This window comes from Gossypium arboreum, chromosome 2, assembly GCF_025698485.1.
Source record: "Gossypium arboreum isolate Shixiya-1 chromosome 2, ASM2569848v2, whole genome shotgun sequence".
In the NCBI taxonomy this organism is placed as follows: Eukaryota; Viridiplantae; Streptophyta; class Magnoliopsida; order Malvales; family Malvaceae; genus Gossypium; species Gossypium arboreum.
This window is the reverse complement of record NC_069071.1, coordinates 105418381-105490469: the sequence shown is the minus strand read 5'-3', so window position 1 is coordinate 105490469 and position 72089 is coordinate 105418381. Positions and strand designations below refer to the sequence as shown.

Sequence of the window (72089 nt, the reverse complement as noted above, 5' to 3'; positions counted from 1 at the left end):
TGCCTTCTACTCTGCGTCTCCCTTTAATCCTCTTCTATGGTCTTTAAATACACTTAGGAATGCCCAAAATAGCCTTTTCGAGTAGAATTAGACTTAGGCTCGACAAGGACAAGGCCGTGTGCCACGCTCGTGGGAAAATGCTCAGGCCGTGTGCAATTCTGACTTGGTTTCGTGTCGACACGGCCATGACACACGGGCGTGTGGATCACTCGTGTGAAAGTGCCTAGGCAGTGTGAAACACTGAATTAGGCCCAATTTGTTCGTTTTTGGCTCATTTCTCGCACTTTTTGCTATCCTAAGCTCTCCTCAGTAAAAAACATGAAATTAAAGGATTAGGAGCATCAAATTCACTAAAACCAAGGAAAATCATTCATAAATATGCCAAGCATGGGGTAAAAATATGTATATATTATGGTTTATCAACATGGGGCAAACTTGCAGGAAATAAATTCCTACAAAAGTTTTTTTCCATAAGCAAAACGATTCAGTTAAGAAGGAAAATTTTGATTTTTAAACAGTTAGAAGGAGAAAGCCTTCACAAAGCATGGGAGCGTTTCAAAACATTGATTTAGAAGTGCCTACATACTGGTTGCCTGAGTGGTTACGACTGTAAACTTTTTACAACGGGTTGGATGTACATTCGAGGTTAGGATTAGATTGAGCAAAAGGAGTAGCTTTGATAAACAGAACATACGAGGATACGTACGACTTAATAGAAAATATGGCAATGAATTTCTGCCAATGGCCAATTGAACGTTATACATATTGCCAAAGATCATCTACGGTGAAGGCTGTCTAGGAAGATGACAAATACCAACAATTACTGGACAGAATCAATCAAATAGAGGTTGAAAAGGGTACATCGAATATCTATGGATGAGACAAACCGCTTTTCCACTATATTAATAATCTTACTAAGAATGTGAACTACATTAAAAATAGGGGTGGAAATCCCTATTGAAATACATACAATCCTAGATGGAGAGATCACTCGAACTTGAGATAGGAAGGAAACCAAAGAGGAGGTAATAACTTGAATCAAGTTAAAAACATTAATTATCAACCTCTTTATTTATAGAAACCTCAGGACAAGGTCAACCCGTATGACCATATTGTATGTGGCCAACGTCTGGATAAAATAGAGAGGGAAATGCAGTCAATGAGAACGGATGTGAAACAAGTGCAGTCTAAATGCACCAACTTAAAAAGAACATTGACTAAACTTGAAGATCAAATGAGCCAATTGATGAGTATGATGGGTGACATCATGTTAAACATGTATTAAAATCAAAATCGAGTCTCAAACTAACTTACAAAAGCCCTTAAACAAGTTTGGAAGTAAATTAAAGCCAATCTGAAACATTTATAAATATTAGATAAAAAGTTAAAATATGGGTCACATAATCATATGGCCAGGCCATGTGAGAAGGTTGAGGTCATCACATGATCGTGTCTACAAACGGTATAACAAATAGTGGCCATGTAAATTGTCCTACACCAAAATTAAACAGACAACACGATTGTGCCCTACACCTGTGTATGACACGTAGCGGTGTGGCAGACCGTGTCACAGATCGTGTGTACCTAAAAATGCCTTCCATAATAAGCAAAAATGACCTAAACTCTCTTAAGCCTCAAGTTACTGCTATGGGCTCTTAACAACCTATTACAGTACACCAAAATACACCAAAACTCAACATAATTCATTCAACCTAAGTGCCTAACCAATATGTCACATTGACACCACAATTAAATCATGAAACAACAACCATTCATCACCATTCCTACCAAACTATCCATACCTAAACATTGATATGCAACTAATATTCTTATATCTAAAATACCTATATATAAATTCGCCAAATAGCTTAAAGCACATGCACAAATTTCTTCAAACAAAATATACCATATATTGTAAATGTCTTAAATCATCTCAAAGTCCAACTTAATCACACTAGATATAAATATTTGCCTAATACAATTAAAAATCCATAACCATTTCATGCCATTGCCTAAGAATAAACAAAATGCCACTCAAAACTTTACCCATATCATCAACCTATTAAGTATCGAATTGGTATCAACCACATAACACAACAAGATTACGTATATAAGCTTATACACAACCAAAGTACCAAAACATGTTCATTAGTTTGCAAAGTAAACATTCTATATGCATGCTTCAAGTAACCAATTTCAAAATATTCAAAAATCTACTGAATCGAGATACGGTACTGTGAGCTTCCCACTGATCTGATCGACACGTTCCAAGCATCCAAAAATCTATAAAAATCAATTTATGATAAGTCATTTTCTTATAATTTTCATAGATTTGTGATAATGGGAGCTTGATTTAACTAGTCACGTATCAATTTGTTAAAATTTTAGCAAGTTCCCATTATTGAGAAATTGATGAATTAGGCTTGAAATTGATAGAAAATTAGCTTAGATTATAATAAGGACTAAATTATAAAGCTTAATAAGCTTGATAGTTAACTTTGTAACATTAGGGACCAAATTGAATAAATTGAAAACCTATTATGAAATTATGCTAGAAATAGAAAGTATAGGGTCTTTAACGAATGAATGTGAAATTGGATTTTGATGCGATGCTAAATATTGAAAGATAAGCATATTTCGAGTATAGGAACTAAATTGAATAAAATAAAAAACATGTTTGGCTTTGTATTTGGATGTGAATTGGATAAAATTTGATAATATTTATCTATTGTATTCGGGCCGTCGAGAAGGAAAGAAAAGGCGAAAGTTGCTAACAAGTAATCACAATTTCGGTTTATACTTTTTATAATTCGAGATCTATCTTTTTATTTACATATTCATATTAAATTGCACTTTGTGTGCTATAGGATTAGACTATGTACGGATTTATGCACTTTGTGTGCCAGAATGTGCTTTATGCGTCAAGATGCACTTCGTGTGCCAAGATGCACTTTGTGCGCCAATATGTACTATGTGTGCAAGTTTCCCTTACTTCAGTTTATCTGATGATGCACTTTGGTGCTAGATTTGTGTGTTGGTTGGACGATCCATGTATTCGTCTAAGTCTGAGTTAGGTTAATAGGGGTTATAAAATGTAAGCTTAATAAATGATATTGAATTAATATGATATGATGATTTGGAACTATTGATATAGGTAGCGGATTAGGATCGAAAAGCTTTCAAGTTGCAGATTTGACTTAAGGTGCTAGACCAACTTGAATGGAAAATTGTAGCCTTAATACCAAATGTATTTTTGGATTCTTGAACCTAAAAAAAAAATAAGAACTTGAAGTGATTAGATTCATGAAAACAGATAAATAAAATAAACAAGAAGTAAAATTAAAGAAGAGATGAAAAAGATGATGGGTGAATGAAATTGAATATTGAAGATGGAGTATGGATGATTGAATAGATGCCCTAAGAAGCCTTTGGAATAAGAGATCCAACAATTCCCTTCAATTGGTTCTAATCTCCCCTCCAAGAAAAAACTCTTGGTAAGTCGGAGCTTGAAGACGATCCCCAACAATCTAAGAAGAATGTGTTGAACAACGTCTAAAATAGACAAGAAACAAATCTTACAAAAAGAAACTCAAAAAGGTTTTTTTTTATTAATTAGAAACTCACAATGTGTCCTAAAGATGGTAGATAACACTCATTTTTATACTACAAGGAGGTTGGATAAAAGAGAAACAAATCCCTAAAATTGTAGAAGACAATTGCCTACAATTTAGCCAACAAATCCCTAAAAATTGTGAAAGACAACTTGACTTGACTAAGCTTATTAATTGGGTCATTAACAGATTGGGCCAAACTAAAACTGAAAAATAAACTAAGTCCTAAAGTGATCCAAATAAACTCTAGTTGAAATTTCAAGATGAGTTTATGGACGTCCCCATGGATTAATTTTGCATCCTAGATCCGTTCATTGCAAGATTGGGCTCGTATAAACTTGTCAATGTGATCCATTTTGTTCCAACTCTAAAGGTGGTTTCTTGGACCAAGATTATGATAGAATTAGGCCAAGAAAATGAATCTTGATCTTATTGTTCCTTTGAACAAGCTTGTAGGGTCTTTGTCACAAACTCTTAGACTACTACATTCAATCTAGACTTGATTTGCTTAGCTTTCGATCTTGTAATAGGGTATTGAGGTAGAGTTAGTAGATCATGTCCATGCTCCCTTGATTGGGCCTTGATGCTCGCATCAACTATATATGTTTATATGCAATTTATGATAGAGAAAGCATATAATAGATTATGCAAATCACATTGAAATGAGCCTTGGCGGCCGAATCAAATATGAATGAGTTAATAGACTCCAAAAAAGAGTCGAATCGTAAGTTTAACGGTTAAACAACATTGATTGAACATGAAAATTGGATGACTTATTGTTAAAAGCATATATGTTTGAAACTTAAATGGTATTGAAGGTTTCGAATGGTTTATCGATTAAGATTTGATGAATGGTATGATATGGTGGATTCTATTGTAAATGTTAAATAAATTTATCTATATGTATATGCATATATATAATAATGGAAATTCTTGGCATGATAGAATGTGAATTGGTTAGACATTTAGTTTGAATTCATTATGTTCATTTGCTAATGCTAATGTCGCATAAACTTGAATCATGAAAGTACCATTGAGCTTTATCTCTCAACGTATGATTTGTTTAATCTATACGCAGGTTTAGGTGGATCTCGAAGTTCTAATAATTGATTCAACATCCAATTAGTAGTCCTTGACTCAGAAATGTTTGTATAGTCTCTTTCATTTTGATATATGGCATGTACTTAGGTTTGAGTCGATTTTGCATAATATGAGATTTTGTTGATATGTAAAGCTAGAAATGGTAAATTTGATGTTGCCAAATGGTATATAACTATGAATTGAATGAATGGAGATAACAATTGCGGCATGTATGTGAATTGTTAGCAAGTGACGAAATAGTTAATATCATAAAATTAGACTGATGTGTTTGAATTGAAATGATGGAATTGATGCAACTTATATGTACATAAAGTGCTAATGTTTAGAAGTAAACCTATTTGAGATGCATCTTTGGCTAGAAAAGTGAATGAAAATGTTGTATTGGTTTGTTTAGGTATTACAACTAGTATCTTTTGCACTATTTGGAAACAGGCGATCAAGTCATGATGTCGGGCCCTTAGTGTTGCGACATGATCAAGTCAGTGAGTTGCATTGCGACGAAGAACTCCTAAAGTCGCAACGAGGAACTCCTGAAGTCGCGACGATGTCAACTCAATATTTTACAACCTTTACAATTTGGTCTGAATTCAACCTTAGGTTAGCAAAAGAGCTTTCATAAGCTTGTATAAGACTTGGAAATGATTATGTAATATATTATGAATGTATAGTATGTAACACCCCTTACCCGTATTCGACGCCGGAACAAGGCTCGAGGCATTACTGGACTTATACCACATTCATTCATACAAACCGGGCTGTAAATTTTTGTCCAAATTAAAACCATTTAAAAATACTCATAAAGTCCCTAATACGGGTCTATGAAGCCCAAAACATGCAATTGAAGTGGTTCGGGGCTAAACCGGGAACTTAGGAAAGTTTTACAAAACTTAGAAAATTTTTCATGTTACAAGGTCACACGCCTGTGTGGATCAGGGGACACGCCCGTGTGACGTATCGCACGTCCATGCTTTAGGCCGTGCCCTAAACTAGGGTGCTTACTGACTTGTGCACACGGCCATGCCACACGCCCGTGTGCTATGTCGTGTGTTCGATTTAATATTCATAATTTTTCATAAACTAGGTCCAGACTTCACACGGCCAAGGCACACGTGTCCAAGGCCGTGTCCTTCACACTACTGAGACACACGCCCGTGTCTCTGCCTATGTGTTGGATACTAGACATTCAGTTTTCCAAATATTAAGGTGCAAGGGTGTAACACTCCTAACCCGTATTCGTCGCCGGACTAGGGTTAAAAGGCATTACTGGACATATCAGAACAATTCGCATTCATCTCATAATCAACATAGCATCAAAGTCAAACATCATTATAGAGTCCCTTATGTAGGTCAACGAGACCTTAAACATGCTTTAGAAAGAAGTCCAGACTAAACTGAGCTCATACAAAATTTTTGAAACCTAAACATTTTTCAAAGTTGTAAAGGTCACAAGCCCGTAGGAGCAGGCCACATGCCTCACACGACATTAGACAAGCTCGTGTGTTTAAGCTATGGCAAAACAGGGAATACATACTGACTTGTCCACACGGCCACAAGACACGCCCGTGTGCCAGGCCATGTGAAAATTAGGGAGGCTACCGACTTGGTCACACAGTTAGTCACACGCCCGTGTGTCTAGCCCGTGTTCGAAACTGACTTGGTCATATAGCCTAACACACGCCCATGTGTTCGACCGTGTGGTCTGCCCAGGCTCATTTCGAAATGGCCCTCGAGCAACACAGCTGTAACACACGCTCGTGTCTCTACCCATGTGGGCAAAAATAGGCCATTTACAAGGCCAAAATGCCACCCTTTAGGGGTCCTCCCTACCAATATCAAAACCAATTCATTTCATACCAAATTTTCAACCAATTCATAACCAAAACATACATCATTCATGACATATCATTATCAACAAGTTTCATGCGTGTAATCCATACCAAATCATGCCAAATCCTAAGCCAAAAATCATACCAAAATATATGATTCATAATCTCAATTTACTTCATTCATTCTCATGCTAAAATATTACCAAATTCCAAAATAGGCACATACCAAAACTTACCAAATTGACCAATTCACTTGGTCATTCAAAAGTGCATCAAAACATACTATTTTTAACACAAAACATATACCAAAATTCATTCATAATCACATCCATAACCAAGCCATATCACATGGCTAGATATACACATTACAAAACATATTCAAATACTTCTAGCCTATACATGGCATACTTTAATATTCACATTATCAAAAGGTACCAAAATATAGTTCGATAGTGTGGTAATGATCCTTGACAATCCCCTTCCGGTAGCTTCAATATCTACAAAACAGTGCAAGCACACACACAAAGTAAGCTTTCAAAAGCTTAGTAAGCCATATACAAATAAACTCATCACATAACACATTTCTAAACCACTTCATTCATGTAGTTCATGGCAAAACATAACCACGTATCCATAATTCTCATATAACTCAATTGTTCATAAGTCACTTACACATAACACATTTCATACTCATATAATTCATACATATTTCATATGTCCACATATAAACATATACTTACCTTTCATTCTTAATCACAATGTACATTTCAAATGTACCTGAATTTGGATACACATTCTCATATTCATTCATTTCTCGGAATGCTCGTTGAACCATTCGGAATTAATAAGGATACTCGAATAACTCGAAAAGCTAGTATAATGCCAACGTCCCAGACATGGTCTTACATGTAATCAAATATCGATGCCACTGTCCCAAACAGGGTCTTACACAAAATCAAATACGATGCCGATGTCCCAGACATAGTCTTACACGTAAATCATAAGTCGATGGCAACGTCCCAGATGTGGTCTTAAACGAAAACACATATCGGATCCTATGTCATGACATATGTATCCTAACTATTCCTATGGTTCGTACGGGGCTTTTCGGACGTTGTTACATTATCAAAACTTTCTCAGACATCACATATTGAGCTCTCATATAGCCATTCATCACAATTCAATGCATATAAACATAAATAAATCAACTCAAACACGTTTATTTGTATATTGACTTACCTCGTACGAATTCGAACGAACAAAGTCGACCACTCGATGACTTTCGACTTCCCCCGATCTAATTCCGTTTTCTTTTGTTCTTGATCTAAATAAATTAAAATTTAAATCTTTTATTCAAAAAATCATTCAAATCAATCCATAAACACACATTTAGGAAATTTTACAAATTAGCCCTCACATTTTCACATTTTAACACTTTAGTCCCTAATCACAAAAATCACAAAATATACAAAATTTCCATATACCCATGCTTAGCTGAATTTTCATAGTGTTCATATAAGCTCATATATTTCATTTATTTCACATTTTAGTCTCTCAATTTCTCATTTTCACAATTTAGCCTAAATTACTCAAATTCATCAAAAATTCCAAAATAAAACATGTTAACCCAACATCAAGCTTCCAAATACTATCATCAAAATTCATAAAACTCATAGTTTCATCAATGGCTCAATTCAAAATCATCAACAATTTCAAAAATTGAGACATGGGCTTGATAGATTACTAAGTAACGATCACAAAAATGTAGAAATTATAAAAAAAAACGAATCAAAACCATACCTTAATCAAACTTGAAAGTAGCCGAATATCAAAACACAAGAACCTTAGCTTTTCTTTCTTCAATTTCGGCTAAAATGATGAATATAATGACTAATTTGATGTTATGTTTTAATTATATTAACACAATATTCTAATTACTAATTTAACCTTGGTTAAAACATTATAAAATCACATATATTAAGGCTATTAATGTCCAATTATCATGTAAATGGCATATTAACAACATAAGGACTTTTCGTGTAAAAAGACATAGAAAATACGCACTTTTAATATATGGAACCTCACTTTTACTTTTTTTGCGATTAAGTCATTTTTATCAAATCGGCACACAAACAATAAAATTTTCACACGAAACTTTCACAGATATTAATTCACATATTTTAAGCACGAAAAATAATATTAAAATATTTTTCAGACTTGAATTTATGGTCCCGAAACCACTATTCCGGCTAGGGTCTAAATCGGGCTGTTACAAAGGGATACACGACCAGTTCACACGCCCATGAGGCTAATTGTGTGCCATACACGGCTTAGACACACGCCCATGTGTCTACCCGTGTAGACGGAAACAAGGCTATTTACTAAGCCATTTTGCCACCCTTACTTGCACACATCTACACAACATCACATGGCACAAGTCCTAGCATGTAAATGCAACCAAATAATCACAACCAAAATAATGACATGTCATTCTTATACCATCATTTATCATACTTAAAACATCATACTTAGCCCATTAAAAACAAGCTAATTTCACTTTCATAAGAGGGCATTAACATATGAATAAACTTACAATCAGCATAAGCCATCATTCATGGCTATATATATAAGTTGAAGCATTAAAATTTACAAGCCAACACATATGGCCAAATTAATAATGATACATATGAAAAATTGACCTAGTCCCTGTGCATGCCATAAACTCAAAATGCTTTAGTTCATTTATACCCAAAATGATAGCTTGATAGTGTGATAGGATCTTCAGCGATCACCAACCTAAGCTAGTTTAATAACCCTATAAGATATGAGAAAATAAGGGGGTAAACTATATAGCTTAGTAAGTTCGTATGAAAATAATAAGCAACTCTTACCAATCTTTTATCAAGTCCAACAACTTAAACGCAAGATAATACAAATTGCTATGAATCTCACAGTTATAATTTTATTCAGTCACAATGTTTACTCTATCAGCTTATAAGCATAATTTAACATATCTTGGCATTAGCCTAACAACCGGAATCTATCCTTTGTAACATATTACAACAATTAACAAATCATTTCAAACCTCATAGTAAACATGCACATTAATTATGTGTATTCATATTTCTAAGCACATATCTTAATATCTTTCAATTGCCTAAACTTTTATCTTCCCGTGCTTTCATAACCATTTTTAATAGGCAATTATGTCTTTTTCTCATATCTGATAAATTGCAATTTAAGTGAATAAAACATGCTATATCATAACTCAATTCGGCTCGAAAGCCAATCACATGATCTTCAACCGAATTTACCATGAATTTCATACATCACAAGTATAGACCAATAGTCACAAGGTTTTCACAAAATCCTTCTCGTGGAAATCATGAACTCACAATTTCATGAAGTCAATGTTTATAAACTTTATGTACTTACTTGTATCAATTCGTAATACTTACATACTATTTCTCTTCTTTGACATACTCGTTGAACACTTGGAATACTAATCAGATACACAGAAAGTCTTGCACATAAGTGCCACATACGTAGCCAATGCTACCTCATATCTCATAACACATATATGCTCACTCTCGTGCCAATCATGGGCTTGCTCATACAAGCTGCCAGTCAAGACGTAGCTACTCGGTGCTGCTCACACAAGCTGTCAGGTGTCCGTAACATATGCCGGAGTACCCAGCCACCGATAAGACGTACGAGACTAGAACTCGGATCACATAATCACATATATCACATAGGTTCTTAGTGACATGTCACTCGTATCCTAATCTATAGCAAAGGTTCAATCGGGATTTTATCGCTTGTCGAAACTTTGTCGAATACGTCCAAAGAGGCAATCACACAACTCATGCAATATCAAAGCATATAAAAATATAATTATAACATTGCATTATTTACATACGAACTTACCTCGGCATAAAAATGGCGAAAATGGCCTAACTGTCAAATACTTGTTTTTTCCCTGTTCCAATTCTGAACCTCGTTTTTCTTTATCTATAATATCACATTTAACTTATTTAATCTTTATACTATTCAAAAGCCCAAAATCATGTTATGACAAAATTTATATTTTTGCCCCTAAAGTTTGACGTTTTTACATTTTAGTCCCTAGGCTCGTAAAATGAAATGTACTCAATTTCTTCAATACCCATGCCTAGTCGCACCTTATACATCCTTATAGCAGCTCATATTTTTCTTTTATTTGCATTTTAACACCCATTTTACAACTTTTTACAAATAGATCATTTTTTACATTTTTACCGAAAATCACTGAACAGAAGTTATTTTTCTAACAATAAACATGCATTTTCTACCATTAGCCATCAAAATACACACATGTCTAACATGGGTCAAACCTTGGACCTTAATCATTCCTCAAATTAGTGCTAGAAATAGGTAGATCGAGTTACAACGACTTCAAAATGTAAAGAGCATTAAAAACGGGACAAGAACGGACTTATAATCAAGCTTGGAAGTGGCCAAACCCTAGCTATAGCTTCCCCTTCTAAAATTCAGCTATGGTGAGGAAGATGGACAAATATTTTTGCTTGATTTTTGCTTTTTAATTCATTTAATTACCAAATAACCAAAATGCCATTTTCTTAAAACACTAAAATTTCTCTTACTCCATATCTATTTTTGTCCACCAACTTAATTAATAGTATAATTACCATCTAAGGACCTTTAATTTAAAATATCATAGCAAATAAACATCTTTAGCATATAGAACTCAAGTTTTGTACTTTTTTGCAATTTAGTCCTTTTGACCAAATTGAGTGCCCAAACGTCAAAATTTTTTAACAAAATTTTCAAGAAATCATACCATAAAATTTTAGATCATAAAAATATAATAAAAATAAGTTTTTTTGCGTCGGATTTGTGGTCTCGAAACCACTGTTCCTACTAAACCCAAAATCGGGCTGTTACATAGTATACTTATCTACATGTATAAATGGTTGCATTGTGTATATAATTTATCGTAGTTGCTCTGGCAAAGGATGTGGCATCTTGTAGCTCAGACTCGGCGACCAGGTCAGGTATGGGGTGTTACATCCATTTTGTGGGTATATTTGTTGTCTTCATAAGTGATGATGGACAAATGACGGTGCCTTCTGTAGTTGAAATTCTACTAGCCACCAACAGTTTCTCTTGAAAAATGGGTCACTCTTTGTTGGTTTCTTAGTCTATTTTTGTTTTGAAAGTATTTCATAATAATAAATGATTTCACAAGCCGGTTTGGACCCGTGTTATCTTAGGCTTTATATGTTTTTTTGTTTGCTTTCCATTATTTAATAAGTCGTTACTTTTAGAAGTTTTTGGCTACTCTTATAACACATTTTTTAGTCTTATTTTTGTCCTCCCATTTCTCTTGTTCTTTAACTCTATTTATTTTATTTTATAACCGTTCTTAATATTTTATTGAAATATATTTTATTTTAACATTTTAATAATAAATATATAGATTATAAATTATAAATATTTAATAATAAATGTTTTTAATATAAATGCAAATATTTTATTATTATAAATATGAATAATAGTTATTATAAGATAATTTTTATTTCCAAAGGGCAATGCATTTGATAATATTTTGAAACAAATATAATTTATGTTATATTCATTCCATAAAAACAATTTCCAAAAAAAATGAGAATTGACATTTTATGTAGAAAATTTGCCAGACAACAATTATTTTATGCAATATCATCCAAACATAAAAAAGAGCTCAATTTTTTAAAAAAAAAATCAATCTATTTTTAAATATTTTCTAATAATTGTTTTCAGCAAAACAAGTTACATATAGGGTGTAGAGTTTAAGCTGGAGGACACTTGAAGGAGCAGTGCAAACCATTGATAATATTTCTGTTAGGTATCGTTCGAAGATGGAGCTCTCCATAAGGTCTCCAACAGTGCTACTTGAAGCAATTCTTCCAAAACATGCTTCTCTAAATGTTGATTAGTAGATGAGGAAATTCAAACACCTGTTTTCTTTTCATATATGTTGCACAAGGAAACCCTTCATACCAACAAACACAGCATCAAGACATAAAAAGAAAACAAATTATACCAGAACAAACAAGACAAAAGAGTCCCGGAACCAAATCTCGAACCCCCTGGCTCACGTGCATACTATTGCAGGATAGGAGGATCACTCTCCTTGTCCTCCTTTTTGCACAGTACTAATTCATACGCTACCTTGTTTTTCTAGACTTGGTTTCATCTGATTTGTTTGCATTCCAACGACAAATTATATATATATATAAATCACCATGTTAGGTTGCATTGGTGTTTTTAGGAACTTCCCCTTATTTTCAGAGGGTCTTGTAGGTTAATTCAGTTGATTGATAAAGAGGTCAAAATGCATAACATTCGAGATTAAATAAGAAACTTGGTAAGTATCTTCATGAGAATCATCATGAAGCAATCAGCAGTCAAAACTCTTTTAAGTTCCAAAGCAGAAAAAAAAAAGGAATCATAGAGGTGGTGCCCCTTGTTAGCTTTATTCTATTCGAACTATTTTGCGGTTCATAAACCTAAGCCTGCATATCTCATCAAAGAAATCGTCTGAGCTACTATGGTTGCTCTTCATTTGAAGAATCCTTATTACCATCGTCTTCAAGTTCTTCCCATACTTCAAAAGGGACTCCAAAGTGCTCATTTTCTGTTCAGCGTTTAATGGTGATCTTACTTGAACCACAACTTCCTCTAGGCATGGAATCACAAACCCTGGTTCTACCTGTAAACACGATTTTTCTTTCTTGATTAACACATTCAATCTTGAAGGTCAAATTAGGCCAAAGAGCCAACAATAATACTGCTGCGCCTATGTTTATAGCTTACATTTTTCAGGCTGTTTTTCTGGCAAAGAGCAGCAAACATGGCCCCATGAATATCAAACTTTTGCAGCTTGGGATGGCTATTAAAAAACTCAACGAAATCAACTTCTGGAAAGGGTAAAAGGGACTCCAAATCTCCAGTGAATTCAACCTTCATATAGAGATGCTTCACCTCACTAGACCACTCTAGCATTTTGCTTATTGCATCCCAACACCATTGGACCCCCCTCATTGATAAGGATTCAAGGGCTGAAAGCTTCCCAAAGTCTACCATGTATACTCTACCTAAATGCATCACAAAAGCAAAATGGTAATTAAAATTCCAATTCAAGTTTTTCCTAGTTCCTACACAGAAATGGAAAAGCATACAATAAAGTAGAATAGTTACCTGAATTGTTTGCAATCAAAAGCTTCCTTAGGCATGTAGTCTCGCGAACTCGAAGCCAACTACAACCTTGAACCTCAAGGAGTTCGATTTTTGGACAAGTGAGAGAAAGGGAACAGTTGCCCAAGCCATAGAAGTCCAGCTTACACTGCTCTAAATATGGCAACTCAACTGAAACTGATCTAACCCCTTCACAACCAAGCAGAACTAAGTTAGTCAACTTAGGGCATGCCCTTAGTGCAGCAGATAATGCAGAATCCTCCAATCTTGCTCCGACAATTTCAAGGCTTTTTAGGTTTTTAAACACATCCCACTTGGGTGAATTAGCCATTAGCACACCCCAAAGCTTCAAAGACTCCAAATTCTTAGCTGCACTAACGCAGTCCAATTTGGATGGACTATCAACACAAGCCTTATAATCAGTAATATTATCCATTCTGAGCTCAAGATGCTTGAGCGATGAATGCACCAGCAATAGCCATGAAGCAAGGCCTGAACTGGTGAATGGACTGTAAACAACAAGCTCCTCTAAACATGTGATTGACGAAAGCATTTTCCAGATAACAATGTCCGGGCTATCACTGCCGGTGTAACCATCAAATGAGTTACGAGGAAAGTAGAGACTCTTAAGGTAAGGCAATGACTCCTTCCATCTCTTGGATACACAACTACAAACTGCAACATCCCTAGCATTGTTCAAGTGTGACAAAATGTACTGAACTATGGCATCAGGAAGAGATTCCATTCACTGAGAAATATCATCAAACACGTAACTGTCAATAATTAATTAATTATCGGAGAAGCCAACACGATAGATCAATACAAGTATACTCCATGAACTAAATACTAATTAAAAGGAATACGCAAACATTATATAATTCATAATTGAAACAGTTATTTGCTGGCTGCTAACATAAACATTCAGCTCAAAAAAAGAACTATTTTACAAGTTATGGAACATTAACCACTGCGATAAATTAAAATTAACAGCTAATCAAGCTACGAACATTTAAAACTAATATACTCAAAACATTAGCATTGCACACAAATATACTTAAAAAGCGTAATTTACGAAGAACCCTGATAAGATACGAACATTTCAAAACAAGCCCAAATGAAATTCAAGTAAACGAGATGACACATTCATGAACATTTCAGGGATGGGAAGTGAATAAAGAGATGAAAAAGGAGACTTACAGATATAATTTGAAAGAGGAAGATGAAGAAACAGATCTGAGAGAATATCTATTTTGAAATTTGAAGAGAGATGAAAAAGTGAATGAGAAAGAATATATATATATATAAAAATAAATAAATAAATAAATAAAGAGTGCAGAGAGAAAGAGTGGCGCGCCTCAATGGAGGCTTAAGCGTGTTTTCAATTTTTAAAAAACTTTGAGAGAGGGATTTTCTTGTTTTGCTTTTTTTTTTTTTCTTTTAAAGTTTATTGCTAGTCAGTATACTTCTGCATGGGTTTTCAAGTTTTTGAATTTCTTTTGACCGTTCAACAACGGCCAACTTATTAAAATGTTTTGGTTTAAATTTATTAAAGGTAGTTGTACTTTTTTAAATTTTAAAATTTAATCCTTATATATTGATTTTAAAATATTAATCCTCTTTCAAAATTTGCCTTTAGAAATGTTGATATGGCAGTTGTAAAAAGATAGAAATAACTTTTCTCAATATTTACTTTTTTTTTTGTCATTTTAATCATTACTCTTTAAAAATATATAAATATTACAAAATTTATTTTAAAATTATTTTTTAGTTTTAAGTTTCAATGAAGTTATAAAAATATAAAAATGTGAAAAATAAAACAAGTAAAAGGCCAATATGATTGAGTTAAGCGGCTATTGAATGCCTCTTATTATTATTCAATGAGTAAATAATATTTTTTGTAATTTTATATTTGTTTAAAATTTTAATAATTTTAAAATGATATTTTAAAAAGATGTTTATTTTAAAAACTTTAAGAATTTTCTTTTTTTGACATAAAATATTAAAAATATATGTGTTAATTTTTGAAGTTGTTTATGGAATAAAAAAGTACACAGTTAGTGTACCAAATACTAGCCCTTTAATTTTTTATATTTTTATGTAAGAAAATTTATTTGGTACATTGTCAGTAGAGTTTTTAAACTTCACAAGTAATAGTTAAGAGGATGAAAAGTGTCTTGTAAGGGTTAATAAAGTATTAAAAAACACATGACAATTTTTTAAAATTACTTGTGAAATGAAAAAGTACAATATTAATATACCAAATAATAACCTTTAATTTAAAATGTGAAAAAAGTAAAGATTTTTAAAAATTTTACATAGTTTTAAAGAATAAAGATCCACTTAGCAAAAACTAAACATTAAAGGTTAAAAGAATTATTTTATCTTTTTTTAACTACTACAAAATTAACTTCAAGTGTAAATTAGATAGAGGAAGCAAGTCTTTTAAATAAAATAGTATAGAATTTAATATCCTAAAATTAAAGTATATGGACTAAATTTAAATTTTAAAAGAGTATAAGGATCTCTTACATATTTAAACCAAATGTTTTTTGCTCAAAACTTATTAAAATACTTTGATCTATGGTAAAATGTCACAAGAATTTTTTATATAAATTTTATTTAAATTTAATCATCAATAGTTATGGATGTAGTGTTAAAAAAACTTATATATATGTTGCATTTGTTTAATAAAAATATTTACATTTTTGTGTTGTTTTGTGGAAAATAACTTGATCAATGGAAAATAATCTTTTTCTATAAAATAACTTACCTTTTTAAGAGCACAAATTATTTTCCAAAAGAACTTTTTCATGAGTAATTTTATTTTTATATAAAATATAACTTGAATCAAGCCTCACATTATTATATTAATAATCATTTATAATTTTAATTTTAAAATGTCTAAAACATTAATACCAAATATTATAATTTTCAATATTAGTAAACATATATATTTATTTATTTTATATTTAATAATGTGATAATTTATTGTTTTAATAAATTATTGAACAATACAATTTCATTTTAACAATTAATTTTAAAAGTAATAATTTTAAATAATATTTGAAAAATATTTATATTAATATTTTAATAATATATATTACAATTATAAATATACTAATAATAAATATATTTTAGTATAAATGTTAAAATATGCCATGATTCCATGTTCTATTCTCAAACTTGGAATTTAGTCCCTATACTTTTATTTTCGAAATATAATCTATTTATTTTTAGATTTTAAATTTCAGATCTAATTGTTAACATTTTTTTTAATTTTATTGATTTAACATTTTTAAATAAAACTACTCACTTGATAGTCATGTAACTAAAAATGGCATTATAATAAACAAAAATTTAACAAAGCAATTAACAAGTGTTAACAAGTAAAACCTGAATTTTAAAATCTAAAAATAGAATAATTAAATTCCCAAAAATAAAAATATGGGGCTAAATTCCAAAATTCGAATAGTACAATGACATATGACATATTTTAACTTAGTATAAAATATAATTTCTATACACATAAAATATAAATATTTTAATTATACAAATGTGAGTATTTGTTTAAATAATGTTTACTTCTGTATCCTTCCAACTCTAATATGTTAATATACACTCTCACATATGCAATATATGTAATCTAAATTAAGTTCTAGTTAATCATTATTTATTATTAAGTTTATATATAATATTAATTATTACAAACAACTCAACCAAAGCTTCATTTTGATGTATTTTATACGCTTTTATCTTAATATGCTCGGTTTATTATCTCCATCTGTTGTATGTATTAATAATATTGTTAATTGAGTTAGTGTTACAAGTCAATTTGATACTAACACACAATTGATGACAATGCCATGATAAAAAGAATTGGGAGTTTCTGGGGGATATGTCAACTACACTTGCTACTTTCACTGATTAAGTGAAATTATGGAATAATGAGGTATATGGTCACATTACGCAGCGGAAGAATCTTTAGAAGAAAAAGCTGGATAACGTTCAAAAGACGATTGATTGAAGAAGCTTGACTTTTTTAAATCAAGTTGAGTTAGAAATTCGAGAATAGCTGGAGTCAGTGTTACATCATGAAGAGCTTTTATGGCGGCAGAAAGCCAGGTGTGACTGGTTAGTTTTTGGGGATCGTAACACAAGATTCTTCCATATGCGACCTTTACAGAGAAGGAAGCATAATCGTATTGTTGCCCTAAAAAATCAAGTGGGGGAGTGGGTTATGGATGAGGATGACTTGAAGCAGGAAGCGGTTAATTTTTATAAGAATCTTTATAGCAAGCAATCAAGAAGAACGGGTAGTCTTGAGTGTACCGCTTTCCCATCTCTCGAGTAGGAAGCAATCTAATTCCTTAGTATGCCATTATCTAATGAGGAGATTAAGAAGGCCCTTTTTGATATGGCACCTTTAAAAGCACTAGGCAGTGATGGATTACACGCTATTTTCTATCAGAGTCAGTGGGAGCTTGTTGGTCCTTCGATTTGTGAGTGGGTTAAGTCGGTTTTTGTAACACCCCCTAACCCTATCCCGTAGCTGGAACAGGATTACGGAGTATTACCGGTCACTACAGTTCGATTACGACTAATAGAGAAAGAAATATAATTCAGTTCATAAAATATTCAGTTCATAAAATATATCTCATTATCCCTTTAATAGGCCCTCGAGACTTAAAATGCATGTTAGAACCAAACCAGGACTCAATTGGAAGCTTATAAAATTTTTTCGTACGATTCTTAAAATTTCCTTTAATAAATAGTACCACACACCTATGTGGTCTAGAAGACACGCTCGTGTCTCCATAACACGCTCATGTTGTCACCCTCTGTGACTCACACGGCTTGGACATGCCCGTGTGCTTAGCCCGTATAGTTTTAATTTCAATTAGAACTTAGTGTAGTTTTCACATGACCAGGGCACAAGCCCGTGTACTTTGGCCGTGTACCTCACACGGCTGAGACACACGCCCGTGTCTCTGCCCGTGTGGCGTTATCTGGACATTCTGTTTTACAACACTTAAGGTGCAGGGGACACACGGCCTAACAACATGCCCCTGTGCAAGCCGTGTGTCTCATACGGTTTGGCCACAAGTCTATGTGCTAGGCCGTGTAGACTCAAAATGAGCCTTACAAATCAAATTTACCAACCCTGCAATTTAAGACACCAACAATCCAAAAAACATTCATTCAATCACTTTAAATCACATTTAAAGCTACTTAAAATATGTTAAATTAGACATCTTATGTACCTATTCAGTAATTTTTTTAAGTATCTCACATACATTATCAAATAATTCAAATTCATATCAAATAAGTCAATTTCCTACCATATACTATTATCAATTCTACATTTATTTAATTCATCATTATATTGACAATTCTAAATGACACATATAAACGTTCTAGGTACATGCCAATACTAATAATTAATAGACTTTACCTCATTGAGTTCGGGATCGGCCTGGAATGCTGATTTAACGGTCTAACTTTAACCTATCCTGTACACAGAAACAAACCATATGCTAAGTATGAACTTAGTGGTATTTCTATAATTCAAACACTTAATAATAAGAATAATAAAATTACAAACTCTTAAAATCATATAATAAACACAATGGTATAATTGTTCAATATCATTAAGTAATTGTAACACCCCTAACCTGTATCCGCTGCCAGAACAGGGTTTCGGAGCATTACTACCATTTGCAGATCACTTAAAAAAAATTAAAATACTTACCGATTCAATGCATCATATAAAATAAATATATTACCATTCAATCAACAGTTTGGCACTTGTATAAGCATCAAACAACAACATTGTTAGTATACTTGCACATATCTCATATAAATTCAACATTGATATATCTATTTTCTCAACATGTCGCACTTGAGTTTAATAATAGTCTCAATTACATAATTTCCTTGTATCAACATATCAAAGATAATCATATATGTACATGTCATGAAACATATCATGCTCTTACCATTTCTTCACAAGCATATATCATTCATTTCATTATATCAATATTTTATGCTTCATCATTTCCATATATTTTATGTATATTTATTCTGGTAATAGCTTATATCAAACTTAACATAAATTATATTCCATGTACTTATACTTATTTCGTTTATCCATTTTCATAATTATTTCATACAACGCTTTTGTACATATATTTCCATATGACCAGTTCTTATAAACATTTCACACAACCATTTCATATAACCATTCGTCATCTGATACATTTTACCTGAATATCAATTGTTCAACAGATGTTATAGCGTCTCCCATCCACGGCCTTATTTATCTTTGACGTGATGCCATAGTGTCTTTCAACTATGGTCTTACTCATTTTCTGTCATGTTGCCATGGTATCTTTCAACCATGGTCTTATTCTTTTCATGTCATGTTGCCATGGTATCTTTCAACCATGGTCTTACACATCTCATATCAAGTTGCCATGGTATCTTTCAACCATAGTCTTACACATTTCATATCAGGTTGCCATGGTACCTTTCAACCATGGTCTTACACATTTCATACCAGGTTGCCATGGTATCTTTCAACCATGGTCTTACACACAGGTTGCCATGGTATCTTTCAACCATGGTCTTACACATTTCATATCAGAGAGCACACTCCCGTGAACCTCATCCTTACAGTGGGATTACCAATCCAGGCTAAATCCCCTGTAATATAAACTCATAGAGTATTGTCGGGATTACCAGTCCAGGCTAAATCCCCTGCAACGACAATTACTCTAATGAGCTTGGATCCAATTACAGTCAAAGCTAAATTGAGACCTAATTCAGATTACCCGTCTGGGCTAAATCCGTTTTACACATATTCTTTGGGAGGGCTATATCAGGATAGGATCACCCGTCCGGGCTAGATCCTTTTTACCGTCAATTCCTTTTCAGAGATCCATCGAATTTTCCTTTCATTCAACCGGGATTTCTTCTCCTTTTATCAAATTTATCAATGTTTCATAAAATTTCATATAATGAACATTCAAATCATATTCATATCAAAAACATGCATTTCAAGCATTTAAGAATATAATTCAAGTTACACGAACTTACCTCATTGCTTGTTTGTGTTTATAATTTCATTAATCTGATATCTTTTCTTTTCCACGATCAAGTCTCATATTTAAGTCTTCTGGATCTTTATAAATAAATTTGATCATCATTTTCATTCATTTCATATTCTAATGCATTTAATTAATGCTCTAGGCAAAATTACCATTTTGCCCCTAAACATTTAATTAATGACGATTTCATCCTTAGGGTCAGGAAAATAAAATTCTTGTAATTTAATCCTTATTTCCAGCTATTATTCTCATATATATTGATAACAATCCATGAATTCTATAAAATATCAGAATTTTTCATAATTTCAACACTTTTCAATTTAATCCCTAAAACATGTTTTCCCCCGATCTTGAACTAAATTAATAATTTCATTCAATTTTGTAATTAAAATAATAAAATAATTCATTTCATGCAATCTGGCCATTTCTGACATGTTTACAAAATTGCCCATAAAGTTTTACTTTTATTCAATTTAGTCCCTGAGCCTAAAATATGCAAATTAGCCATGCTAGATGAATATTCATACATATTTTTCCTTCTCCTCCTCTACATTCCACATCCTTAATGTAGATAACACACTTGTAAGTAACATTATCCATAATTTTTATTATTTACTTTTATGAATATTCAAGCTGTCTATCTGCATCATAGTAACTAAATTATTTATATCTGGATCTATAGAACTCCAAATTAATATCCGATAATTTTCCCTAAATCTAGACTCATATATATTCTTACCATAAAAATTTCAGAATTTTTGGTTTAGCCAATAAGTACAGTTTATTCTTTAAAGTTACCCCTGTTCTGCTGTCTAACAGTTCTGACCCCTCTTCACCAAAAATTAATTATCTCCTCATACAGGATTCAAATGATGTTATTGTTTGTTTCTCTTAAAAATATACTCATTCAGGATTTTAGAAATATAAATTTAAGCCCCTAATTATTTTTATTCAATTTTTTATGATTTTTCAAAGTCAGAACAGGGGAACCCGAATTCATTCTGACCTTGTCTCACAAAATTCATTATATCTCAAAATTTACAAATCCATTGCTACAATACTTATTCTATGAGAAACTATACTCAATAAGCTTTAATTCCATATTTTTTTAATCTTCTAATTCGATTTCTACAATTTATGGTGATTTTTCAAAGTTAGTCTACTGCTGCTATCCAAACTGTTTTTGTGCAAGCTATTAATTACCATGTTATAACACCCTTATTTTCTTTTTCTACACCATTTCTCATCACTTTCTCTTATTTTCTCTTCACTAACATATCAAAAACATAGGACCTTATGTAAGAAAACTCTACTATAACATTATTTCCATGCTTTGTCAATAATAACAAACTTAAAAACATATTGAAATCTTGATATACTTACCTTGTTCTATTGATACTAATCTTTAACATGATTTTCTCTCTCCTCCAGCTTCTATTTCTTGAATCCAACTTAATATTCTAACTCCCCATGCTCTCCTTAACATTTTTGTCTCTTGGTAGCTATGGAAATTCATTTAATTTTTGGGTGAAAATGGTGAATTTTTGGTAAAAGGACCAAATTGTAAAAAAGTAAAACTTTCTTTCTTCCTCTCTTTCTCTCACGTTAGTGCATGGGAAAATATGGATGAGAATTTCTCATCTTTCTTTCTTTATATACTAATAAAATAATAATAAAATATCTTATTAAAGTATTAATAAAATAATATTTATCTAATTAAATAATTATAAAATATCAAAATATCTCTAGCATCATTATTACTTTCTAGATTTCTCTCTCTTCCAATTGACCATTTTGCCCTTCATTATCTTTTAAAATTCCATCCTTGAGTCATCATTTAATTTGGTAAAATTGCAATTTAGTCCCTCATAGTTCTTCATCTATTCAATTTGGTCCTAATTCATCCATTTTCCCTAGTTTCTAGATCATTCCACTCTTAAATTATTTACACTGTTGGTCCTTCAACTTTTTCATATTTACACTTTAACCCCTCAAATTATGAATATTTACTCTTGTGCAACAAAACTTTTCTCACTTTTACAATTTAGTCCTTTCTTGAATTAATATATGATAATATACTTCTCAATATTGACATAACTCAAAATTTCCCTTTTTGTCACTTTATTTCCTTATTTTACTATATCAAAGATAATATCTTACTGTAAAAATTTTCAGGGTATTACAGTAATAATCAACTATTTACTTTTCGATCAGTAATTGTTTTAATCCAACCTCTATATCAGTCAATATTTTTCAAAATCAATCAGTTTATCATTATCATTCATTAGTGATCAATTATTCTTTGATAATCGGTTTCCAACATATATTTACAATTCATTTGAATAATAATACTATTCATCTTTCATTCAATGTTTTGTACTATTCCATTTCAATAACAGTTAATATTCTTTAGTAACAATCAATTGATCTTAATTATTCAGTATCAGTCAGTCATCAGTATTAATTAGTTATTCAATAGTAATAATTTATTCAATAACAGTCGTTTATTCAGTAATAATCAATTATTCAGTAAGAATCAGTTATTCAATAATAGTCATTTATTCAGTACCAGTTAATTATTCAGTAGCAGTTAGTTATTCAGTACCTCTATTTACCCCTATTAACATGACTCGAACCTGGACGGATACACGGATCCAACCAACACACCAGTACGGAATAATGTGCCTCATCGGCTTTGCCGAAGTAAACAGTAGCAGTACGGTACATAGTACCTCATCAGATTAAACCAAAGTATTAGTAACAGTACGACACACGAAGTGCCTCATCGACACGAAGTCGAAGTAATAGTACGACACTATTAGTGCCTCATCGACTCAAGGTCGAAGTATCCCTATATACTTCCAATCCTATGGCATGCCAACTAGATCCGACTTAGTCTGATACTGTTAATAGGGTATTCAGTAAACTTTCAGTTTTCAATCAGTACATAATTCAATTAATCAATTATATTCTCAATTCAATATATTTCAATTCACTTTATATTAACAAATGTTCAAATTTCACAATAATCATATATTTTCATATCAAGTTCATCATTTTCCAAATCAATATATTTTCAATATAACCTACATTCATATTCAATTCCACATCAATCACATTTATCCATATAAATTCAATAAATTTAACATATACCAATTAATCCATTTCAATCATAAAACACAATAATTCTTACCTTAACATTTGCCATATACTTTAAATAAAAATATAACAATCAATAACTAAGTTCGGATTATAGAAATACAAACTGTAATTTCCGAACTAACCCCCGTCGACTTTGCCTTTTTCCTTACTTAGCCGAGATTTTCTGGCACAATGTTAGCTACGGAAATCAATTAAAAATTATCAATACACTACCATTCAATTTCTTTTTTATTTCTTTTCAACTTTTGCCTAAATTCTAATTTAGTCCCTAAATCGAGACTAACTTTGATTCTTCACATTTAACTCAATATTTTCATTCAATTTCCATTTTAAACTAATTTCAATTCTCTAATTACACCATTAAACCATAATTTCAAAATTCTTTCAATTTAGTCCCTATAGCATAAAACTTATGAATTACTTTACAATTCAATCCTTATTTGACTTCTAACTTGAATTTCTATCAATTTAACCTTTAATTAATCATTTTATTCAACATGGATAATATCTAGAAATCTAATAACTTTCAAAATATCAAGTAAATTTCATCAAAACCTTATTCCAAAGCTTCTAAAACATCAAAATTAAATAAAAGTGCTAAATTGACATACTTATTTAAACCTCAAGCTTCAAACCCTGAATTTCCCATTTTTCTTTCTTTTCTTTCTTTCCTTCTTTCCTTCCCCCCTGCTAACGTTTCATATTCTGTTTCTTTTTCTCATCTCTTTTGTTTCTTTCTTTTATTTTATGTTTTAACTATATATATATATAATATAATAACATTAATAACTATAAAAATATCTATTTAATATCAAATATTTATTTTACATTTGTATATCATCATCTCCATTCACTTGTTATAATTAAATTTATTTATTATATAAATGTCTTATAATATAATTAATTAATAAATATATTTTTATAAATAATAAATATCTATTAATAATTAAATACATGTATTACAAATGTATGTATTTTATTAATACACTTGTATCAAATCATAACTACACATTTGTCTTTCGATTATTTATTTTATATAAAAATCTATTTACTTAAATAAAAAGTAATTAAATAAATATTTTACAATTGTACAAATATATGTATTATACATGTATATTTTGATTACCATACATTCATCTTTACTTTAATTTATTTCATAATATAATAATTTAATATCAATTAAATAACAATAACCATAATAATAATTAATTAATTAATCTAAGAAAAATCTTAGATTTTTCCATTCTTTTGCCGTCTAAATTAGGACAAATGGCATAATTATAATTTTGGTCCTTTACATTTTCTTTTAATCTATAATTCAACTTTCACACTTTATTCAATTTAATCCTTATACCTAATTAGCCTCAATTTAAGCTAATTAGCCTCAATTTAAGCTAATTCACTAATTAAACTCTAATTAATCATTCAATTAACTTTGTAAATATTTTTAATAAATATTTACAAATCAATTTTTCAGAAAAATAGACCCGAAAATACATTTTTTCGACAACTGTAAAAATTCAATTAGCATCTGGAATGTTTCTCGCAGTTTCACCCTATCAGTCTTTGTTTGGTCTCATACAAGCTGGTGATGAAGGTTATTACTAATATATTTAAAGTGGTTTTTTCGAAGATCATTGCACCTAAACAAGCAGGATTTGTCGCAGGAAGGAACATAAATGATAACATCATCATTGCACAAGAAGTCGTGCACTCTATGAAGAGTATGCAAAAGAATAAAAGATGGATGGCCATTTAAATTGATCTCGATCTCGAGAAGGCCTATGATCATGTTCGTTGGGATTTCATAGACGCTTTTCTACAGGTTGCAGGTATTCCTATCTTTCTTCGTAATGTCATTATGTCAGCTATTTCTGGTTCAACTATGCAAGTGCTTTAGAGTGGAGTGCCCTCCTAGAAATTCAAACCGGCAAGAGGAGTTCGTCAAGGATGTTCGCTTTCACCTTACCTTTTCATTTTGTGTATAGAGTGGTTAGGGCATGGTATCCATACGGCCATGGCTGGCGGTAGATGGTCAATCTCCTATCCAGCTGACTAGATCAGGTTCGTTCCTTTCTCATCTTTTTTTTCATAGATGACTTGATTCTTTTTGGTCAGGCAGAGGAGAAACAAGCACGAGTTATCAAGGAAGTTTTAGATACTTTTTGTGGTGTTTCGGGTCATAATTTTAATCTACAAAAGTCAAATATGTTTTTTCTCTAAAGGGGTGGATGAAAATATTCAAAGGCATATTAGGAGATTTTTTAGTTTCCAGGTAATACAGAATCTTGGTTCGTATTTAGGGATTCCCGTCTTTCATGAGAAGGTTACGAATAATACTTTACGCTTTGTCGTTGATAAGGTACGGAGTAAACTTTCTAGACAACTCTCTCTTGCATGTAGAATTACTTTAGCTCAAGTGGTCTTGTTATCAATTCCGAGCTACTTTATGCAATCGATGATGATCCCAAAAGGTTCGTGTGATAAGATCGAAGTTATGGTTAGAAAATTCATTTAGGGATCCACTAGTGGTAATAAAAAAATTACTTTGGTTTGTTAGGACTCGATATGCCAACCTAAATCGCATGACAGTCTTAGTATAAGGTCTCTACGTAATCATAATACTTCTTTCATGATGAAGCTGAGATTTAAATTAGTGATTGATTATTCTTCTTTATGGGTTAATGTGCTTCGGTCTAAGTATGAGGTTGAAGGTGGATTACCGGAATCTTTATCGAGGGGGTGATGTTCTTTCTTGTGGAGATCTCTATCGAAGATTTGGCCGCTCATACGTGAGAATCTACACTGGTTAATTGGAGATGGGCACAATAGTAACTGTTAAAAGGATTCTTAGGTTTCTAATGTTGGGCCGTTGTACAAAAAGATAGCTTGCAAATCTAGCTTGGATATGGATTGTTCCCTTAGTGATATGGTCACAGAAAATGAGAATTGGAATTTAGATTTCTTTTGCCTTTGGTTAACCGAATATATCATTCATCAGATTGTAGAGATTTCGCCACCTCAATCAAATTCTGGTATGGATGGAATTATTTGGGGGGTGACTACGTCTGGCACTTTCTCAATTAAAAGTGTGTATAGGAAACTTCGGGAAGATTCATGGAATATGAAAGAGGATGTTTGGAAATTACCATGAAAATATCAGGGACCACAAAGGGTTAGAGTGTTCATTTGGCTTGCTATTAAGCACCGTTTGCTCACAAATGTTGAAAGAACACAAAGAGGATTAGGTTCAGATATTGCTTGTGGTACATGTAGCCATAATTATGACTTTCATGTTCTACGGGATTGCACAACGGCAAGGGATATTTGGATGCAGTTAATCCCTCCAGGTAAACAATCTTTTTTTTTTGCAGGGTCTTTATACGAATGGATGGAGCTTAATTTACGAAATCTGCAAGTCGTAAAATTAGTGGGTAGAGCCAATTGGTATTGTCTGTTCGAGATTATCATTTGGCGTATGTGGAAGAATCAAAACCTACGTATATTTCAAGGTCTTTTGTGGATTACTGATGAGGTTATCAAATCCTCTCTATGTTGGGCAAAATAGTATGTTTCGGTGTTAGGTTCGTAAGGCACTAAACTTTCAAAATCTGATTTTGTTCATGTTTCTTTGGATGGTTGGTCTATTTGAACACGTATGGTTCGATTAAATATGTTGATATGTTTGTCGTAGTTGGAGGGCTTCTGCGAGATCATAATGGGACTTGGATTGTTGGCTTTATCAGGTATTTAAGTAATTGCGAAGTTATTGATTCAGAATTATGTGGCATTCTTGATGGGTTGCAAATTGCTCTTAATAGCGACTTTTGAAAAGTCATCATTCGGACAGACAATCTTGAAGCTGTTAACCTCATTTATGAAGGAGTTCATGAAGTATCTAATTCTACTTTAGTTATGAGAATACTTTTGCTTTTGAAGCTTCTGAGTCACTGGAATCTTCAACATATTCCTAGAGAAGATAATAGAATTACAGTCAGGATAGTCAAGCTTAGAAGAGACAGGAAACCGGGGTTGCGGTTTGTTGATAAAAATTATATGATGAGTTTTCTTAATGTTTGATACTTGAGTTGTAATTTCTTTTTCACCAGAAAAAAAATATATATGTGGTTCACATTAGAGGTGTCTATGGCCTGGTTTAGGTTAGGCCCAACTAAAATCTTAGGCCCGTTTGCTAGGCCCAGGCCCAACCCGAAAAATGAGTTTAAGATTTTGTTCAAGCCTAACCCAAATAAAAATGCTAAAACTCAGGCTCAGCCCGATCATATTAAATTTTATATTGTTTAAAATATATAATACATAAAAAATACTAAAAACATTAAAACAAATGTTTCCCAACAAATTGAAAATAAATTTAAAAATATGTATACTTAAATAACACTAAGATAAGTGCAACTTAACAAGCAAATGCCTCCAAAATAGTAACAAAATTAACAATAAAACAAGAGTTATACAATATTCAAACAATAACAACAAAATAGTAGCAATATAATAATGAAATGATAGCAAAATCGTGAGAAAACAACAAGAAAATAACAACAAAACAAGAAAGAACAACAGTTTTTTTTTTTCAAATTCGAGTTGGGTTGGGTTCTGACAAAAAAAAAAACATTACGTAAGACTCGACCCCTTTTCTAAAATGTCTTATTTTTCTACCTCAAGTCCATTTTTCAGACCTATATTTTTACCCAAACCTTCCCACTTTTCGGGCAAGTCTTCGAGACGGGCTGAGTGGCTTGACCCATTGATTGGTATAGTTCACACGCATACGTGTGTGATAGAATTTCTAGTGTTATTATAAAAAATAAATTTTGATTGTCAAAAGTAAATCGTATTATAATATTTTGTAATAAATGTATTTATGTCGTGTACTCGTATTCATTTAACTAATAACAACTTTTCAAACATAAAAAAATTTTGTGCATAATCATTCAAACATAAAAGAAAATATAAGTTTTTCCAAAAAATCAATACACTTTTCAAAAACAAATTTTAGAAACTATTTTGGTTAAACAAACGCAACCTAAACTTCATTAAGTACATATTTGAACCTTGGATTTGTAGTTTTAATTATTTTATTTTATTTAAAATTATACAAAATATGAAAAAATTATCATAAACTATTAATTATAATTTAAAAAAAGGTATATTAATTATTTTTCAATTGAGTTGGAACTCATAATTAATGTATATATAGAGAACACAGTGTGAGTAATTGAAATGATAAATTAAAAATTTAAGTTGCTTATGATTTGGTTAAAATCTCATAATTTATAATTTTTCCATGATAAATTTTTTTTATAAATTTTATATAAAGGTTGATTTTAGTATTTTTCTAATCGAGTTAGTGCTGAGTATAAATAAAAAATGTTTATTTTTATATATATTTTATTAGATTTAATTAAATAAAAAAGTTGCTTCATCTCGGAAAAGGGAAAAAAGGCTTTTAGAATAATTCTGTATTAAATTTGATAGTAATAAAATTATATTGTAATTTTTCCATATATTTTATATTGATATTTTTAATTAATCAAAGTCTTAAATATTCTTTCTTCGATGATTTCAGAAATTAATATTAGTACATGTTAATTTATTTAAGTTTTAAATTTTGATTAAATTTAAATCAAATTATATTAAAAGATTAAATGTCTCTTAATTGATTTAATTTGATATGATTATTATGAAATAAATTAACTTTTTGGGTCCCTAGATAAAATTATTTTAGTAACTTAAATCTCTCTCAATTAATTTACCTTTCTTTGAAGGTTTCTCAATTAATCATGGTAAAGTTGAACGATATAAATATGAGTTGCTTTGGATGACTGATTATATTATATTTAATAGCTTAAATCCTCTCAATTAATTATAATTATTATCAAATAAATTCAATTACGAGGTTAGATCTCTCTCAGTTAAATTCAACTTTTTTTTTTTTTACTAAAGTTCAACAATATAAATGTGTTGTTTTTTTGGATAAATTACAAAAATAGTTAGTTTTATTTGTTTCAGATATACTTTAGTCACTTATATTTGAAATGTTACATTTTAGTCACTTACGTTATTGTTTTGTCACGAAGTGGTCACTTTACCGTTAAACTCCGTTACCTCTTTAACGGTAGTCCCACGTGGCAGTCCAAATAGGTTTTAAATGCCAACTAGGATGTCCAGTTACTGGGATGAAAATATGTTTTTCATTAAATAAATTTAATTTGAATTGTCACGTAAGACATCTATGTTGGCATTTAAAAACCATTTGAACTGCCACCTAGGATCGCTATTAGGGAGGTAACAAAACTTAATGGTAGAGTAACAACTTTATAATAAAATGATAACGTAAGTGACTAAAACATAACATTTAAAATATAAATGATTAAAATGTAACTTAAAATAAACAAAAATAACTATTTTTTTTATAATTTATCCGATTTTTTTGTTGACTATTCCTCTCTACTCAAGACAATAATCAAATTCTCAACCAACCGGTTAAGAAAATCTTTAAAGAAAAAAAAATGTTGTGCTCAGTGACTTCTCTTAGGTGGGTCCTTAGTTCTCTTATAATAATGTTACTCGATTTTTAGTGTAAATCTATATTAGTAGTTTTAATTTCTGCAAATTAAACATAGATTTTAATATCTATTTGATAATTAATTTTTATGCATTTTATTTATTTTTATTCTTTTTAACAATTTATTTGTTTTATGCCATGCATAAGGTTAATATAGGTATATATTTTATTAGGGATGAATATTATAATTATATATGAATTTTGATTTAATGTAATATGATATGTGAATTTAGATTTTATGTAATTGTGCATTTAAAAATTTGATTTAATTCAATTTACACAAATCACTAATTTTATTGGTATTGAAATAACATTTTACATTTTATTTTATATGTAAATATATAATATAAAATAGATACCAATAAATGTTGAGTACAATGATGCAGACATTAAACTTCTAAAGCTCGAACAAGATTCAATTTTGAGAGCACATTGTTGAGATGGGAGTCATAAATTTTGAACATGAACTATAAAAATAACATGAAATTCAAATTAAAAATTGAAAAAAAACTAATATAGCTTTTCTTTTAATTGACAATTAATATAATTACAATAGTGATATTCTTTTTCACACATTTATATAATTTTAAATAAAACAATTAAAAACTACTTATTCAATCATACAACACATGTTTAGTAAATTTTATGTACAAATTTTTATCACTCCATCTAAAATCTTTGTTGAATAAATTTGAAAAGAGTGTTTTTACATTAAATGTATTCTTTTAGACTCAATAGGGGTGATAAAACTTGATTTAATTCAAAAAATTAATTTTTTAAATTTGAGTTAATCGAATCAAGTTATTTGATTTTTTTGATTCAACTCGAATAAGTAATTCGAGTTTTGAGTTCAAGTCAAGTTGAATTTTACAATTTGAATAATAGATTGGTGTAAATATCTTTTAGTTCTTGTCAATTTTGAAAATGAGCAAATTGGTCTCTCTTTAAAAAACAATTACAATTTTTTTCAAAATTTCAAAAAATTTAAAATTCAAAATATTTATAAAAAATACAAATTTTATATTTAAAAAATCTAAAAATATACAAAGAAAGTTAAAATTTTAAATTTTCTAAAATAATAATATTGGGACCTAAATAAAAAATTAATGATTCTTTTTATAGTATTTGTAACAGCTCAATTTTCAGTGATGTCGGAAATAGTGGATCGAGGCCACCAAATCCGAAAAGTAAGTTTGTAAATATTATTATTTAATATTTATGAGTCAAATATGATTTTAAAAAGATTTTTGAATTAGTAATTTGTGTTTTATAATGATTTATTAGGTTAAGTGGTTTTTGAAAGTGAGGTATCGAGACCTCGTTTCTATAAACTGAGCCGTAAATATTTTTATAAATATTTATGGAGTGTCATTAAGGTAGTATTAAAGTTTCATTGAAAAATTTTAACGTTTTGATAGTTAATTAATTAAAAGGGCTAAATTAAAAAGGTGCAAAACTTACTAATTATAATATTTAAGAGATTAAATGGCTTGATTAATAAAAAAAGGAAGGACTTAAGAAGAAAATATACCAAAATTAAAAGGTGAGGCGGAAAATAATAAAATAAAGCCAATGGTAAAATTGTAATTTAATTGAAATTAAAATGAAACAAATTGAAAATTTTCTAGACATTTCTTCTTGTTTCGGTCTAAACTGCCATAAGAGAGAAAGTTTTAAGCTGGTTCTTCATAATTTGCTTCATGTGAATTCAATTCTTACCCCTTTTTTTTGTAATTTTTTATGTTTTTGAGATTGTTATAAATAGGTCCAACTAAATTTTATCTTAGTTTTTTATTTTACTAAAAATTTGGAAGTTGCCATTGATGAATCTATATAATTTTAGTTATTAAATGATAAATTTGAGATATTAATTGTTATTTAGAAAAAATTATTAAGTAATTTTGATGAATTTCCGATTAGGGACCTGAATTGTTGAAATAGTAAAAATACAAGGTTTTTTGTGGAACTATTACAAAAATAGGCTGTATTGAATGCCACGGCTAGCATGGGTTTGCATTAAAAATAGTTAATTTGTATGATTTGGACTTAGGGACTAAATTAAATAAAAGTAAAACTTTAGGGTAATTTTATAAAAATATCAAAAGTGACCAAATTATATGAAATGAATTGTTTTGTTGTCTAAATTAATAAATTGAATGAAATTATTAATTTAGATCAAGATCGGATGGAAAATTGAGGAAAATAAAAAATTACCAAAATGCCCCTGAATCTTGGTATTTCTATAATTTAGCCAGGTAAGTTCGTACGGTTAAAATTTAATATTTTGTATAAATTGATGAATGGTATTGTTTATTAATTATATTGTTGGAATTATAATATTGAATTGAATTTCAGTTTGAATGGAACACGAGATTTGAGTACATTCGTAAATTGGTGTATGATGGTATTGGAGGGAGATATCGACATATTAACCAAGTAAACCGGGGTTCAACATTTGTTGTGAACTCTTGTGTTTTACTTTCTGTTTGGAGTGAATAGGTGGATCAGCTCTTACGAGCTTCTGTTAAGCTCTTATGAGCTTTTGTTGGCGTGTTCTGGTGGACCAGCTTTATGAGCTTCTGTTGATGACATATTCTTATCCGTAAGTCGTTCTTCGAATGGAAAATCTCAATAAGGTAAATTGTTTAATGAATTTGAAAGATTTATTAATTATTGAATGGCTAATGCCAATGTACAAATAATTGTGGTTTGATATGTGAATAGCTATTTATATAGCAATTGTGTGAATTGGGACATTGTTAATCAAATAAAAGATGTTAGCATGTGCAATTTGAGTATAGTAAGAAATGATGTTGAAATGATGTGCTAATATGTATGAATTGAAAAGGTTGACATTTGATAGTTAATTGAAATGGATTGAATTTGTATATAAATTATGAATGTGTTGATTATTTGAATTGAAAGGAATATATATGTGTGCAACTATGATAATTGGATATTGGTTGTATTTGGAAGTGAAATTAAACCTTATTAACTGTATTGGGCTGAGTCGGATATAGATGGCATGCCATAAGATAGGAAAAGTTCAGAAATTTCTTCGACTTCGAGTTGATGAGGCACTGGGTGCCAATTTACTTTGGTTTAATCGATGAGACACTGGGTGTCAAATGTATATAGCGCTGGACGCATATTACTTCGGATTTATCCGATGAGGCACTGGGTGCCAAACTGGTGTGTTGATTGGATCCATGTATCCGTCCGAGTCCGAGTCCGAGTCCGAGTCGTGTTAATAGGATAATTAAAAAAAAAGGTACTATGATTGACATTGCATGATATTGTATGAAAATTGAAAATGGGATAGTGATTTGAAACATGGAAATGAGTTATATATATAAATGCACTAACTTGTGTATTGATGATGGTGATTAGACATATGTCAAACTTGAGATTATGATTGATGTATATGCTTATGTCTAGTATTATACAAATGAAACGGTAAGTTCATAATTGAAATGTGATATGATGAAAAAGGGATTGATGAGTTGAACAATGTACTTATATGAGAAATTACGTATGTTAGGGTTGAACTTACCTATGATATGAATAAATATATTAATTAGTTAATTGATGTTGTTATTTAAGTTTATGTTTAGTAAATATAATGGAAAATAAGTAAAGGAAGTTATTCGTAGTTTTATGAAAAGATTAACGATGGTGTATAATGTTTATAAAATCCTATTAAGTTAGAAATGAATAAATATATATGATGTTGATAGACTTACTCATTTTTGAGTTGGTGGTTATGTAGTTGATAAATCTTGAGGCATTGGTATAACTTTATATTTAATATATAAAGTTTATTATTGAATTGGAATATTATGTTTAAAGTTTGTATGAGCTTACTAAGCATTCATTGCTTACGTAGTTGTTTATCCTTTATTTCACAGATTATTGGAAGCTTGATTGGGTTGGAAGCTTGTCGGAGTTATGTCACACTATCCATGAATTTTTTCTGTACTTTCGGATGTTTTGATTTTTGTTATAATGGCATGTATAAGTTATTTTGGATAAATGTTGGCTTATATGTGTTTTGTTGAGATAAGCCACTTATTTGACTTGTGTGTTGATATTTTGGTATGTGCATAAATTGCCTTATAATGTTGATGCGTGGAATGATTTGTGGTTGAATGATGAAAGGTAAAATAGTAGTTGAATATGCATATGTTTTATAACTTGGTGTGATTTGATACTATGCTATAGTAAGTGTATATGTATTTGATGCTATTGAATAAGTGATACAATTGGTACCAAATGTTAAGTTTTGGTAAATGACTTACATGTTGTGTGTTAATGCAATTATACATAAAAGTTGGTTGATTTCTTGGTTACATGGATTACATGATTAAACATGTTTATAATTGTCATTTGAGGTGCCTAAGGGCATATTGGTTGTATGTGAATATACTATATGTTTAAGACTTGATTCTGCTTATTTTGGATGCCATAATATGACTTGTTTATATGCATAATGTTGATTGTAGGTTGACACCAAATTGGGTGAGAAATACGGCTTGTAAAATGGCCTATTTTCGTCTACACAGGCAGAGACACGAGCGTGTGTCTCAATCGTGTGTGACACACAGCCAGGTGACACGGCCATGTGTCTCCTGTATCCTTTAAGAATGCAAGTCAGCATGCTTACACGGCCTAGTACACAGGCATGTGACTTGACACTGTAACCAAGTCAGAGAGTTACACGAGTACGGATAGAGGCTGGGACACGACCATGTGTCCCTAATTCGAATATCCACACGGCCTGAGACACGAGCGTGTCTATTGGTCGTGTGACCCCTGCAGCTTTGAAAATTTTTAATGTGTTCCGAAAAATTTCTTGAGTTTCCGAATTAGTCATGACTTGTTTCTAACGTGTATTTTGGGTCTCGAGGGCTCAAATAAGGGACAGTATGTATGAGTTTGATTGGTTTCTGACATGAATGTTATGTTATATGAAATGTTGAAATTTCTGTCAGTTTGATCTATAAACTCCGGCAATGCTCCGTAATTCTGTTCCGGCGAGAGATACGGGTTGGAGGTGTTATAGCATCTTTATTTTTATTTTGTTTTGAAAAAAAAATAAAATATATATGATTTCAAATTTATGTGCTTTAACATGAAATCAGTTATATTGTAACAATTTTAATTTGATATGTTTAATTTTTTAATTTAATTCGAACAATTTAACTCAATTCAACTCGACTTGAATTTCATTTCACTCGACTCCATTCGAAAAAAATTCAAATCGAGTTAGTATGATAAAATAAGATTTGTCAACTTGAATTTATTTTATTTGACTCGACTTGATTTGATCAAACGCTCACCCCTAGTGACACACGGCTAGGTGACTCAATATTGTTTGAACCAAATCAGACTAATTAGATTTGTTGGATTGGAAACCGGTCAAGGTATCGGTCTAGAGAAGGACTTTGAATCAGTTGACTTTGGAATTGATATGGACCGATTAAATTGGTTGGACTATTATTTTAATCAAATTGGTTGGACTATTAAACCGATAGTTTGATCGATTCAATCACTAGTTTAGTGTAAAAAGTATTGGTGTGACATTATCTAATTTGGTTTGTTTATTTAGAATTTTAAAATAATAGTATAAACTCAATTTTTTTGATATCCTCTATATTTATTTTACTATTTATATTCGATGTTGGTAAATACTCCTCCGATGAGATTTGAACTTATATTCATAATATTCATTGCCAATGCACTTAAATCAACATATTAAACGACATTTAAGTAATTTTTATATTAAATAAAATATAATTTTACTTAGAAAACAATTAATAATTAAAAATCGAAGCAAATAAAAGCAGTAAAAAGCATTCCACTCTGACCCTATCCGTCCTTTCCCCTCTCTGAAATAAACTTAACTTCATTTGTTCTTATCTTTAAAATTGATAGCGTATGCTGTAAGAAACATCGGACAAATTTTTACTGCCGTAAAACTGTAGACATGACAGCCTGACCCCGTCTTTTCAACTGCACCCCTCTCTGTAAAAGAGAAAACCCACCACATCCAACAGCTTCTCCATCCCATTTCAAAAATTTCATCGCTTCTCATTCTCTTTACTCTAAAAGGTTTCGCTTCTATTATTTCTTTGTTAAGAGTGAAGATTTCAAAGTTTTCAACTCTAGTCTTTGCAAATAACTTTTCCAGGTATATATATTTCTTTTTAATCTTGTTTTCTTCTGCTCCTTTTTATTGCATCCTGCCATTGGAGCTTCTGTTTTTAGCCTGGAGTTTTTCGACTTGTTTTTTGGTTTTAATTGTGCAGGGTGTCACATTCACTTCCTATGTGTTTATTTTTGTCTTACAGTCTTCTTTTATCTTCTCTTTCACTATTTTTAAGATTTGCTTGCTTTTTTTGAACTATTCCCTTGTTTTCCATGTTTATTTTTGTGGGTTTTGCCTTGTTTTTCTATTCACTTCTTCTTTAGCGTTGCAATGGATTTTTTTAATGTGTTTTGCCTGGATTTTTAACGTTCATTTGGGTGGCTAATGGTGTAAGCAGGGTTTAATCATGGTGTCATCGCTTCCAAAACCAGTGAAAGAGGGACCTTTATCTAAGTCTAAGCAGGCAAGACTTGTTGTTGGCAAAGTTTTGCGGCATGTTAAGGTTCATCCCCGAGGAATTTGTTCTAACCAACAGTCTGCTTTTACTCCAGAATGGTATGAATGTCGTAGTGCTATCAAGGAAGCTCTGAGATGTTACAGACGGTTACTTTCAGACAAGGATTACCGTGAGGGTATTTCAAAGGATCATGGGATGGGCTTGGAACGAGGGAAACCTTCCGGCATAGGGCAACATATGAGACTAGCGAAGCTGGTTAGGTGTTTGGGAAAATGGGTCAACACAGCCAAGCAAATAGGATGCGTTGCAGGGATTGAAGTTGGTGATGGTTTCCATTGGAGGGGTGAGTTGTGCATTGTCGGACTTCACAGTGAATTTCAAAAAGGGATAGATTGTATCACTTCTCTCAATGGTAGCAAAATTTGGGCTACGAGCATTGTCGATTCCGGTCGATACGATAGTTCTACAAGAAAGGTTTCGTCCGATGAGTTTACTTACTGCGGGGAAGGTGAAAATCCTAGCTTTTGTGGGTTTAAGAAACTTAAAGATCAAAAGCTTGTTGGTGGGAACCGTGCATTGATGAACAATATGATTGACAGGAAGCCAGTCAGGGTGATACGTAGGTTCGACAACATCGGCAACACAAACGAGAGCGGCTACAAGTTTGTTTACGAAGGCTTGTACCAAGTGAACCATTGTTGGAAAGAAATTAGAATGGACTCTGGTAAATATGTTTACAAGTTCAACCTGGTGAAATTGGAGGATCATCTACAATATGAGCCACAATGGAAAGTGAACAACGTTCGTACTCGGAGGTATCATTGACAATGAACTTGCATCATAAAATCGCCTTCTTTATGTTATAGACTGTTTTGGTCTATAAATGGTAGTATAAACATGAAAGTAATTGCAGTATGCATTGACAATGCTTACTCATATGCTCTACCATAGGTGAAATTTGCACTGGTAGAATGCTAGTTGCTTTCATGTTTTTTGAACTGTTTTGATCTGTAAATAAATTTTAGCTTAAGCTAGGAAGTTTGTAGGGTCTAGCATTGAAGCATTTACTCAAGTGCTTATGGAGGTGAATTTTGTGGTTATACCTATGCTAGTTGCCCTTTTTTACCATCTCTCAACTTTGGAAAATCTCTAGAAATGAAAAATTTAAACAGATTTGTTTGTGAAATTCAAGAGTAATGTTTGTATCTAATTTTAATAACTAAAATATGATTTATATATTAAAATAAAATATCATTTACTTTCAAATAAATTAAATATCATTTTAATTTTATGTTATATATGACCATAATATTAATAATTTGACTATTAACGTAATATCAATAACTTGAGTATTATTTTTAATTTATTTTTCAACTTTTGTGCTTATTTAAAATAATTATTTTTACATTCATAATATTTGAAAATATTGAACCAAAAAAATATAGATTTTGACCGGCTAAAGATTTGGTTTCATCCTAAGGAAAAAAATATGATAATAGAAAAGAAGTTACAAATATTCCCAAAGTAAACTTTGGTTTTCATGTGATTCCCCAAGATAATCACAAACCTTAAAATTTATAGCCATCACACGATGTCCTTGCAACCGTCACTATTGTTGTCGCCCATCGCTTGTGCAAGCTTGTTGACGATCCCATCACACTTCTTGCTTACATGAAGGCATTGGCGTTTGATGCCACTCAATCGGGCTATGTTGTTGTGTAGTCTTCTGCCTTAAGGCGCTTGGCTTGGGGCGTAATGCCCTTGGCCACCTCGGTTGTGGGTTCCATTGGGGTTGTGATGGCCTCGGCTTCATTTCCTTCCGTGCACTTGTCCAACAACTAGGATTGCAACGACCTTATTTACAGGGGCGAAGTCAGAAAAGTTTTTTAGGGGGGGCCGGATGAAATTTTAATTTTTTATAGTTTATATTTTTATAATTTGTAAAGGATTAAATTAAATTTTTATAATTTTATGGGAGGCCTAAGTGCAATTTTACCTTTACTAATTTAAAATTTTTAAAAAATTTCAAGGGCCTAAAATAAAATTTCCCATTTTAAGGGGGGCCGGGGCCCATGCCAGCCCCCCCCTGCCTATGCCCCTGCTTAGTTACCCTACATGTTGATGCTGCGATAGCCTCGGCTTATGCGGTTGGTGCACATCATGCTTGGGTGCAACGCCCCGATGCTCCTACGTGCTGGGCTTCGCACTTTGATGTTGTCGTGTGTTTGGTTGGGGAACGATGCCTCGTCCTCCCACTCGGTTGTGTTTGTTTTCTTTGTTTATAGATTTACGTGTCCACCATGCTTTTCCAAGTTTCATCGAAAGTCGTCCAATTACAAAGAACATAATCCATTTTGGCTCACATTCTTCAATCTTTGTTGTGTTGGGCGAAATCAATGGAAACCTCCATTTTCGGCTCACATCCCTCTGTTGATAATTTCACGAGACTAAGACATTGTCGTCAATGGAAACCTCCATCGTTAGGCTACATTAAGTTAAACACGGATGGGGCGATATCCCCGAGTTTGGGGTTTGCTTTGGCTATAGTGGTGACTAGAGATGATGTGGGTAGATGGCTTAGAGCATGGTGAGGAACATTTGAAGGTGTAGTGTCGAGCATGCAGAATTTTGGGCAAATTATTATGCTCTTATGTTGGCTTAGGATGCGAAATGGGATAATATTATTGTTAAAACGGATTGTGCTCAAGCTCTTATGACAATTGAATATAAGTCTCGTGGTCAATTGAATAGAGACTTTGTTCTAAAAATACAAGAATTTTGTAGAAGAGAGTGGCAGGTGATCATACAAAAGGTTTTAACAGAAGCCAATGCTACAACTTATACTCTGGCCGATGAAATGCAAAAATTCTTGTATGGTTCTAAAAGGTTCAAGGAGATCTCGATAGAAATCATTGAGCAATTTTGGATTGATTGACAGATTGTTTGTAGTGTAGCTGATTTATCGACAACTTGTTTGTAGTGTAATTGATTTATCGATAATTTGTTTGTAGTCTAATTAATTTATCGATAGCTTGTTTGTAGTGTAACTGATTTGTCGATAATTTGTTTGTAGTCTAATTAATTTATCGACAGCTTGTTTGTAGTGTAACTGATTTGTTTTTGTGAGTGATTTTTATATTTTCTTACCAAAAAATAAAATAAAATAAAACCTATGGGATAATGATAATCTACATTACAAACTTGAAAAATAACTCAAGTACAATCGATCTAAATGTAGGAATCAAAATTTTTGACAAAATTACTTTATATTAATATAAAATAATTACACTTACCGAAACATTCATACATATAATACATGAAATGTATATATGCAAAAATATCACATCTTATCAAAATTTAATCAAAGAAAAGAGTTTCAGGGAATTCGATTATTTGATTTACACCATAAACATTGTACAATTTGACTTTGATACAAATTTTTTTCTGAATTGTTTTTATGTTATGTAGGAAGTAGAATAAATCATTCTTGGCTTTCGATCACCTTATTTTCTGTTATTATTGATCTCAATTTGCACGAGTGGACACTTCCACAAATCGATGAAAATGTAAAATTTTGGGCTAAAAACGGAAAGAAGAAATCTTGTCAAAAAGAGAAAATAATCTTTCTATATTTTGACTTAGCCCTCAATATCATACTCATAGAAAAAATAAGATGAGTCTCAATAGAAAAGGAAGTAATAAAATAATAATATTTTAAAAAGAAAAATACAACTCCCATAATGAGTGCACTATAGGGGGTCGCAACAAGCCCTCTCTAGGATTAGAAAATGCCAACTCCTCTCTGTCAAACCGGGCTTAATTGGGCTTCAAGTTAATTATATCTGTAATTCAATTATTAAATAAATTACTTTTTCAATTGAATAAGGGTATACTACAAGCAGACGTGTAATAATTAAAACTTATGTGTCCCCGATTATCAATGCCTCTAGACATTAGCCCAATAACCTGCATGATCAACATTCATTACCACTAACCTCTGAAATGCAGGTGCAAAAGCATTTGATGCGTTAAGAAAAGTCCGCTTGAGGACGGTAGAGACTACACCTTTTTTCCGGGTACTCATTGTATCACACCAGTAACATAAGAGAAACTTGAATATATCAGACTTACTAAGGCATCAAATCTAGGGACTGTATTTGGCATATATGAGATGGGTTTATTGACATGTCTTTATATGGTTCCTCCGAATCTCAAACATTGAATTGCGAAAGCTTTGAATCATAAAGTGTTTGGGATCTCTGATCTACCTCTGTCTCAAGACAAACACAGCAACAAAACAAACTTAAACAGCCAAGAGATTGTCAAATGAGAAAAAGACCAGCGATAAAAGCAAACAATCAATTTCCCAAGCAAAAAAGAAAGAAAACCTAGATTTAAAAAGCGGCCAATCATTAGTTGGAACAGGTTCTTATCAACATTAATCTTATTTTGTGAATAAGTTCAAGATGACTTACTTATCCAAAGATTGCACCTAATGCACCAACAGCAGGTGCTTTGCACAACCGGCAATTTATAAGGTACTGTAATGAGTTTAAGAGTTGTTACTTGAAAGAGCAGAGGTGAACTAAACTACAAGGAATCTCCTTGGACCGCTTAAATTCTCCATCGTAGGTCCATCAGAATTCAAAGAATAACAATTGACCTGAAAATAAAAAATTCTATTAAATCAAATATAGAAATAAACTTCCTAGTTGAGTAATTTGAAACCATCTAATTCGAAGCCATACCATACGGCGTCCAATATTAGCATGCAAAAGAGAAGATGTGGCCAACCTCCAAATCTCTCTTTTGGTCAATGAGGCAATTGAACCCCTAACAATGTAAGGCATTCTTCCAGTGGCAGAGTTTTATCCTTCTGAATTTGCTGAGAGCCGACTGCTTTAAGAGGCCTGCCGTAGGCGTGGGTTCGTAGAGTCGAGAGCACCTCAGTTGACGGAGATATGACCTGCAAAACTCACTGGAGAGGTGCCAGTATAGTGTCTAACATTAATTATGGAAATCATTTATGTGTGAGGAGGCTTGAAGCACCAACCTAAGACATATAGGCAATCTACTTTCAAGTATGATACCACTTGAGCCTCCCTGCATGCAGTTCAAGTTGTATTTTCTAAAAAATCTAATATAATTCCATAGTTTTATTGTGTACGATTAACTCATGCACCAAACGCTGTTATATTTTTTTGTATTAGTAAAGAACAGCAACTTATATTTCACTAACACTAAATGATAATCTAAAGTGGTAGGTGGTGGATATGCATAATCCCATATAAGGAATTTTTATAAATATTAGCATTAATTAAGTTTCCCATTTTTTAACGGATATGATTAAGTGTAATAATAATAAATCAATGGTCAAGATTCAACGAGCTTCAATATAAAAAAAGGCCATCTTCACTTCAAACTTCACCACACTACAGATATCAGAAAACAGATTGTTTGGCTAAAATGCAATACAGAAATGGTGGTGAACTCTGAACGGTCAGTGATGTATCAGAAAATAGCTAGGGAAATCACCATCATCCCTTCGATTATTTTCTGGTAAATCATTGATTCGATTAGAATTCACTTCTACCTTGCAAACCCCTTACTATACTTTGCATATAGTATAGCTACAACCAATTTAAATCAGAGCCTGTGTCACAATTGTCAATACTTACAGTTGTTCATTGAAGTTTCAGCTTTCTGTCAGTAAGGTAAAAAATGGTTTTCAGTCTGAGAATATTCTATGGCCATTGCTGGCCATAGATTCATACTTCCAAGCAGGTCCTACAGACCAGTAAACTGCGGCTCCTCAAATCAAGCCTCCTATCTGAAATTGTAAGTTAAGATATGAAACAATCTTGGAAGTAAAACTGTAAATGTCTGTATTAATGAAGTATAAGGAGATTTTTATGATAGAAAACCGTTACTTTAAATACGGGTATACTATAAGTAACGTACAAGAAGGCATGGTAGTTAAGACTTACATAACCACATTTATTGGTGCCAATTGACATTAGCCTAATAACCTGCATGATCAACATTCATTACCTCTGAGCTCGGAAATTTAAGAGCAAAAGCATTTGATGCACTATGAAAGTAGGCTGGAGGATTACTAGATACTACGATTTTCTTCAAGGAAATCATTGTATCAAGCAGTAACATAGCAGAAACTAACTCTAGGGACTGCATTTGGTATGCATGAGACGGGTTTTTTGATAGGTAATTATATGGTTTTAGGTTCTCAAACATAAGAGTAGCGAAAACTTAGAATCATACTGGGTTTGTGGAAATAACTTGTGCTGTGTTGCAGATCTTCTTTGGCATCTCTGATCATACCTATATATCTAGCTACAAACACAGCAACAGAACCAACCTAGACTACCAAGAGAATGTCAAATGAGACAAAGACAGGCAATAAAAGCAAAAAATCTATTTCAAAAGAAAATGAAAAAAGAAAACCTAAATTTTCAAGGCAGAGATTCATTAGTTGGAAGAGGTTCTTATGAACATTAATCTTATTTTGCGAATAAGTTTGAGGCGACTTACTAATCTAAATATTGTGCCTGATGTACCAACTGCAGGTGCTTGGAAGAACCAGTAACTGGCAGCGGCACCTAGTTTTCTTTGACAGAGTCAAAATAGAATATGCATAACCAGTAATCAAATATCAACCCACAGTTTCTAAAACTACAATGAAACCAAAGCAAGAGCTTCCCTTGTGTTGCCAATTGTGCAACATAAATTCTGCAAATCATATAATTTACTTTTCGTTTTTATACAGACAATTCAATCTTTTGTTGAATGAACATGTAGTAGTTTTCACAAGCGAAAACTTACAACACATTAACATCTTTAAGGGTGTTGGGCAATTTCCTTGTGTTAAATGAATTTCTCCTGTAAGTACATATCTTGGATGATCCACTATTACCGGCAATTCCAAACTCTTTTCTTTGTTCTTCCCCATTGAAGAATAAGTAAGATGAACACGAATGACGGACAGAATCAATTGCAAATCGAAAATTGCCAGTTCTCATGGGTTTGGAAGTTGTTTCAGACCATACACACTTCAATCTAGACACATTACATAGATGGCAGAGTTTCTGAATGACATAAGAATCAAAGAATCAATCTTTTTATTCTCTCTTTTTTTTTTTTTTTCCTTAAAGATAAATTTGATGGGATTTCTCAGCTGGGAAATGGAAAGTAATAGATGGGGGTACCTTGAAGGCAGAGGTGGAACCCTAGGCGGAGCTGGTGACGGGGAGAAACAGCTGTGGTAATGAGGCACGGCTGAACCCATCAACCCAACAACACCAACACCAGAGAAGAACAGTGTCTTGGCGAAACCAAATTGTCCTTTGAGTAATCGAAAAACCTTGGTAGAAAGCAATATTTTTGCAGTACCTTTTTGAATTTTCGTATTTATTTTTAAACTCTAAATTCAAACTAAATCTTTATTTACATAAATTAAACTAATATCACTACACTACTAATATAAAAAAAATAAATTGTTTTGGTAAAATACAATACAAAAATGGTGATGAACTCTGAATAATCAGCGATGTATCAGAAAAAAAAGTAGGAAAATCATCACCGGTAAATCACTGGTTCAATTAGAATTCATTTCTACCTTGTAATCCTTCTTATTAGACTTGCAAGTTTCAGCATATATTCCCACATTTTCTTGTTTTAAATAATTTCCTCTTGATAGAAATTTTTAATGAATTTTAGAATTTGAGTATTGCTTTTGTTTTATTTTAAGATACAAAGAATGAAAGGCATGGATATTTCAATTCAAAAACATTGCATAAATGTGGGTGTGGGTGTGGGTGTGGGTGTGGGTGTGGGTTTTTTTTTTTTTTTTGACTTGTTTTTCAATTAGCAGATAAATAGAATATGCATAAAAGAACTCAGAACCATCAACCAAAAGGCTTGTGAGAAACATGCAAATTAGAGGAAGAGATTCTACAGATAATTCAAAAGAAGAGGTAAGTATCCATGATACAAGGAGTGGAGAACACTAGCGATCAATCAAACAACACTACAACAATAGTGCAACACCATAGAGAAGGAATGGATTTTTGGTATGTCTTAGTATTTTAGTTTATTTGTTTTGCAGTGTTAAATAGAGGTGTTAATGGGTTGAATCAGGTTTGAGTTAAGTCTAAACATGATAGTAACATATTTTATGCTTGTTTAAGCCTCACTCTACCTTATATAAAAGTATAAAATATTGCTTAAATCTACTGATATTTGTAAAAGACTAATCCAAACTTATTTTGAGCGTGCTCATATTAAATTTTTTATTTAAAAAAAAGTTTATATGATTTTGATTTAATATTTAATAATTTAATAATTTTTTTATTAATTGACATTTCTTATATAGTCAATCTTAATATTATTTTAAATTATAACAGTATTATGTATTTAGTATCGATTTATTTTTTTGTATTATAAATTACATAATGTATAAAAATTAGATAATATAAAGTGTTATAAACCTAAAATCGAGTTGAGTCGGACTCGAACTTTTAATGTTCAAACCTAAATCTAATCTATATTTCAAACAGATCTAATTTTTTTTCTCAAATTCATTTTTCGGAACTAATATTTAGTCAATCTCTTTCAAAATTTTAACCAACCTTCGAATAACCTGAAACATGAATAATTGAGTCTCAAATGTTAAAAGAAATCAAAAGCTGACTTTAATTAATTTTTATAAAATAAACAATAAAATAGAAATAGACCCTTTTTCCTATTCTTTTAACGATTATTTTTGTCCTGGCCTTTTGCTCGGTAGTTTATGCACCAAGAAACAGTACCACTCCATATTGAACTGTTCCGCTTCCATTAATTCTTGCTTAAGAGTGAAATTTGAAGTTCACTTCATTTCTCCATTCTTGCAAAAGCTTGTTCAGGTAATATTTCTTTTCCTCTTTTATTTTACTGCATTTTGCCATTGAAGCTTTCTTTGAAAACCTTGAACTTTTACTTGTTTCTGGTTTTTATTGTGTTGGGTTTCACTTCTTGCATGTTCATATTTGCCTTACACACTCTTCATTTTTCATCTCCTTTTAACATTGTTTTAGATTTTCTTGCTTTCTTTTTTTCAACTTATTCCCTTGCTTTCTATGTTTCTTTTTATGGGCTTTGCCTCGTTTTTACTTCTTTAATGTTGCAATGCCATTCCTGCTTTCTTTTTTTCAACTTATTCCCTTGCTTCCAATGTTTGTTTTTATGGACTTTGTCTTGTTTTTACTTCTTTAGTGTTGCAATGGCATTCTTGCTCTTTTTTTCTTTTCTGTGTGTGTGTGTTAGGTCTCACAAGTTTCTTTTATGGGGTTTGCCTTGCTTTTTAACGTTCTTTTGGGGTGTAACCAGGCTTAAACATGGTGCCATCGCATCGAAAACCAGTAAAAGAGAGGGCATTATCTAAGTCCAACCAAGCAAGACCTGTTGGCAAAAAAAAGCGACATGTTAAGGCTTCTTATGCTAGCGAAGACGAAGACACTACTTTTACTCCAGAATGGATGAGCCCTAGATGTCTGGCTTAGCGCTTGATAGCAGAGTAGCCAACATTCTTAAGGTATCAGGTAATTGGGTTAACACAATCAAGCAAATAGGATATCTTCTGGGGGTTAAAATCGGTGATGAATACCATTGGAGGGGTTAGTTGTGTGCCGTTGGCTTCACTATAAATTTTGGAGACGAATAGATTATATTTCATTAGTCGAAGGCGAAACCTTGGCGACTAGCATTGTCGACTCCTGCCGGCATGACAAGGGTATAATAAGTAGAGTTCCTTGTCCTAAATTGACATACATGGGAGAAGGTGAAAAAAGAGATCAAATGCTTGAAGGCGGAAACCTTGCATTAAAAAATAACACACGTTACAAAAAACCTGTGAGGGTGATACATAAGTACAACAGTGATAATAATGCAAATGCTTATGGATACATGTTTGTGTACGAAGGGTTGTACCGAGTGACCAGATTTGACAAAGAAATTGAGTCTGGTTTTTCTGTGTACAAGTTCCATCTTGATATGTTGGAGGATCATCAACAATATGAATCCGGAGGCATTAGTTTTGATGAAGCTGGCATTTGACAGTCGACAATTGAACAACGAGCAGGCATAATCATCACCAAATTTGCCTTCTTTTCCTTGACTGATTTGGTCTATAAATAGTAGTATAAAGTAATTGCAGCTCTGGCATTGAAAATGGTTACTCCTATGCTACTAATTGCTTTCTTGTTTTGATCTGTAAATAGTACTTGAAAGAGGGAAGGACATGATTGATTTCACCAAATGCCTTCATATATACTGTAGTTTAGATTTTATAGCATTTTGAAGTTGGAAAATCAATATGCAATTAAGTTGTTTAGTAGTAGTGCACTAATATTGTTAAAATACTATTTGTTAAAATACTTGGTGGGTTTATTATAAGAAATTAATTATTTTATAAAAATGAATTGAAAAAAAAACAAACATTTAAATTTATTGAGTTATTTTATTTTAAAGTAATACTTAAAACAATTTAAGTATTTAAATTTATTGTCACATCTGCTCACTCGGTACAATCCTTCATACATAAATTTGTACCCAAAAGCATTCGCATTATTATCGCTATCATACTTACATATCACCCTTGTAGGTCTTTTGTCCTCTGATCTCTATTTTCACCTTCTCCCATGTATGTCAAATTAGGACAAGGAACTCTACTTATTATACCCTTGTCATATCGGCTGGAGTCGACAATGCTAGTCGCCAAGGTTTCGCCTTTAATTGATGAAATGTAATCTATTCCTCTCTGATAGTTATAGTGAAGCCCAACGACACACAACTCACCCCTCCAATAGTATTCATCACTGATTTTAATCTCCGGAAGACATCCTATTTGCTTGATTGTGTTAACCTATTTACCTAATACCTTAAGAATGTTGGCTACTCTGCCATCAAGCGCCAAACCACGACATCTACCTTGTTCTGGGCTCATCTTATGTTGACCTGATCACTTTGTCCCAAAGCCCCTTGTTCTTCAGCAACTCTTTATATCATCTACAGAAACTCTGTCATCTATGTAATGTGCCTAGATTGAATCATGTATGGTCTGAAACAATTTTCAACTTCATAGGGACCGGCAATTTTCGATTTGCAAATGATGGTGTCTATTCCTCGTGTTCATCTTACTTATGTTTCTTCAAATTCAAGAAGGATACTTCCAGGAGAAATTCATTCAACACAAGGAAATGGACCAACCTCCTTTTAGCTTATGTTTCCATGATGAAAAAAGAAAATGAAAACTAAATTATACCATTTGCAGAATTTATGTTGTACAACTGGCAACACAAGGGAAGCTTTTGCTTTGGGGAGCTAAGGTGAGATTCGGATCGATTCGTGAAGGAAATTTCGGAGTCGTATCTGCTTTGGTTTCATTGTAGTTTTGGAAAATGTGGGTTGATCTTTGATTACTGGTAATGCATATTGCATAGTCCTATTGAGAAAGGACAGATTTGGAGGCTGGCCACATATTCTCTTTTGCATGCAAATATAAGGCACCTTATGGTTTGGTTTAGGATTTCTCAACCAGGAAGTTTATTTCTCTATATGATTGATTAGAATTTTTTGTTTTCAGGTCAATTGTTATTCTTTGAATTCTGTTGGACCTACTGTGGAGAATTTAAGTGGTTCAAGGAGATTTCTTGCAGTTTACTTGGCATCTGCTATTTCAAGTAACAACTCGTAAACTCATTACAGTAGATTATACATTGCTTGCCTGCTAGTACAATTTTGACTCAATCAGTTGAAAGAAATCTAGGTGCCGCTACAAGTTACTGGTTCTGCAAAGCACCCGCAGTTGGTGCATCAGGCGCAATCTTTGGATTGGAAGTCCTCGCAAACTTATTCACAGAATAAGATAACGTTCATATGAAGCTGTTCCATCTAATATTTGTCTGCCTTGAAATACTTGGCTTTTATTTATTTATTTATTCCAGAACCTCAATTTTCTCATTTTGTAAATCTTTTGGTTGTCTAGGTTGGTTCTGTTGCTGTGTTCGTCATGAGACATAGAGGTATGATCAGAGATGCCAAAGAAGATCTGCAACACATAGCACAAGTTATTTTCCTAAACATGGTATGATTCAAAGCTTTTGCTATTCAATGTATGAGAACCCTAAACAGCCTATCAAATGCTTTTAGAAAAAAGAGTTTCTGCTATGTTACTGGTTGATACAATGATTTCCTTTAAGGAATTGTAGCATCAAATGCTTTTGCTCTTATTTTTCCGAGCTCAGTGGTAATGAATGCGGATCATGCAGGTTATTGGACTAATGTCAAGAGGCATTGATAATTGGGATCATGTAAGTCTTAACTACCGTCCTCCTTACACGTGTACTTGTAGTATACCTGTCTTTAAAGTTTTACTTTTGAGATTGCTTAAAATCTTAACTTGCAATTTCAGCTAGGAGGCTCGCTTGGAGGAGCAGCAGTGTCTTGGCTTGTAGGACCTGCATGAAAGTACGAATCTATGGCCAGTGATGGCCCAAAAATATTCTCAGACCGACCACCACTTTTTTTACCTTACTGACAGAAAACGGAAACCTCGATGAACCAGTGTAAGTATTGAAAATTGTGACACAAGCTCTGATTTAAATTGATTCTAGACATACTTTACAAGGTAGAAGTGAATTCTAATCGAATCAATGATTTACCAGAAAATAATCGAAGGGGAAATGGTAATTTCCCTACCTATTTTCTGATAAATCACTGACCGTTCAGAGTTCACCACCATTTTTGTATTGCATTTTACTAAAACAATCTATTTTCTGATATATGTAGTGTAGTGATGTTTGGAGTGAAGACGGCCCTTTATAAAATATCCTTATTTGGCAGTATGCATATCCACCATCCATCATTAACCTTGAATTATCCTTTAGTGTTGGTAAACCAGAAGTTGCTGTCACCTCTACTAATACAAAAGGATTAACCGAGTATGAATTAATTGAGAGTTTGAAGAAAAAAAAAAGAATTCAGTTTACATATACTTTTAAATCATTTGCCAATGAGGCATTGGTTCTTTGGTTTAATGGCAAGGAAGAGAATTCGAAATTCGAAATTTTAAGATTTCAAGGTCAATTTTTTCCGGAAGAGAGTTCGAGAACTTTTAAGGTTTTGTGGGTCAAATGTATTTTGATGAGTTATTTTTTGGTTTGTGACTTGGAACAGTGAACAACTTGAGATGAGCATAAGCAATTCTAAGTCATAACGATGCCAACCTATAGAATTTCAGTTAAGCTGTGTTGGATGAGACTAGTCCTTATAAAAATAGACAATAAATAGACAATTTAAATAGAAATTAAGGGTCTGTTTGTTTACTAATAAAAAGTTTTACGAAAAACATTTTCATTGCTTTTCAATGTTTGGTGAAAAATGAATTCTTACTGTAAATCATTCTCAAAAACATGGGAAAATTAATTCCATAATTAAGCATTGAAATTGAGTTGTCAATGTAGATTTTAATTATGAATTCTTACTGTTGACCGGTTCTATTGTATTTATCAGAGCAAGCTATTCCTCACCAAAGTCCTAAATTTTCTAGGCAGAGAATCATTAGTTGGAACAGGTTCTTATGAACATTAATCTTATTTTGCAAATAAGTTTGAGATGACTTATGTCGAAACCATTTTTTGGATACGGGAATCGACTTTGGTTTTGAAAGTGGAAATTAAAACGGGAGTCGCCACCGATCTTTATTGGGTGTGATCGGATCACCCTTGTTTTAATAAAACATTTTAGTTTACTAAAACGACATTTTGGTCTACGAAATTTGAGAAAACGGGTTCGAGAGTCGGTTACGTACAAGGAAGGATTAGCACCCTCGTAACGTCCAAAATTGGTACCTAATTGATTAATTAGTGTCTCAAAGTCGAAAATTGAAAATCGAGAATAGATTTGAAATTCGATCATTTCTATTAATATTGATTTTAAGAGTCTTGAATTAGCTCAAATCGATTGTTTAAAGATTTCCTTATCTTGAGATATCAGAGTATCACATCCCGTAAGTTAGGACACAATACCATGAATTCTCGAGCACAAGGTCGTTCTTCAATTTAAATGAGAATTTCATGTGTTTTGAAACTTGAAAAGGATATTTAGCTATTTAGGACCAACGAGAGAACTGAAACCCCGTAAGTTAGGGCACAATTCTTCGATGTTCCAAAATGCGAAACATTGCCTTATTTTGAAATTTTTATATATTTTTTTAATAGTAGCGAATTTGATATTTAAACGACGTGTTATTCGTTCGGATTCACATAAAACAATTTATTGGATGAATATAACGGGGCTTGATTTATGGGGTGATGATATGAAATGAAGGTGTAATGCGACATAGAATGATGATAAAAATATTACGCAAGTGAATGACAATAATATAACAATACAAATAAACGAATCATGCAATGGCGATAATTATACTGACATTAATAATCAAAGATAAATGAATTAAATAATCAAAAGATAATAGATAGCATAAAGTTAATTAAAATGGATAAGACGTAAAAAGAAACGAAACTAAAAGGATGATAAATGAGTTTTAAATAAATAAATAAATAATATGCAAAAGAATTTTTAAAGAAAGATCAACCATATAAAAATAATTTTAAAAGATTATAATAAGGTTAAAATAGACAATGTATGTGTATACGAAAGTGTGAAACAAATAATGTAAAGAATCTTGAAGTAAATAATAATAAAACATTCCAAAATAAATAAATAGGGTTTTAAAATAAAGTATATATATAACGACTTAAAACAAGTAATGAAAACAATAATTCATAAAAGCAAGTTAAAAATAGTTTATAAAGCAAATTTAGAGTGAATAATATAAAATAACTTAAGATAGTTGATATATGATTCCAATTTAAAATAGAATAAAATAATATATATATATTAACCTTAAGTAAATAGTTTCTTTTAAAAAAAGAAAAAGGAAAAAAATAAAAAATAAAAACAACATATGAAAACTTAAAATAAATGATATATGGATAAAGAGCTTTAAAATAAATAATCTATAAATCCGGTCTTAACAAAAGTAATAGAAAAGAGTTTTGAGTAAATAAAATATATGGAGAATAAGGATAAATGATGCTTAAGTGGTTTAAAATAAATAGTGTATAAGAATGATTCAAACGAATAAATAAATAAGAATCTCAAATAGATAATATAGACAAACTTGAAGTAAATAATAATAAAACGGTTTGTAATAAACTATATGTGAAAACTTTGAATATATAAAATAATTTTAACTACATAATATATATAAATTTAAAATATATGATATGTAAAACTTTAAAATAACCGTATATACATAAAATCATAAAATAAATAATATATAAGATAATTTGAAGTAATATATAATAAAACCGTTTAAAGTAGCTAATTAAGAAAATATACTCATAACCTAAAATAATATACAATAACAATTTGAAAAGAATACCATAAATCAGTTTTAAATAAATGGTTCATAAAATGATTTTAAGAGAACTAATATATATATATATATATATATATATAAAATAAAAGATCTAAAATAAAATATATAATGGTTTGACAGAATACATATTTTTCTAAAGAATAAGCAAGCAAAATATGCCAAATGGTTTGACATTAGAAGGTTTATGACCAAATTAAAATAAAATTAAATTAAAGGGACAAATTTAAAAGAGAAAGGACTCGAATGGAATGCATGCAAAGAAAGAGGGACTTATAAGGAGAATATCCCCGCCCTTATACGCTTTATATCATGCAGGACCAAAATGCGACTAGTGTAAAATCCATGGGGCCAAATTAAAGCGCAAAATTAAGAGCCAAAGGGGTGTTGAAAGCGGGTAGTAAAGCTGAAGGACCCATAGTGCAAATGCCCCACTTTTGCCTTGAAAACAACTCTACCGTTTCATGTTTTTTTTATTAAGGCCAATTTTCATCTTTTTTTATTTTATTTTTTGCATTCTTTTTCTTTTAGAAAGAAACAGAGAGTTCTTTTAACTCTCTCCCTCTCCCTTTTCCTTTGGCCAAAGGGCCACGATTGCCCGTCGCACCACCGCACCGCCATCAAATCCGGTGACCGATGATGCGCAAGAAGGACCTTTAGCCCTCTTTTGAATAGATCCAGGATGAACCCTCCATGCCCTTGAAGATCGAAGAAAAAGGCCCACTTTCACTCCTTTCATGCCCGATTCGTAGTGGAAAGAAACTTCCGACGACGGGCCACAAGGTAACTCGGTGAGCCTTTCCTTTTCTTTTATTCTTTATGCCCACTCTTGTTTAATAGATTTGTAAGTACAGATAAAAAGAAATTGAAAAGGAATTGAAACGAAATGAAAAAATCGAGAAGATAAACTCGAATATGAACCTTTTGTATATATTTTTAATTCTTTGGTGTTCCTTCTTTTTTTTCTTCCTCTCCCTTTACAAAATTTCTCCTTCGGTTTTATAACCGATTATAATAACAAATAAAAAATGCTCCCATTCCTCATTGCGGTTGTTGTTTTTGTTGGTGTTTGCGGGGTATGGGTGTGTCGACGCATGGAGGAGCATATGCGGTGGTGGTCTTGAGGCGACTATTGGTTGGCCGAGTGTCTTCTTGAGGCTTGAGGGCTCTTCTGTTTTCTCTCTCTCTGCAGGGGCTAGGATTTGGGCTTTAGGGTTTGTATTTAATTGGGTTTGGTCTTTTAGTTTGGGCTGGGCATAATTGGGCTTGTACAGCTGCCCCTCTTTGCTCATTGTCGTGTAACGAGAATAGGGCAAAGACTTTCAGGAAAGACCAATTTACCCGGTCACCGAGTCTGACTTCTTTGGTGCTCATTATTCTTCAAGTAGCTTTATTATGCTCCACTGCAACTTAGGGGAGATAAGTCTTGCTATTTTAACCCGCTCCGTTTTAACTTTAAGAAGATAAGGTTTGTTTGGATCTCTCTACTGCAACTTCAGAGAAATGAGATCTGTGATTTTCAATCTACTGAAACTTCAAGGAGATCTGTTGTGGCTTTTAGCCGCTCCAACGCCATCTCAGGGAGAAGATATTTGATTTCTAGCTTGTTACCCTACTACTTAGGGGGTTAAGATCTGTAAATTCAGCCTGTTACCCTACTGCTTAGGGGGTTAAGGCCCTTCGCCTTCGATCTGTTTCCTTACTGCTTAGGGGGTTAAGGCCCTTCGCCTTCGATCTATTTCCCTACTGCTTAAGGGGTTAAGATCTGTAAATTTGCCTGTTACCCTACTGCTTAGGGGGTTAAGGCCCTTCGTCTTCGATCTGTTTTCCTACTGCTTAGGGAGATAAGATCTGTAATTCAACCTGTTACCCTACTACTTAGGGGTTTAAGGTTCTTTGTCTTCGATCTACTCTACTACTGCTTAGGGAGATAAGATCTGCAATTCAACCTGTTACCCTACTGCTTAGGGGTTTAAGGTTCTTCGTCTTCGATCTACTCCACTACTGCTTAGGGAGATAAGATCTGCAATTCAACCTGTTACCCTACTGCTTAGGGGTTTAAGGTTCTTCATCTTCGATCTACTCCACTACTGCTTAGGGAGATAAGATCTGCAATTCAACCTGTTACCCTACTGCTTAGGGATTTAAGGTTCTTCGTCTTCGATCTGTTACACCATTCTTTGGAGAACATGACCTGTTGAATTCGTTTCATGGACCTATTTATGCCAAATGATTAGGATGTCATGATCAGAATGAATCAAATGCTCCTAGCTAGACGTGTATGAATGACGTTTACATGAATGCAAAATGTCCCCCCTTTTTTAATCACTCGTTGTTCATCAAGATTTTATTATTAACGTATTATTCGTCTTTTCTTGGTGGTATCTCCGCGAATACGAAGGATAATCGTAATCTGGGCTATTCTTTCCCCAACTTTTCCAATCCTTGAATTTGGGCGATTCAAACTAATTAGCCCCGTTTCAGGTCCTTGTATCATTTAGAAGAATTTCAGAGTAATATGCAGAACTCTTTTCGAATATTATTAGTCCGTTAATCATCAATTTAATGAAAGATGTTTGAAAGAGATTATCGCAATAGGCAAGATGGAATTTTATTGAGAGCGAAGCTCAAGATGAACAAGGTAATTAAGATAGCACATTTGCTAAGGTACAAAATGTGAACCTACGAATTAATTACGGTGGCGCATTCTGCTAAACAGAATGAATAAGATAAGAATAGGTGCCCCAGATATCGCAGTATGAGCTTTGTTGCACAAACTTCTCGAGGGCTTTTGAACTCGGTATGTGTTTGGAGGACCAAGAGTGCTTTGTTAATGCCCCAATATGTAGCATCCCTCCCTCCTGTTAATTCAGAGAAGGCAAAACTACCGCCTGCCCCGTGTTCGATCAAAATTTGAATTGCCCATTCTTGGGTTTTCAATTCAAACCCCTTTGGTCTCAAAGCGCCCTTTCACGGCTTTTCACCTTGGCCTGTCCCTTTTTTTTTTTTTTAGGTAAAATACCTCTTGACCGAATCCAAATTAACAGGATTAGGCAGGCTTTTACCATCCATCTCGGTCAAAATCAGAGCCCCTCTAGAGAAAGCCTTCTTTACTACATAAGGTCCTTCCCAATTCGGCATCCATTTCCCTCTGAAGTCATTTTGTATGGGGAGGATCTTTTTCAATACAAGGTCTCCTTCATGGAATTCTCTAGGGCGAACCTTCTTATTATAAGCCCGCATCATTCTCTTTTGATACATTTGACCATGATGGATAGCCTTTAGCCTCTTTTCTTCAATCAAGTTCAACTGGTCGTATCGAGACTGGATCTATTCTGCTTCATCTAATTTTAGTTCTAAAAGTACGCGTAGAGAGGGAATCTCGATCTCAATAGGCAGAACCGCTTCTATTCCATAAACTAAAGAAAAAGGTGTCGCCCCGGTAGAGGTTCTGACTGACGTCCGGTAGGCGTATAGGGCAAATGGTAATTTCTCGTGCCAATCTTTATAAGTCTCAGTCATTTTTCCTATGATCTTCTTGATGTTCTTATTGGCCGCTTCGACTGCACCATTCATCTTTGGGCGATACGGTGACAAGTTATGATGTTTGATCTTGAAATAGCTACAGACTTCCGCTATCGTGCTATTGTTCAAGTTCAATACATTATCGGATATGATTCTTTCGGGCATCCCATATCGACATATAATCTCTTTCTTTAAGAACTTACTAATCGCCGACTTTGTGACGTTGGCGTAAGAAGTAGCCTCTACCCACTTGGTGAAGTAATCTATGACCACAAAGATGAATCGGTGTCCATTAGATGCCTTTGGTGAGATCGGCCCAATAACATCCATGCCCCACATGGAGAAAGGCCATGGAGAAGTCATGACATGAAGGGGTGAAGGAGGTATATGCATTTTATCTCCATAAATTTGGCATTTATGGCATTTCTTGGCATAGTTGATGCAATCTCCTTCCATGGTGGACCAATAATATCCGAATCTCATAATCTGTCTGGCCATGATGAAACCATTAGCGTGTGTTCCGCAGACACCCTCATGAACCTCTTCCAGGATTTGCTTAGCCTCGACAGCGTCTACACATCTTAAGAGTACCTGATCCTTCCTTCTCTTGTATAGGATCTCTCCATCCAAGACATAATCACTAGCCAGCCTTCTTAGTGTCCTTTTATCATTCTCAGTCTCTTGGTTTGGGTATTCACGACTCTTCATATATCGTAAAATACCCTGGTACCAAGGATGATCATCTTTCTCTTCTTCCTCTTCAATGTTGCAGCAATGAGCTGGAGCCTTACAAATACTCATTTGGATAGGCTTCATATCCTCTTGTTTATTCACTTTGATCATAGAAGCTAAGGTTGCCAAAGCATCAGCCATCTGGTTTTTATCTCGTGGAAGGTAGCAGAAAGTGATATTGTCAAACTCCTCGATTAACTCAAGAACCAGCCTTCGATAATTGATCAGCTTAGGGTCTCTTGTCTCCCATTCCCCTTTAAGCTAATAGATCACTAATGCAGAATCCCTATATACCTCTAGCATTTTAATCTTACGTTCTATTGCTGCACGAATTCCCATGATACATGCTTCGTATTCGGCCATATTGTTTGTGCAATCAAAATCCAGTTTACTGGTGAAAGGATAATGATCTCCGTTTGGGGATACCAAGACTGCCCCGATTCCGTTACCCTGACATTTGAAGCTCGTCAAAATTCAATTTCCATAGGTGACCTTCTTGAGAGTCTTCCGTGGTCGCAACGTACATTAGGTCTTCATTCGGAAGTCAAAGCTCAATGGTTCATAATCTTCTAAAGCTCTACTAGCGGAAAATCGCTATTGCACTCCCTTTCTGACCTTTTTGGTTCACGTAGACTATGTCAAACTCAGGAAGCAGAATTTGCCAATGAGCCATTCTTCCATTCAAAGCATTTGACTCCATTATATACTTCAAAGGATTTAGTTTCGAGATAAGCCAAGTTATGTGGTACAACATGTATTGTCTCAGTCTTCGGGTTATCCAAATTAAAGCACAACACAACTTCTCGATCGACGAATATCTTGTCTCACATTCGGTGAATTTCTTGCTGAGATAGTATATCGCTTTCTCTTTTCTTTCTGACTCGTCATGTTGGCCCAACACGCATCCCATGGAGTTTTCAAACACTGTCAAGTACAGTATCAGTGGTTTATTCGGGCAAGGTGGCATCAGTACTGGGGCACTGGACAAATAATGTTTGATTTTATCGAAAGTTTTCTCGCACTCCTCATCTCAAACACCTGGATTATGCTTCCTAAGGAGACGAAATATAGGGTCACATTTCTCCGTTAGTTGTGAGATGAAACGGGCGATGTAATTTAATCTTCCTAGAAAACCTCGAACTTCTTTTTGAGTGCGTGGCGGGGGTAATTCTTGTATAGCCTTGACTTTATCTGGGTCAATCTCGATTCCCTCTCATCGACTACAAACCCCAACAATTTTCTGACCTAGCCAAGAATGTGCACTTTGGATTGAGCTTTAGTTGGAACTTTTTAATCTCAAGAATAGTTTCCTCAGGACTTGCACATGCTCCTTCTCGATTTTGGATTTTGCAATCATGTCGTCAACGTAAACTTCGACCTCCTTGTGCATCATGTCATGGAACAAAGTTACCATGGCTCTCTGATATGTTGCTCCTGCGTTCTTTAATCCGAATGGCATCACTTTATAACAAAACGTTCCCCACATGGTTATAAATGTTGTCTTTTCCATGTCTTCGGATGCATTTTTATCCGGTTATATCCCAGAAGCCGTCCATGAAGGAGAAAAGTGAGTAACTCCGCCGTGTTGTCCACTAGTGTATCAATGTGAGGTAATGGAAAATTATCTTTGGGTTGGCTTTATTCAGGTCCCGATAGTCCACGCACATCCGTACCTTCCCATCTTTCTTAGGAACTGGGACTATGTTGGCTACCCATTCTGAGTACTTGACCACTTGTAAGAAACTAGCGTCGAATTGCTTTTTGACCTCTTCCTTTATCTTTAACAAAACATCAAGTCTCATCCTTCGGAGTTTCTGTTGTACTGGCCTGCATTCTTCCTTTATGGGCAGTCGATGTACCACGATATCAGTATTCAATCCGGGCATGTCTTGATATGACCATACGAAGACATCCTTGAATTCCCGGAGTAACTCGATGAGGTTTTGCTTTGTTTCTGCAGCGATACTAGCTCCAATTTTCACCTCTTTTCCTTCTCCTAAGCTAACAATTTCCACTAACTCCTTATGAGGTAGGATTTGTTTCTCCTCTTGATCTACCATCCTTAACAAATCAGGAGATAGACTGTAATTTCGGTCATCCTCAAAATTTTCAGTGTCCTCCATACACAAATCTTGCTCGAAAGGAATCTCTGGGTCATTGGCAACGTTGCTCACATCATTGATATCTAGAGACCTATTATGGATGAAGAAAGAAATCCAAAGAACAAAAGAAACTAAGAATATTTGATTTGTGGCATGATTATGAATGAAGTAGAAAAAATAAAAGAATATTTGTTTAATATGATACGCAAGAATGCATTTTTATTGAAATGACGATATTTGGACATATGCCTATTTCATAAAAGGGTTCTTATTGCCCCTAGGCATAGAGCAATAAGTTTGTTTTGAACATTACTCTGAATTAATTCTAAAAGTTACAGGGATCTTCTCCACGGTCCAATTGTTCAAAACACTTCTAGGAATGTAAGGGCAAATTCCAGATAAATCGCATTCTTTAGCTTTTTCTTCAGATATGGCGTTAATGCTCCAACTTCCCAACATCTCTTCTGCCACTTTCTGCATTGTCATCTCTTATTTTGGATGGATAGTTCCTCTGGACACGAACGTTCGGGATAAATGAGGGAAGGTCATTGGTTCCCATTTGACCTCCTCACCGCACAGACGTGCTCTTATCATCTTTTGCCTTTTTTCCAGCTCCTTCTTCTTTTGCTTCGCGTCTGGCTTGAATCCTAAGCCAAAGCGATCTCGTTTTTCTTTTAGCATTGGTATCTCGCTTCTTCCTTGGAGGCACCTTCCAAGTCTTCTTCCCGGTAGGTCTCCTTTGCCGACCGTCAATCGCAGGCCTATCCTCGTAACTTTGGATATTTTGGGTATTGGGATCTTGTTTCCTTCGACAATGAATGTAGCATTGACGAATTCTAGCGATCGAAAGGAACATTCTATCGCCCATCGTCTGCATTTCACGCACGTGGTGCGTCATTGGTGACGGATGCAATAATATCTTCCTTCGCGTTTATCGTTACCAACCCGCACTCGATTACCAACTTTAACTTTTGGTGTAGGGATGGCTAAGATCGCCCGCCGAGTGAATCCACGGTCTCCCCAACAGGCAATTGTATGATGGCTTGATGTCCATTACCAAGAAGTCCACCTCGTATGTATTTGGGCCAATCAAGAGAGGTATCTTGATCCTTCCTATCACTTTTCTTTCTGTACCGTCGAATGCTCTCATGACGTTTTGACATGTCTTCATGTGGGAGTTATCCACTGGCAACTTATTTAACGTGGACAAGGGCATGGCATTCAATGCCGATCCATTATCAATCAATACCCCCGGCAATGTGTATCCTTTACAGCGAGTGGTAATGTGTAGCGCCTTTGTAGATCCCATGCCTCCCGGTGGTATTTCATCATCATTAAAGAAAATAAAATTATCCGCGCTGATGTTATTGACCAGACGATCGAGTTTGTTGACAGAGATGTCATCCGCAACATATGTTTCATTTAAAACCTTCATCAATGCACTTCGGTGAGTTTCTGAACTCAATAGCAAGGCTAGTACGGATATACGAGCTGGCTGTTTGTGTAATTGCTCTACAACGCTGTACTCGCTGTGTTTTAAGAATTTTAAGAATTCTTTAGCCTCTTTTTCAGTTACAGGCTCATTCACGGGTGATTCAGGTCTGGTCGTCTTTTCCTTTTCTTGTTCAATGACCACAGATTTTCCTTTAGCTGATTCTGCCTTTGTGTTCGGAGTATAACGCCTTCCGCTGCGTGTATAGAAACCCTCGTCTTGACATTTCTCCGAAGTGCCAACTGGATTCTTCCCTCCCGGGATCGTTACGTTACAGTCGTAATTCCAAGGAATCCTTTTGCTATCCTTATAAGGGAAAGTAATGGGCTTTTGAATTGTGACCTTTGGCGCAATTGGTACTCCGACTTTATTGACTCTTGGTTGGGATATAATTACGACCGGATGATTGACCCCTCGGACATTGTTGGTCGGCCCTTGCTCTGACGTGCACACATCTTCTCCCTTCGGGCCCTCGGTGTACTCAAAGAATTTGATCTCTTTATTTTCTATCAATCTCTGTACCAGAGCCCTGAATTCATTGCACTTTTGGATCTCATGCCCTTCCTCGTCGTGGAATTCACAATAGTACTTCCCTCCTTCAGGCTTCTCCTCTAAACCTTGTATAAGTAAACCTTCTTCCACCATTTTCTTCCAAACCCATCTCAACGGGGTCTTTACCTCCGATACGTCCATCTTAGTTCTCCTTCCTCCACTTTCGCTTATCGCGTTTACCCCATTGTCTGAATGACTGGGTAACGGGTTTCCCGCCACATTAGGTTTTATGGGATCATCGAACTTCACAATACCCATCTTTATGAACCTTTCGACTAATTTTTGAAGGCCGACAGTTCTCAATTGTGTGCCCGCAATTTCTCGCATGGTATTCGCATTATGCGTTTGCATCATACCACTTTGGGAATGGAGGTTGCATGGGTTTTAGGTAAAGGAGACACTATATGCGCATAATGAGTTCTGGTAAAGCTCCCTATACGTCATTGGGATTGGCGTGAACGGACTCTTTCCGTGTTAGGCCTTGGGTTGGAATCTTGACTCATGAGCCTCGATGGCTAGTAGTCACCGCCTCACCGGTTTATCGGATCGACTTGGAATAACCCTTATGATATGCGCTCACATTGTTCACCTCGTTTTCTTTCCTTCTTGGAGCCGTTCTCTTGGCATTTTCCCCCGCTTCAATCTTCCCACATCTTACTGCGTTTTCTATCATCTCCCCGGACATTACTATGTCTGAGAAGCTTTTAGTAGCACTTCCTAACATGCGGTTAATGAATGGGGCCTTTAGAGTGTTGATAAATAGCATGGTTGTTTCCTTCTTCAAGAGGGGTGGCTGGACTTGCATCGCTATTTCCCTCCACCGTTGTGCATACTGTTTGAAGGTCTCACTCGGCTTCTTTTCCATGTTTTGTAAGGTAATTCTGTCAGGTGCTATGTCCGTCACGTGACCGTATTGTTTCATGAAAGCTTGAGCCAAGTCCTTCCACGAACCAATTTGGGCACGGCTGAGCTGGTTATACCACTTGGCCGCAGATCCGATCAGACTGTCCTGGAACAGTGGATCAACAACTGATCATTGTTAACATACCCTGTCATCCTTCGATAGAACATCGTAATATGAGTTTCAGGGCAGCTCGTCCCGTTATATTTTTCGAACTCCGGGGTTTTAAATTTTGGTGGGAGCACCAGATCTGGGACCAAGCTTAAGTCCTTAGCATCGATCCCGCCACGCTTATCGCCACTTCCATTGCTTTGAATTTTCCTCAAGCCATTTGCACCGATTATCGAGTTGTTTTGCCATATCTACTTTTCCTTTCTCTATTTCTGCCATGTCATCAAGGACTGGGACAAATGGATTAGCTGGATTATCCCCGGGATTAGAGCCTGATCCTATAGGAATGTTTATTGGTGTCGAGGTATTGACCTGGTATTGCTGGGGCTTAATAGTGACAGATACCGTTCGTGGATGCACTTCCGATTGTGGTTAGGTGTTTATCGGAGCAAAGCCTGGAGGATAGATAGGGTCTTCATTATTGTTCCCCATGGTGCTCTTCCCTTTCTCGCGTTCTCTAGCCAGCAACTGCGCCAACTGGCCTATCAGATTATTTTGGGATTCTTCCATTTTTTCCTTCATATCTTGTTGTATCTTAGCCAGTTGCTCTTGCATCTGTGCTTGTAATTGCTCTTGCATTTCCTTTTGCATTTGTTCTATTCTCTCTAATCTCTGATCTATTGCTTTGGTTTTACGGCGGGTATAGTAGCTGTGTTCGGTTGGTTGATTCTCGTTGGTTTCCAGATTAACTGAAATAATTTTGTTTAATTAGGGTCTTTTCGCGAAATTTAATACACATGATGAAATGTAATGCAAATGAATGAATGCAAAAAAAAAGGCGTTGATTCCAATTCAATTTCATTAGAAGAACTTCACTAGAAGAAAAATTTCTTTACATAGAACGGATGGTTACATATACGACTTTCTCCTAATGCCCAAAGCCTTAATTTTTCTAAGGAGCCAAGCTAGTTTTCAGCCTTGATCGATTCGACTGTACTTTAAGCTTAATACATCACTTGGACCGCCAAGGTTTGCAAGTGATCGGCTACCCCTCAAACCTGAGCCACAACTTCGCCCATGATATAATCTCTATCTCTAATCTGGTTCTGAGAGTGGTGAAGCTGTTCCCTGCAATGGTCGTTGTTTGCCTCAAGCAGTTCCACTCGAATTTTACTATCTCGTAGTGCAGTCTCGAGTTCTTCTACTTTCCCTTTCAACTCTTCGATCCTGCTCAGACTAGCTTTCAGCTCAATTACCGAATTACAGCTACGATGTTGATGAAGTGATTTTTCCAATTCAACCACCCGAGCACGTAACTTCTCCTTTTCGTTTTGGCTTTCTAACAAACTCTTTTTCAGAGTGTCCTCTCGTATTCGGGCATCTTGAAACCTTTTCTCCCAATGGTCGGCTCTAGTCTTTTTCACTTTGATCTCTTGAAGCCATTGCTCCGACATTTTACCTAAATCGGCAGTTCTTATTGACATACGTAACTTCTTGTAATCGGTTTTTAAACTATCCAAACCTTCCTCGGCTTTGTTCTTACCTTTCCTTAACTTCTCAGCCTCTAGCTTGTGGACATCGACGTCTAATCCCAATTTCATTTTCTTTTCTTCTATTGCTCTATCTTCTTCCCCAACTCGAGTTCTTTTCTCAAAGTCTTGTTTAATGATCTCTAACTCGGATGGGATAACCCGTAAATGCTCCTCTATCGGTTGAGTATTTCTTTGATTCGGCCTAGGGATGTTGTCGTTGACTCTCCTACCCCACCACCATTCATACCCGGGGTGGTCATCGGGCCTGTGGTAAATCTTTTCATTCTTCGAGCTTGGTTCCATGCATCTGACACCTCGCAAACTCTCTTCTTATAATTATTGTCTTTATAGGAGAACTCACATTGTGCCAAACCCTGTGTCACTGGTATAAATTGCCTTGATCGATATTGCCTTAACACTATCAGTGGAGCGTATCCAACGGCTCCTCATATTCCGGCCAGAGGGACTTAGTCAAAATCACCGCACCTATATAAGATCTCGTCAGGAATCAACCACGGAGCTCTCCATTCAACGTCTTCGGCCCGCAAATTCTGGAGAATAGTTATCCATTTCTCTTCTGAGATGTCGTCCCGCCTCGGTATGGCCACGAATTCCCTTAATGGGGAATAATCCTTAGAGAAAACCCGATAAGAGACCTTCTCCACCCTCTAGAAATGGCTATGGAACCAAGCCAAAAGAAGCTGAGCACAACTAATAAATCTTCCCTCGCCCGCTCTCCGGCATGCATTCAAGGATCTGAAAGTTTCTGCTAGTATTGCTGGGATAGGTGTAGTACCTTTATCAAGCCGATCGAATAGATCTGAGACCGCTTCATCTATGTGTCCTAGCGCCTTGGGAAAGATGATCAAACCGTAGAGGCTTAAGGCAAAAACATCAACCCTTTTCTTCGAATCCGGGTGCGCAAGAATCAAGTCCCTCAAATTCCTCCAAGGAATACACTTACTATCCCCTTTTTGCTTGATGCGGCTGCAACCCATTGCTCGCTCATCCCGTTATATTCATCAACTTCTTCAAAAAGGGAGGGATGTTGACAGGTCTTGAATAGGCCCTATCAGCCTGAATCTTCGGGCAATTAAGTAACGCCATGTATTCCTCCACAGTAGGTACTAAATCAACTTCTCCGAAGGTGAAGCAACTGTAAGCAGGGTTCCAAAACTGCGCGAGAGCCCGGAACAAGTACTTTTCCACCTTTACATCGAGCAAATAGGGTAAATCGCCGTAGTTTCAGTAAAAGAGTTGCTTGACTTCGCCATTCCAACTATTCCATATATCCTTTAACTCTTGCAGGTCATTTTGAGTCACACTAATGCGAGTGAAATCCCACAACTCCGATTCATATCCCTCGGTCAAACTATCTCCTTTCTCTTGTTGCGTTCTCTCAGACCACACTCGGACGGCCGCATTATCCTCCACTCTATCAAGAAATCCTTTTTCCATGCTAAACTCTTCTATTTAGTAACCGAACGTAAATCAATACCCTTTTATGATGAGATGCTATGCGAAAACAATCAAAAGACAACAAGTTAGTATTATATACAAAGAATAGAATTCAAAACAAATAAGGAGTAAATAAATGCCTAATAGGGTAACCACTAGGGTTCGGTGTGGTTCTACCTAGGGTAGCCTCCTAGGGCTCATTACATGTAGTTCGGTTCTATGGTAAAGGTACCTGAACCAGCAGATTCCTCGACCTCGCCCATTATAGGCTCATACGGACCGAGTTCGATTAGGGAATACATTTCCCTACGGCTATACGGAGATGAAAACCTCACGAAGACGCAGGTACGGATGTATCCCGAAAACGATCCACTATCCTATACGGAGGTGAAGACCTCACGAAGGAGTAGTTTCTCACTTCCACTTAAGAGGGTGAAATTGACCAATAATGCGATGCAATATGCAAAGATACATCATAGAACTAAACTACTTAAAGCAAACATATTATGAAGAAGGCCATGAAAATAACAAACAATATGCAATGCAGATAATTTAAAACCGATTTTTAATTTTCGAAAAAAGACAAAAATTAACCAATTTAAGGCTTGACTCTCGAAGTCCCCAGTGGAGTTGCCAAGCTATCGAAACCATTTTTTGGATACGGGAATCGACTTTGGTTTTGAAAGTGGAAATTAAAACGGGAGTCGCCACCGATCTTTATTGGGTGTGATCGGATCACCTTTGTTTTAATAAAACATTTTAGTTTACTAAAACGACATTTTGGTCTACGAAATTTGAGAAAACGGGTTCGAGAGTCGGTTACGTACAAGGAAGGATTAGCACCCTCGTAACGTCCAAAATTGGTACCTAATTGATTAATTAGTGTCTCAAAGTCGAAAATTGAAAATCGGGAATGGATTTGAAATTCGATCATTTCTATTAATATTGATTTTAAGAGTCTTGAATTAGCTCAAATCGATTGTTTAAAGATTTCTTTATCTCGAGATATCAGAGTATCACATCCCGTAAGTTAGGACACAATACCATGAATTCTCGAGCACAAGGTCGTCTTTCAATTTAAATGAGAATTTCATGTGTTTTGAAACTTGAAAAGGATATTGAACATTAATCTTATTTTGGAGACGAATAGATTATATTTCATTAGTCGAAGGCGAAACCTTGGCGACTAGCATTGTCGACTCCTGCCGGCATGACAAGGGTATAATAAGTAGAGTTCCTTGTCCTAAATTGACATACATGGGAGAAGGTGAAAAAAGAGATCAAATGCTTGAAGGCGGAAACCTTGCATTAAAAAATAACACACGTTACAAAAAACCTGTGAGGGTGATACATAAGTACAACAGTGATAATAATGCAAATGCTTATGGATACATGTTTGTGTACGAAGGGTTGTACCGAGTGACCAGATTTGACAAAGAAATTGAGTCTGGTTTTTCTGTGTACAAGTTCCATCTTGATATGTTGGAGGATCATCAACAATATGAATCCGGAGGCATTAGTTTTGATGAAGCTGGCATTTGACAGTCGACAATTGAACAACGAGCAGGCATAATCATCACCAAATTTGCCTTCTTTTCTTTGACTGATTTGGTCTATAAATAGTAGTATAAAGTAATTGCAGCTTTGGCATTGAAAATGGTTACTCCTATGCTACTAATTGCTTTCTTGTTTTGATCTGTAAATAGTACTTGAACGAAGGAAGGACATGCTTGATTTCACCAAATGCCTTCATATATACTGTAGTTTAGATTTTATAGCATTTTGAAGTTGGAAAATCAATATGCAATTAAGTTGTTTAGTAGTAGTGCACTAATATTGTTAAAATACTATTTGTTAAAATACTTGGTGGGTTTATTATAAGAAATTAATTAGTTTATAAAAATGAATTGAAAAGAAAAACAAACATTTAAATTTATTGATTTATTTTATTTTAAAGTAATACTTAAAACAATTTAAGTATTTAAATTTATTGTCACGTCTGCTCACTCGGTACAATCCTTCATACATAAATTTGTACCCAAAAGCATTCGCATTATTATCGCTATCATACTTACATATCACCCTTGTAGGTCTTTTGTCCTCTGATCTCTATTTTCACCTTCTCCCATGTATGTCAAATTAGGACAAGGAACTCTACTTATTATACCCTTGTCATATCGGCTGGAGTCGACAATGCTAGTCGCCAAGGTTTCGCCTTTAATTGATGAAATGTAATCTATTCTCTCTCGATAGTTATAGTGAAGCCCAACGACACACAACTCACCCCTCCAATAGTATTCATCACTGATTTTAATCTCCGGAAGACATCCTATTTGCTTGATTGTGTTAACCTATTTACCTAATACCTTAAGAATGTTGGCTACTCTGCCATCAAGCGCCAAACCACGACATCTACCTTGTTCGGGCTCATCTTATGTTGACCTGATCACTTTGTCCCAAAGCCCTTGTTCTTCAGCAACTCTTTATATCATCTACAGAAACTCTGTCATCTATGTAATGTGCCTAGATTGAATCATGTATGGTCTGAAACAATTTTCAACTTCATAGGGACCGGCAATTTTCGATTTGCAAATGATGGTGTCTATTCCTCGTGTTCATCTTACTTATGTTTCTTCAAATTCAAGAAGGATACTTCCAGGAGAAATTCATTCAACACAAGGAAATGGACCAACCTCCTTTTAGCTTATGTTTCCATGATGAAAAAAGAAAATGAAAACTAAATTATAACATTTGCAGAATTTATGTTGTACAACTGGCAACACAAGGGAAGCTTTTGCTTTGGGGAGCTAAGGTGAGATTCGGATCGATTCGTGAAGTAAATTTCGGAGTCGTATCTGCTTTGGTTTCATTGTAGTTTTGGAAAATGTGGGTTGATCTTTGATTACTGGTAATGCATATTGCATAGTCCTATTGAGAAAGGACAGATTTGGAGGCTGGCCACATATTCTCTTTTGCATGCAAATGTAAGGCACCTTATGGTTTGGTTTAGGATTTCTCAACCAGGAAGTTTATTTCTCTATATGATTGATTAGAATTTGTTGTTTTCAGGTCAATTGTTATTCTTTGAATTCTGTTGGACCTACTGTGGAGAAGTTAAGTGGTTCAAGGAGATTTCTTGCAGTTTACTTGGCATCTGCTATTTCAAGTAACAACTCGTAAACTCATTACAGTAGATTATACATTGCTTGCCTGCTAGTACAATTTTGACTCAATCAGTTGAAAGAAATCTAGGTGCCGCTACAAGTTACTGGTTCTGCAAAGCACCCGCAGTTGGTGCATCAGGCGCAATCTTTGGATTGGTAAGTCCTCGCAAACTTATTCACAGAATAAGATAAATGTTCATATGAAGCTGTTCCGTCTAATATTTGTCTGCCTTGAAATACTTGGCTTTTATTTATTTATTTATTTATTCCAGAACCTCAATTTTCTCATTTTGTAAATCTTTTGGTTGTCTAGGTTGGTTCTGTTGCTGTGTTTGTCATGAGACATAGAGGTATGATCAGAGATGCCAAAGAAGATCTGCAACACATAGCACAAGTTATTTTCCTAAACATGGTATGATTCAAAGCTTTTGCTATTCAATGTATGAGAACCCCAAACAGCCTATCAAATGCTTTAAAAAAGAGTTTCTGCTATGTTACTGCTTGATACAATGATTTCCTTTAAGGAATTGTAGCATCAAATGCTTTTGCTCTTATTTTTTCCGAGCTCAGTGGTAATGAATGCGGATCATGCAGGTTATTGGACTAATGTCAAGAGGCATTGATAATTGGGATCATGTAAGTCTTAACTACCGTCCTCCTTACACGTGTACTTGTAGTATACCTGTCTTTAAAGTTTTACTTTTGAGATTGCTTAAAATCTTAACTTGCAATTTCAGCTAGGAGGCTCGCTTGGAGGAGCAGCAGTGTCTTGGCTTGTAGGACCTGCATGAAAGTACGAATCTATGGCCAGTGATGGCCCAAAAATATTCTCAGACCGACCACCACTTTTTTTACCTTACTGACAGAAAACGGAAACCTCGATGAACCAGTGTAAGTATTGAAAATTGTGACACAAGCTCTGATTTAAATTGATTCTAGACATACTTTACAAGGTAGAAGTGAATTCTAATCGAATCAATGATTTACCAGAAAATAATCGAAGGGAAATGGTAATTTCCTACCTATTTTCTGATAAATCACTGACCGTTCAGAGTTCACCACCATTTTGTATTGCATTTTACTAAAACAATCTATTTTCTGATATATGTAGTGTAGTGATGTTTGGAGTGAAGACGGCCCTTTATAAAATATCCTTATTTGGCAGTATGCATATCCACCATCCATCATTAACCTTGAATTATCCTTTAGTGTTGGTAAACCAGAAGTTGCTGTCACCTCTACTAATACAAAAGGATTAACCGAGTATGAATTAATTGAGAGTTTGAAGAAAAAAAGAATTCAGTTTACATATACTTTTAAATCATTTGCCAATGAGGCATTGGTTCTTTGGTTTAATGGCAAGGAAGAGAATTGAAATTCAAATTTTAAGATTTCAAGGTCAATTTTTCCGGAAGAGAGTTCGAGAACTTTTAAGGTTTTGTGGGTCAAATGTATTTTGATGAGTTATTTTTTGGTTTGTGACTTGGAACAGTGAACAACTTGAGATGAGCATAAGCAATTCTAAGCTGTAACGATGCCAACCTATAGAATTTCAGTTAAGCTGTGTTGGATGAGACTAGTCCTTATAAAAATAGACAATAAATAGACAATTTAAATAGAAATTAAGGGTCTGTTTGTTTACTAATAAAAAGTTTTACGAAAAACATTTTCATTGCTTTTCAATGTTTGGTGAAAAATGAATTCTTACTGTAAATCATTCTCAAAAACATGGGAAAATTAATTCCATAATTAAGCATTGAAATTGAGTTGTCAATGTAGATTTTAATTATGAATTCTTACTGTTGACCGGTTCTATTGTATTTATCAGAGCAAGCTATTCCTCACCAAAGTCCTAAATTTTCTAGGCAGAGAATCATTAGTTGGAACAGTTCTTATGAACATTAATCTTATTTTGCAAATAAGTTTGAGATGACTTATGTCGAAACCATTTTTGGATACGGAATCGACTTTGGTTTTGAAAGTGGAAATTAAAGCGGAGTCGCCACCGATCTTTATTGGGTGTGATCGGATCACCTTTGTTTTAATAAAACATTTTAGTTTACTAAAACGACATTTTGGTCTACGAAATTTAAGAAAACGGGTTCGAGAGTCGGTTACGTACAAGGAAGGATTAGCACCCTCGTAACGCCCAAAATTGGTACCTAATTGATTAATTAGTGTCTCAAAGTCGAAAATTGAAAATCGGGAATGGATTTGAAATTCGATCATTTCTATTAATATTGATTTTAAGAGTCTTGAATTAGCTCAAATCGATTGTTTAAAGATTTCTTTATCTCGAGATATCAGAGTATCACATCCCGTAAGTTAGGACACAATACCATGAATTCTCGAGCACAAGGTCGTCTTTCAATTTAAACGAGAATTTTATTTGTTTTGAAACTCGAAAAGGATATTTAGCTATTTAGGACCAATGAGAGAACTAAAACCCTGTAAGTTAGGGCACAATTCTTCGATGTTCCAAAATGCGAAACATTGCCTTATTTTGAAATTTTTATATATATTTTTAATAGTAGCGAATTTGATATTTAAACGACGTGTTATTCGTTCGGATTCACATAAAACAATTTATTGGATGAATATAACGGGGCTTGATTTATAGGGTGATGATATGAAATGAAGGTGTAATGCGACATAGAATGATGATAAAATATTACGCAAGTGAATGACAATAATATGACAATACAAATAAACGAATCATGTAATGGCGAGAATTATACTGACATTAATAATCAAAGATAAATGAATTAAATAATCAAAAGATAATAGATAGCATAAAGTTAATTAAAATGGATAAGACGTAAAAGAAACGAAACTAAAAGGATGATAAATGAGTTTTAAATAAATAAATAAATAATATGCAAAAGAATTTTTAAAGAAAGATCAACCATATAAAAATAATTTTAAAAGATTATAATAAGGTTAAAATAGACAATGTATGTGTATACGAAAGTGTGAAACAAATAATGTAAAGAATCTTGAAGTAAATAATAATAAAACATTCCAAAATAAATAAATAGGGTTTTAAAATAAAGTATATATATAACGACTTAAAACAAGTAATGAAAACAATAATTCATAAAAGCAAGTTAAAAATAGTTTATAAAGCAAATTTAGAGTGAATAATATAAAATAACTTAAGATAGTTGATATATGATTCCAATTTAAAATAGAATAAAATAATATATATATATTAACCTTAAGTAAATAGTTTCTTTTAAAAAAAAAAGAAAAAGGAAAAAATAAAAATAAAAACAACATATGAAAACTTAAAATAAATGATATATGGATAAAGAGCTTTAAAATAAATAATCTATAAATCCGGTCTTAACAAAAGTAATAGAAAAGAGTTTTGAGTAAATAAAATATATGGAGAATAAGGATAAATGATGCTTAAGTGGTTTAAAATAAATAGTGTATAAGAATGATTCAAACGAATAAATAAATAAGAATCTCAAATAGATAATATAGACAAACTTGAAGTAAATAATAATAAAACGGTTTGTAATAAACTATATGTGAAAACTTTGAATATATAAAATAATTTTAACTACATAATATATATAAATTTAAAATATATGATATGTAAAACTTTAAAATAACCGGTATATACATAAAATCATAAAATAAATAATATATAAGATAATTTGAAGTAATATATAATAAAACCGTTTAAAGTAGCTAATTAAGAAAATATACTCATAACCTAAAATAATATACAATAACAATTTGAAAAGAATACCATAAATCAGTTTTAAATAAATGGTTCATAA

General features: G+C 33.5%; 3 protein-coding genes, 1 long non-coding RNA gene, 1 other non-coding gene and 2 pseudogenes across 8 annotated transcripts; 3 read left to right on the top strand and 4 right to left on the bottom strand.

Annotated features, from left to right (window-relative positions):
- Positions 1–485: 485 nt before the first annotated feature.
- LOC128290035 (small nucleolar RNA R71) lies at positions 486–588 on the bottom strand. The gene has a single exon (XR_008279676.1). It is a non-coding gene; the product is annotated as a small nucleolar RNA R71 (small nucleolar RNA).
- Positions 589–12877: 12289 nt separating this feature from the next.
- Positions 12878–15152, bottom strand: LOC108466444 (F-box protein At1g10780-like). Its single transcript, XM_017766800.2, has 4 exons — positions 14975–15152; positions 13781–14525; positions 13397–13677; positions 12878–13292 (listed from the first exon to the last, which is right to left on the bottom strand). The coding sequence occupies exons 2-4, from the start codon at positions 14520–14522 to the stop codon at positions 13056–13058; spliced, it is 1260 nt and encodes a 419-aa protein (XP_017622289.1). The 5' UTR covers positions 14523–14525; positions 14975–15152; the 3' UTR covers positions 12878–13055.
- A 21433-nt stretch (positions 15153–36585) lies between these two features.
- LOC108466704 (YDG domain-containing protein At5g47160-like) lies at positions 36586–38419 on the top strand. The gene is made up of 2 exons (XM_017767076.2): positions 36586–36818; positions 37174–38419. Exon 2 carries the CDS (start codon positions 37183–37185, stop codon positions 38056–38058), a length of 876 nt encoding a protein of 291 aa, XP_017622565.2. The 5' UTR covers positions 36586–36818; positions 37174–37182; the 3' UTR covers positions 38059–38419.
- Positions 38420–40851: 2432 nt separating this feature from the next.
- LOC108462527 (uncharacterized) lies at positions 40852–45031 on the bottom strand. 4 transcript variants are annotated; one of them, XR_008278999.1, is made up of 6 exons: positions 44457–45030; positions 43221–44336; positions 42912–43063; positions 42287–42336; positions 41982–42211; positions 41237–41896 (listed from the first exon to the last, which is right to left on the bottom strand). It is a non-coding gene; the product is annotated as an uncharacterized LOC108462527 (long non-coding RNA). The 4 variants fall into 4 exon arrangements; XR_008278998.1 differs by adding an exon at positions 40852–41075 and having other exon boundaries at positions 41229–41896; positions 41982–42336; positions 42912–44336; positions 44457–45031; XR_008278997.1 differs by having other exon boundaries at positions 41982–42336; positions 44457–45031.
- Positions 45032–47058: 2027 nt separating this feature from the next.
- LOC128285225 (RHOMBOID-like protein 10, chloroplastic) lies at positions 47059–49847 on the top strand (annotated as a pseudogene).
- Positions 49848–60052: 10205 nt separating this feature from the next.
- Positions 60053–61390, bottom strand: LOC128285223 (uncharacterized). The gene has a single exon (XM_053022626.1). It carries the CDS (start codon positions 61388–61390, stop codon positions 60053–60055), a length of 1338 nt encoding a protein of 445 aa, XP_052878586.1.
- Positions 61391–66391: 5001 nt separating this feature from the next.
- Positions 66392–69183, top strand: LOC128285220 (RHOMBOID-like protein 10, chloroplastic; annotated as a pseudogene).
- The last annotated feature ends 2906 nt before the right edge of the window (positions 69184–72089 follow it).

Excerpts from the sequence above, each read along its gene's own strand:
- LOC128285223 (XM_053022626.1), bottom strand. The coding sequence starts at position 61,390 with ATGGGTATTGTGAAGTTCGATGATCCCATAAAACCTAATGTGGCGGGA.
- LOC108466444 (XM_017766800.2), bottom strand. The coding sequence starts at position 14,522 with ATGGAATCTCTTCCTGATGCCATAGTTCAGTACATTTTGTCACACTTG. Across the intron at positions 13,678-13,780 it reads TTTGATTGCAAACAATTCAG|GTAGAGTATACATGGTAGAC; the intron begins GTAACTATTCTA and ends TGATGCATTTAG. Across the intron at positions 13,293-13,396 it reads AGAAAAACAGCCTGAAAAAT|GTAGAACCAGGGTTTGTGAT; the intron begins GTAAGCTATAAA and ends TCGTGTTTACAG.
- LOC108466704 (XM_017767076.2), top strand. The coding sequence starts at position 37,183 with ATGGTGTCATCGCTTCCAAAACCAGTGAAAGAGGGACCTTTATCTAAG.